Below are 71,684 nucleotides of genomic sequence, written 5' to 3'. Positions count from 1 at the left end.
CTTCAGCAGGCCGAGTAACCCCTTGCTCCAGCCAGCGACTTTGGGTCCAAGCTGGTGAGCTTTTTGCTGAAGCCAGATGAGCCTGCGCTCAAGCTGGTGACCTCGGGGTCTCGAACCTGGGTCCTTCTGCATCCCAGTCCAATGCTCTGTCCACTGTACCACCACCTGATCAGGCCTGACTGATTCTTTTCTTATGGTTTCTGTATTCTTTTTTTATGTTTGTAATCTTTTTGTAGAAGTTTGCACAAGTTCCTTGAGCATTCTTTCAACCATTGTTTTGAATTCTGCATCTGGTAGATTGCCTCCATTTTATTTAGTTCTTTTTCTGGGAATTTCTTCTATTCTTTCATTTGGGGCATGTTTCTTTGTGTCCCCACTTTAGATGCTTCTCTGTATTTGTTTCTCTGTATCTGGTAGATCTGCTATTTCTCCCAGTCTCGGTAGGTTTATGTACCAGGTGTCCTGTGGGACTCCAGTGACGCTGTCTCCCTGATCACCTGAGCCAGTAGCTCCAGCAATGTTTCTTGTGTGGGTTATGTGAGCCCTTCTGCTGGAATTTAGTCTTGATTGTTGTTGGCTCATCTGGGGATGGAGTTGGCCCTCAGGCAGGCTGACTATGAGCATTGATCTGACCATAGTGTATGAGCGGCAGTGCAGGGACTAACCTCCGAAGTGAAATTTACTCCAACAAGGTCTGGTGCCTACTGAAATCTCCTTTTGTGTGTGCTATTTGTAGAGCTAACTGAGTCATGGCCTAGTGTGGTCTGAAGCCAGCTAGTGGGTATGTTCGTTCCAAGCCTCTTGGGAGGGACTCCAGTGCTGGTCAGTGTCAGATGCTTCCTGTGACCAGCCCTAACTGCCTGTTAGAAGCTACAAAGTAGCCTGACCTGTGGTAGTGCAGTGGATATAGCGTCAACCTGGAACACTGAGGTCGCCGGTTTGAAACCCTGGGCTTGCCTGGTCAAGGCACATGTGGGAGTTGATGCTTCCTGCTCCTCCCTCTTCTCTCTCTCTCTCACTCTCTCTTTCTCTTTCCTCCTCTATAAAATAAATGAATAAAATCTATTTTTTTTTTTAAAAAGAAGAAGCTACAAAGTAATGCATGATTGGTGGCTGCCTTTGCTGGGTCTGGGTGCATGTAGCATGGGCCACACTGGCTACTAAAGTGGTTTCTACCGGTACCAACCTGGGGCAGGTCAGAAGAAAGACCCAAGGCACCTCGAGATCCTCCTTCACCTACTGGCTGCCTGTTAAGCTCAACCACAGAAAGAGCCTCTGGGGGTCCGCAAGGTGTATGAGGAAGGTTCTGAGTCACCAGGTAGGGCAAGTGGTGTTCACTAGGTTGATTCAGATTCAAGCTCAGGACCAGTATTGGGTCTAAGGCCACTAAGCTAGGCCAGCAGGCACTCACCTGGGGTCTATGGACCTTTGTGGTGTGGTGGGGTCTCAGTGAATTGTCAAGATAGGGCCAGTAGAATTCATCAGATTAAAACAGATTAAGCCTGACCAAGTGGTGGCGCAGTGGATAAAGTATAAGACTGGGATATGGAGGACCCATGTCCGAAACCCCGAGGTCGCCGGCTTGAGCGCGGGCTCACCAGCTCAAGCACGTGGTCACTGGATTGAGTGTGGGATCATAGACATGACCCCATGGTCTCTAGCTTGAGCCCAAAGGTTGATGGCTTGAATTCAAGGTTGTTGGCTTGAGCCTAAGGTCACTGGCTTAAGCCCAAGGTCTCTGGTTTCAGCAAGGGGTCACTCACTCTGCTGTAGCTCCCCCCATACCCCCCCCCCATCAAGGCACATATGAGAAAGCAATCAATGAACAAGCAATCAACGAACAACTAAGAAGCCACAACAAAGAATTGATGCTTCTCATCTCTCTCCCTTCCTGTCTGTCTGTCCCTATTTGTCCCTCTCTCTGTGTCTGTCACAAAAACACCACCACCCAGATTAAGGTTTGGCTGTGTAAGGGGAGGGCTCTGCACAGAAAGAGTGCCACCAGTCAGGAAGCATAGGGAGAAATGGTTCTTGCCCCAAGGCTACAAACTTGGTCTCTCACTGTGTGTTTCTTACACATCCTGAATCTGTGGAGACCTCCCCTAGAACCTTCCAAGAAAGTCTGCTACGTGGGCCTGGGTTGGCCGCAGCTAGCTGATTACGCCACAGGGTAGGAGCTTGGCAGAGTGGGGCCACAAGGAGTTGGGAGGGTTAGGGCTACTGCACTCCCCCAACCTGAAGCTGTGTGGAGAGGCGCACTGGACCCAGGAAAGCTTGCATCTGTGTGCAGCACTGGAAAGGGAGCAACTTCTGGACTTTTAACAACTCACTTTTTTTTTTAATTTTTTTGATTTATTTATTCATTTTAGAGAGGAGAGGGAGAGACAGAGAGAGAAAGAGAGAGAGAGAGAAGAGACAGAGAGAGAGAAGGGGGGAGGAGCTGGAAGCATCAACTCCCATATGTGCCTTGACCAGGTAAGCCCAGGGTTTCGAACTGGCGACCTCAGCATTTCCAGGTCGATGCTTTATCCATTGTGCCACTACAGGTCAGGCAACAACTCACTTTTTATGTCATTGTTTTCCCTATCTTTTTAAATTTTTTTATTTTATTTATTCATTTTTAGAGAGGAGAGAGAGAGAGAGAGAGAGAGAGAGGAGAGAGAGACAGAGAGAGAGAAGGGAGGAGGAGCTGGAAGCATCAACTCCCATATGTGCCTTGACCAGGCAAGCCCAGGGTTTCGAACCAGCGACCTCAGCATTTCCAGGTTGACACTTTATCCACTGCGCCACCACAGGTCAGGCTCCCTATCTTTTAAAATAGACTTTATATCTTAGAACAGCGTTAGAGTTATAGAAACATTTGGAAGATAGTGCAGAGTTCAAATATATTCCTCGCTTACAGTTTCCCTTATTACTTATTACCTGTTAGTGTTATGTTTCTTCCTCTTGATCATTTTCTCTTTCTTTCTTTCTTTCTTTCTTTCTTTCTTTCTTTCTTTCTTTCTTTCTTTCTTTCTTTCTTTTCTTTCTTTCTTTCTTTCTTTCTTTCTTTCTTTCTTTCTTTCTTTCTTTCTTTCTTTCTTTCTTTCGTGAGAGGAGGGAAGATAATGAGGCAGACTCCTGCATGCACCCAGTCCAGGATCCACCCGGCAACATCTCTCTGAGGTTGATGCTCGAGTACCAAGCTATTTTTAGTGCCTGAGGCTGACATGCTTGGATCAACTGAGCTATCCTCAGTGCCTGGGGCCACACTTGAACCAATCAAGCAACTGGCTGTGGGAGGGGAAGAGGAAGAGAAAGGGGAGAGAGAGGCGAGGAAAAGCAGATGGTCACTTCTGTGTGCCCTAACTGGAACTCAAACCTGGAACGTCCATATGCCAGGCCAATGCTCTATCCACTGAGTCACTGGCCAGGACTCTTGATCATTTTCTATGCATACATACACATCACAGAATTCTGGAAACACGTTTTTGCTTAGTATGGCTCAGCCTCTTTCTCAGAGTTTAGCTGGGTGCTCTGCAGAGAAGCCATCATTTAAGACAGGCTAACACATGTGAAGATGAACCAATGTGAAGTCCTCACTCTTTGTCTAGAAGACAGGATGGGTCAATATTTCCTTTCCTTCCTTGTGGAAACTTGAAACTCTCCAAGAGTGAGCTCTAATTTTTTTTTTTTTTTTAATGGAAATGCTGGAATTTATTAGCTACTGGTCACCAGCAGCACTCAGCTTTGTGATTCTTTCTAACTCAAGGCAGGACAAGTTATCCAGTAAATGAGCTGGTTTCATCTGAGCTCAGGAACAAACTGGTGCCAATGGAGCCCCACCCAATCACACTTATTCAGTACATACTAAGTGGCTATGGGGAGAGTCCCCAAGGTCGTCATGTTGTCATGACTGTCCTCTTAATCTGTAAAGCACAGTGGTTCGGAGCGAGGAAGAAAGAAGGCAGGAGTACTAGCTTTGGGGAAGAGGCTGTTGGGTTCTCTTTGGGACAACTTGAATTTAAATGGGTCATCCAGGTGGAGGCATCCAGCAGGCACCTGAGAATAGATCGGGCAGAGAGAAAGAGAGAGAGAGAGAGGGAGGGAGAGAGAGAGAGGGAGAGAGAGAGAGAGAGAGAAGTGGGGGACACAAATTGGTATTTGTGTAGTGAGCAGGAATTCCATTGTAGAGGTCCAGATGGTTTCAGTCTATGGTGATACCACCCTGAACGCGCCCGATCTCGTCTGGCTTGAGCAAGGGGTTACTCGGTCTGCTGAAGGCCCGCGGTCAAGGCACGTATGAGAAAGCAATCAATGAACAACTAAGGTGCTGCAACGAAAAACTGATGATTGATGCTTCTCATCTCTTTTCGTTCCTGTCTGTCTATCCCTCTCTCTGTCTCTGTAAAAAAAAAAAAGATTCATTTATTCATAGACTCAGTCTTCTTATTCTATGAACATGTGGAAAATCAGAAGTAGCCCTCAGACAGAGAGTAAGGACTTGACAGATGGTCCCAAAGCAGGCTCAGGCTTAGAACCAGGACAAGGTAATGCAGTCTGTCTGGAGCTGAATTCACATAGACAAGCACCAGACAAGTGCTGCCTCCTACTCAGGGAGGGTGCTAGTTTAGGGCCATTCGTGACCCAGCCCAGTGACTGTGTTAAGTGGCCAGAGAGAAATGGGTCAGGGCAAGGGCTGGCCTTTCAGGAGCTAACCACGCAGATATGTAGACAGGCTGGTGGTGTCTGTGGGCTCACTGCGGAGGCACAGCCTCAGAGGAGGAATCAGAGGCTGTGTGGTCAGTGCCATCCTCACCCAAGTCTCCTTCTCTAAGGGAGGGCCAGAGTGGGCCAGGGTGCATAGGGTTAGGACTACCCCGGGCAGAAAAGATAGTCTTGAGAGCCTATTTCCAGGCAAAGGCTGAAAATAACACCTACTTTGTGCCAGCACCAACCCTCTGCAGTTCCTGGTGTGAGTGTCCTTTGCCCGGAACCACCTCTCTTTCCAACCCACAGAGGTAGAGAAGAGGGAGCAGGTCTAAGCTGGTACCTCACTCAAGCTGAACTTTTTTTTTTTACTTTATTTTAAAGAATTTATTTATTGACTTTAGAGAGTGGAGTGAGAGAGAGAGAAAGGCCGAGCAGGGCAGGGGAAAGAAGCAGGGAGCATCAACTCCTAGTTGCTTCTCATATGTGCCTTGATGGGGCAAGTCGGGAGTTTGAACCGGTGGCCTCAGCATTCCAGGTCAGTGCTCTATTCGCTGTGCCACCACAGGTCAGGCAAGCCAACCTTTAATTAGACTCCAAAATTAGGTTCCCCATATGCACACTCTGTCATCTGTTTGTTTCATATCTTATGAGTGTGTGATTGGTTGGGGGGAGGTGTAATACTAATTTAGTAGTTGTTTCCTTTTAGTTTATTAGTAAGAAATCTTTGTTTATGATGGTTGGTGGTGGCGTTTGTTTTTGAAAACTCCTACCCTTGCTCCAGCCCTGGCCCCATCTGCAAGACAGGTTCCAGAGCAGAGAATGCAGGAACTGGCTGTTCAGTTGGTCTTCCCGGTACTTGGTGGGGTTCACAATAGGTCTAGGTTATTCCTCTATTTCAGTTTCAGAAGCTCAGTTTTATCAGTTCACCCGGGGTTATCAGGTAATCTGCTACCCAAAGGCACAGAACACCGATTCATAAGCCCTATTTATTAATTTGAGCGGAGCAGGAGAACTTCAGTCTAGGCCAAGTCGAGTGTCTTCTTAGGAGGCAAAATCTTCTCAAGAATTAGGATGAGTGAGTTTTTTGGCAAAGGAGCTGAATGGCCTTAAGGGCTGTTTCACTTAAGCTGTGATGGCCCCAGGAATTGCCCTGTCCGCTGAAAAACTGTGGAATAACTGGCCATTACAGCCGCATAAAAATCACTGCCAAGCAGAAACCACTTGTGTGCCAGTGAGCCCTCTCTGTGGGGAACGCTGGGAAAACAGCTAGAAAAAACCTCTCATTCCTCTAAACTTGATTCTAGTGTGCTCTGAAGATTAGCAGCCGGGCCTCACCAGGGATCTTTTGCGAAATGCAGTCATGAAACTTCTGAGTCAGGATTTGTATTTTAACAGACCCCCCAGGAGGCTCAGTGCTGTACTTTAAAGTTTAAGAAGCCCCGGGCTAGAGTCCAGACTCCCTGTGGATCTCAGAAACCACTTCAGCTTGATTCATCTCAGCACCTGCAGGGAACCCTGCCTGTTCCTTAATAAGTCAGCACCAGACTTGGGTCTCCTGCCTGAAATGAGTTGGGGGTGGGGGCACATTGCACTCAGCAGGACTGCCTCCTGTCTCCCGGAGTCTCCTTCCCTTTGGGGCTCTCTGCTGCCATTGCCTACACTGGCTTCACTACAGAAGCCAGTGGGTCTCTTCAAATGCTTCCTGTCTTTTTCTTTACCTTTTTTTTCATTAATTTAATTATTTTTTAATTAAAAATTTAAATTTATTATGTTATGGATTCAAGTATCTCACTCAATATAACATCCTCACCCCCCCCCCCAACAACCTGCTCCCATTATACCCCCTTTGCCCCCTCTCCCTGACTCCCCCCCCTTCTTTCTGGGATTTGCTGTCCTGTTATCTGTATCTCTGTGTTATGTATATAATTTCACTAATCCCTTCACCTTCTCTGATCCCATCTCCTTGTTCCCCTTCCCTCTGACAGCTGTCCCTCTGCCCCTGTGCCCCCACCTCTGCCTCTGTTTCTTTCCTCAGTTCACCGTGTTCATTATATTTCACATATAACTGACATCATATGATATTTCTCTTTCTCTGCCTGGCTTATTTCACTTAACATAATAATCTCCAGGTCCAACCATGACATTGCAAAAGGCAAAATTTTGTGTCTTTTTTTTTTTTTAATTTTTATTTATTTATTTATTTATTTACAGAGACAGAGTGAGTCAGAGAGAGGGATAGACAGGGACAGACAGACAGGAACGGAGAGAGATGAGAAGCATCAATCATTAGTCTTTCATTGTGCGTTGCAACACCTTAGTTGTTCATTGATTGCTTTCTCATATGTGCCTTGACCGCGGGCCTTCAGCAGACCAAGTAACCCCTTGTTGGAGCCAGTGACCTTGGGTTCAAGCTGGTGAGCTTTTCCTCAAACCAGATGAGCCCGCACTCAAGCTGGCGACCTCGAGGTCTTGAACCCGGGTCCTTTGCATCCCAGTCCAACACTCTATCCACTGCGCCACCGCCTGGTCAGGCTTGTGTCTTTTTTTCACGGTCGTATAGTATTCCATTTTGTGTATGAACCACAGATTTTATCCACTCGTCCACTCATGGACACTTGAGCAGTTTCCAGATCTTGGCTATTGTAAACAATGCTGCAGTAAACACGGGGATGAATATCTTCTTTTGAATCAGTGATTTGGAATTCTTAGGATATATTCCTAAAAGTGGAGTAGCTGGGTCAAAAGGCAGTTCCATTTTTAATTTTTTGAGGAAACACCATACTGTTTCCCACAGTGGCTGCACCAGTCTGCATTCCCACCAGCAGTGCAGGAGGATTTCTTTTCTCCACACTCTCGCCAGCATTTATTGTGTGTTGATTAATGAGAGCCATTCTGACACGTGTGAGGTGGTATTCATTGCGGTTTTAATTTGCATTTCTCTGATGATTAGTGACATTGAACATTTTTTCATATGCCTATTGGCCATCTGTATGTCCTCTTTGGAAAAGTGTCTATTCAGTTCCTTTGCCCATTTTTAATTGGATTGTTTATCTTCCTGGTGTTGAGTTTTAGAAGTTCTTTATAAATTTGTATTATTAACCCCTTATCACACGTATCAGCAAATATGTTCTCCCATTGTGTGGGTTGTCTTTTTATTTTGTTAATGGTATCTTTTGCTGTGCAAAAGCTTTTTAGTTTGATATAGTCCCATTTGTTTATTTTGTCCTTTATTTCACTTGCCCATGAAATATTGCTATGAGACATATCAGAGAGTTGACTGCCTATATTTTCTTCCAAGATTTTTATGGTTTCATGACTTATATTTGAGTTTGTTATGGTAAATGGTGTGAGTTGGTGGTCTACTTTCATTTTTTTGCATGTACCTGTCCAATTTCCCAACACCATTATTAAAGCGACTGTCTTTACTCCATTGTACACTCTTGCCTTCTTTGTCAAATATCAACTGACCATAAAAGCATGGGTTTATTTCTGGATTCTCTGCTCTGTTCCATTGATCTGTATGCCAGTTCTTATGCCAATACCAAGCTGTTTTTGTTTTGTTTTTTAAAAAATATTTTTTATTTATTCATTTTAGAGAGGAGAGAGAGACAGACAGACAGAAAGGAGGAGCAGGAAGCGTCAACTCCCATATGTGCCTTGACCAGGCAAGACCAGGGTTTTGAACCGGCAACCTCAGTGTTTCCAGGTCAACACTTTATCCACTGCGCCACCACAGGTCAGGCCCAAGCTGTTTTGAGTACAATGGCCTTGTAGTATAACTTGATATCAGGAAGTGTGATAACTCCCACTTTATTCTTCATTTTTAAGATTGCTGAGGCTATTCGTGTTCTTCTTTTGTTCCATATAAATTTTTGGAATATTTGTTCTAGATCTGTGAAGTATGCCATTGGTATTTAAATAGGAATTGCATTGAATCTATATATTGCTTTGGGTAGTATAGAAATTTTAATAATATTTATTCTTCCTATCCATGAACATGGTATATGCTTCCACTTGTTTGTATCTTCCTTGGTTTCTTTTTTTAATGTCTTATAATTTTCCGAGTTCAAGTCTTTTACCTCCCTGGTTAAATTTACTCCTAGGTACTTTATTTTTTTGTTGTTGTTGCAATAGTGAACAGGATTATCCCCTTAATTTCTCTTTCTGACAGCTTATTGTTGATGTGTAAAAATGCAACTGATTTCTGAATATTAATTTTATACCCTGCCACCTTGCCGAGTTCATTTATTGGGTCTAGTAGTTTTTTGACTGAGACTTTAGGGTTTTCTATGTACTGTATCATGTTATCAGCAAATAATGGCAATTTTACTTCTTCTTTTCCAATTTGGATGCCTTTTATTTCTTCTTGTCTGATTGCTGCGGCTAGGACTTTTAGAACTATGTTGAATAAGAGTAGTGAAAGGGGGTGCCCTTGTCTTGTTCCTGATCTTAAAGGGATTACTTTTAACTTTTTCCCATTGAATATGATGTTGGCTGTCAGTTGGTCATACATGGCTTTTAATATGTTTAGGTATGTTCCCTGTATTCCCACTTTGCTCAGAGTTTTGATGATAAATGGGTGCTGGATTTTTTTTATTTTTTTATTTTTATTTTTTTTCTGAAGCTGGAAACAGGGAGACAGTCAGACAGACTCCCGCATGCACCCAACCGGGATCCACCCGGCACACCCACCAGGGGTTGATGCTCTGCCCATCAGGGGCGTCGCTCTGTTGCGACCAGAGCCACTCTAGGACCTGAGGCAGAGGCCATAGAGCCATCCCCAGTGCCTGGGCCATCTTTGCTCCAATGGAGCCTCGGCTGCGGGAGGGGAAGAGAGAGACAGAGAGGAAGGAGAGGGGGAGGGGTGGAGAAGCAGATGGGCGCTTCTCCTGTGTGCCCTGGCCAGGAATCGAACCCGGGACTTCTGCATGCCAGGCCGACGCTCTACCACTGAGCCAACTGGCCAGGGCTAAATTTTTTTATTATTATTTATTTATTTTAGAGAGGAGACAGAGAGAGAGAGAGAGAAAGAAGGGAGGAGCAGGAGGCATCAACTCCCATATGTGCCTTGACCAGACAAGTGCAGGGTTTTCAACCAATGACCTCAGCATTCCAGGTCGATGCTTTATCCACTGCGCCACAGGTCAGGCGGGTGCTGGATTTTATCAAGTGCTTTTTCTGGATCTATTGATATAATCACATAACTTTTATTCTTCCTTTTGTTTATGTGATGAATCACATTTATTTATTTATTTATTTTTTTATGAATCACATTTATTGATTTGCAAATATTGTACCAGCTTTGCCTCTCCAGAATATATCCCACATGATCGTGACGTGTGATCTTTTTAATATATTGCTGGATCCGGTTCGCTAATATTTTGTTAAGAATTTTAGCATCTATGTTCATCAGGGATATCGGCCTATAGTTTTCTTTTTTTGTAGTGTCTTTGCCTGGTTTTGGAATGAGGATAATTCTTGCCTCATAAAATGAGTTTTGAAGACTTCCTTCCTTTTGAATTTTTTGGAATAGCTTGAAAAAGATAGCTGTTATTTATTTATTTTTTGTGACAGAGACAAAGAGAGAGACATAGAGAGAGACAGATAGGGACAGACAGACAGGAAGGGAGAGAGATAAGAAGCATCAATTCTTCCCCAGCGTTATTTTTTTTTTAATTTATTCCTTTATAGAGGGAAGAGAATGAGAGAGAGAGAGAAAGGGGGGAGGAGCAGGAAGCATCAACTCCCATATGTGCCTTGACTAGTCAAGCCCAGGGTTTCGAACCAGCGACCTCAGTATTTCAGGTCGATGCTTTATCCACTGCGCCACCAGGCAGGTCAGGCTGAGAAGCATCAATTTTTCGTTGCGGCACCTTAATTGCTCATTGATTGCTTTCTCATATGTGCCTTGACTTGGGGGCTACAGCAAGTGAGTGACCTGTTGCTCAAGCCAGCGACCTTGGGCTCAAGCCAGCAACCATGGGGTCACGTCTATGATCCCATGCTCAAGCCAGCAACCCCATGCTCAAGCTGGTTAGCCTGCACTCAAACCAGATGAGCTCATGCTCAAGCCAGTGACCTCGGGGTTTCAAACCTGGGTCCTCTGCATCTCAGTCTGACACTCTATCCACTGCGCCACTGCCTGGTCAGGCAGGTGTTAGTTCTTCTTTGAATATTTGGTAAAATTTGCATGAGAAGCCACCTGGTTCAGGACTTTTGTTTGCTGGGAGATTTTTTTTTTTTCCCCTGAAGCTGGAAACCAGGAGGCAGTCAGATTCCCGCATGCGCCCCACTGGGATCCACCTGGCACGCCCACCAGGGGGCGATGCTCTGCCCATCAGGGGCGTCACTCTGTTGCAACCAGAGCCACTCTAACGCCTGAGGCAGAGGCCATGGAGCCATCCCCAGCGCCCGGGCCATCTTTGCTCCAATGGAGCCTTGGCTGCGGGAGGGGAAGAGAGAGACAGAGAGGAAGGAGAGGGGCAGGGGGTGAGAAGCAGATGGGCGCTTCTCCTATGTGCCCTGGCCGGGAATCGAACCCGGGACTTCCGCACACCAGGCCGAAGCTCTACCACTGAGCCAACCGGCCAGGGCCTGCTGGGAGATTTTTGAGAACTGTTTCAATTTCATTTGTTGTAATCAGGTTGTTTAGGTTTTCTGATTCTTCCAAATTGAGTTTTGGAAGATTGTATGTTTCTAGAAATTTATTCATTTTGCCTAAGTTGTCCACTTTTTTGACATATAGATCTTCATAGTATTTTTTTCAATCCTTCGTATTTTTGTGGTGTCAGTTATTACTTCTCCACTTTCATTTCTAATTTTATTTATTTGGGTCCTCTCTCTTTATTTCTTGATGAGTCTGGCTAAAGGTTCATCAGTCTTATTTGTATTTATCTTTTCCAAAACCAGCTCTTGGTTTCATTGATCTTTTGTATTTTTTTAGCCCCTATGTCATTTATTTCTGCTCTGATCTTTATTATTTCCTTCCTTCTCCTTCCTCTGGGTTTTGTTGCTCTTTTTTTAATCCTTTTAGGTGCAGGTTTAGGTTGTTTATTTAAGCTTTTTCTTGCTTCTAAAGGTATGCCTATAATGCTATGAACTTTCCTCTCAGGACTGCTGTTGCTGTGTCCCATAGATTTGGGGTTGTTGTATGTTCATTTGCTTCAAGAAAATTTTTTATTTCTTTCTTGATCTCATTGTTAACCCATTTGTTATTTAGTAACATGCTATTTAGCCTCCAAGTGTTTGAACGTTTTTCATTTTTTCTACTGCAGTTGATTTCTAGTTTCAGTTCCATTGTGATCAGAGAAGATGCTTGATATGATTTCCTTTTTTTTTTAAGATTTTTTATTTATTCATTTTGGAGATGGGGTGCAAGAAGCATCAACTCCCATATGTGCCTTGACCAGGCAACCCTGGGGTTTTGAACCAGCGACCTCAGCGTTCCAGGTCGGCGCTTTATCCACTGTACCATCACAGGTCAAGTCTATATAATTTCAATCTTCTTAAATTTGTTGAGACTTGTTTTGTGTCCTAATAGGTGATCTATTTTAGAAAATGTACCATGAGCACTTGAAAAGAATGTATATTCTGCTGATTTGGGGTAAAAGGTTATAAAGATATCAATTAAATACAGTTGATCTAGTATGTCATTTAAGGCTACTGTTTCTTTGTTAATTTTCTGTCTGGAGGATCTATTCATTGCTGTTAGTAAGGTATTAAAATCCCATACTGTTATAGTATTGCAGTCAATCTTGTCCTTTATGTCCATCAAAATCTGCTTTATATATTTAGGTGTCCTATATTAGGTGCTTAAATATTTACAATGGTTCCCTGGCTGGTTGGCTCAGTGGTAGAGTGTCGGCCTGGCGTGCAGGAGTCCCGGGTTCAATTCCCGGCCAGGGTACACAGGAGAAGCACCCATCTGCTTCTCCACCCCTCCCCCTCTCCTTCTTCTCTGTCTCTCTCTTCCCCTTCTGCAGCCAGGGCTCCATTGGAGCAAAATTGGACCGGGTGCTGAGGATGGCTCTGTGGCCTCTGCCTCAGGTGCTAGAATGGCTCTGGTTGCAACAGAGTGATGCCCCAGATGGGCAGAGCATCACCCCCTGGTGGGCATGCCGGGTGGATCCTGGTCGGGCACATGCAGGAGTCTGTCTGACTGCCTCCCTGTTTTCAACTTCAGAAAAATACAAAAAAAAAAAAAAAGTTTTAGCTGTCATTGTCTCATCTACTTAAAAAAAAAAAGAAAAAAAATATTTACAATGGTTATATCCTCCTGTTGGATTACTCCCTTTATCATTATGTATTGGCCTTCTTTATTCCTTACTATAGACTTTGTTTTAAAGTCTATTCTGTCAGATATATGTATTGTTACTTCAGCTTTTTTTTTTTTTTTTCATTTACATTTGCATGAAATACATTTTGCATCCCTTCACTTTCAGTCTATGGGTATCCTTTGTTCTGAGGTGGATCTCTTGTAGACAGCATATATATGGATCCTGTTTTCTTATCCATGAAGCTACCCTATGTCTTTTGATTGGAGCATTGAATGCATTTACATTTAAGATTATTATTGATACATACTTATTTATTTCCATTTTATTCTTTAAACCTACAATCCTCTTTCCCTTGATTTCTTTTTTCCTTTGCTCTTTTTATAGCAAGGCCCTTAACATTTCTTGCATCACTGGTTTGGTTGTAATGAATTCCTTGAGTCTTTTTTTGTCTGGGAAGCTTTTTATTTCTCCTTCAATTTTAAATGATAGCCTTGCTGGATAAAGTAGTGGTCTTGGTTGTAGGTTTTTGTTTTGCATCACTTTGAATATTTCTTGCCAATCACTTCTGGCCTCACGTGTTTCTGTTGAGAAGTCAGATGTTGTCCTTATGGGGGCTCCTCTGTTGGTAATTAATTGCTTTTCTTTTGAAGCTTTTAGTATTCTTTCTTTGTCTTTTAACTTTAGCATTTTAATTATGATGTCTCTTGGTGTAGGCCTCCTTGGATTCATCTTTAGTGAGATTTTCTGTGCTTCTTGAACTTGTGTGATCTTTTCCTTCATCAATTTAGAGAAATTTTCAGCTATGATTTCTTCAAACAGGTTCTCTAAACCTTGTTTGTTCTTTTCTCCTTCAGGAAACCCTATGATGTGGGTGTTGTTTCTCTTCATGTTGTCACAGAGGTCTCTTAGAGTTTCCTCAGTCTTTTTGAGCCTCTTTTCTTTTTGTTGCTCTGCTTCTGTGCTTACATTTGTCCTCTAAATCGCTGATTCGATCCTCTGCTTCATCCAGCCTGCTGTTGATTCCTTCTTGTACAGTCCTCATTTCTGATATTGTATTTGTCATTTCTGACTGGTTCTTTTTTATTATTTCAATGTCCTTTTTGATGTTTGCTATCTCTGTTTAAGTTCTCATTGTGATGATCCACTGTCGCTCTAAGACAGTGGTTCTCAACCTGTGGGTCGCGACCCCGGCGGGGGTCGAACGACCAAAACACAGGGGTTGCCTAAAGCCATCGGAAAATACATATTTATTATACAATACATTTTTAAATAAAATATGTATTTCCAATTTAAAAATGTATTGTATAATAAATATGTATTTTCCAATGGCTTTAGGCGACCCCTGTGTTTTGGTCGTTCGACCCCCGCCGGGGTCGCGACCCACAGGTTGAGAACCACTGCTCTAAGATCTTTGAGCATCCTAAAAATCATTATTTTAAACTCTATGTCTGGTAGTTTGGTTAGTTTCATTTCATTTAGTTTCTTTTGGGGGGGTTTCTCTTGTTGATTTATTTGTGTCATATTTCTTTGTCTGCCCATTTTGTCTGTGTATTAAGTAGTGCTGTTTGACTTTGAAATTTGTTGTCGTGTCTTAATGAGGAAGATGAGCTCAGTGGTACTGATCTCCAGGCCACCTGTATTCCTTGCTTTAAGAATGCTTCTTGAGGGTAGTATTTACCTTCCTGTTGTATGTGAGTATTGAATACAGTTGGTCCTTTTGTGGCTGTGGTTATCTTTTCAGGCTGGCTGGCTGTAAGGGTCAACCTTGATCATGTGTATTAGACACTGTGTCTGTCCTGTTGGGCATATTTATTCTCTGCAGTATCTAGTGCCTGCTGGACTCCTTCCTTGGGCATGCTGCTTATGTAGCTAGCTCTTGGTCAAATAAGTTTGTAAATATGATATATAAGTTTGCTCGCTTATAGTTTGCATTGGGTGTGAGGGGACAGGCTGTAAGCAGGCAGGGTTGTTATACCCTAAGGCTTAGGTTTTTGGGGGGTTTTTTTTGTATTTTTCTGAAGCTGGATACGGGGAGAGACAGTCAGACAGACTCACGCATGCGCCCGACCGGGATCCACCCGGCACATGGGTGACGCTCTGCACACCAGGGGGTGATGCTCTGCCCCTCCGGGGCGTCGCTCTGCCATGACCAGAACCACTCTAGCGCCTGGGGCAGAGGCCAAGGAGCCATCCCCAGTGCCCGGGCCATCTTTGCTCCAATGGAGCCTTGGCTGCGGGAGGGGAAAAGAGACAGAGAGGAAGGAGGGGGGGTGGAGAAGCAAATGGGCGCCTCTCCTATGTACCCTGGCCGGGAATCGAACCCGGGTCCCCTGCACGCCAGGCCGACGCTCTACCGCTGAGCCAACCGGCCAGGGCTCTAAGGTTTAGTTTTAAGACTAAGCCTTTCCCACCCTAAGTGACTTTGTATCAGAGACTTCCTTGTTTGTATATTGGATTAAAGGTTTTGATTTCTATGCTATAAAATGGGGCAGACCTGGGAGCTTGCTCTCTCTCGGTTCCTGAGATTAGCATTAGAGGAGAGAATAGAGAAAGGAAAGCAGAGAAAGGCCACGTGGAGGAGAGGAGAAACAGCCAAGATGGTGGAGTGCTGAAGGAGAAGCCAGTTTGTGCAGAGTTTGTGCAGGGAGAAGGAGATGGCAAACAGAGGTGAATAAGGCTGGTGAGGTAGAAAACTTTGATTCTAGGAAACTTGGATAAGTCGGTGGCTTTGGGAGCCCTGAATGGAAAGGGAAGTGTTTTCCCACTGTGTGTATTTCTTGCCTGCTGCGTGCAAGCTAGGATAAAGATGATGGCCCACCAGTCTTTGGCTCTGTTGTTTCATTACTGTCTGTCTAAATCAAATGCAAACCTACATGGGCCAGGCGGCTGTGATGGTGGCCGTGGCTACTGGCTTTACATTTGACATAGTTTGTGGCTGGATTCGATACAGGTCAGTGTGGAGTCACCACCACCTTTGAGTGATGGAGTAGTGGACTGGTTGCTGTTACGGTTCCCCATGGCTGTCCTTTTGGGGGCCATAGGCTGGCTGACTTTTACAGCCATGTGTGAGAAAACCGAGAGCTCTGTGGAAGAGGCTGCCTGGGATCTGCAAACCGAGCAGTGGAAGAAGCTGGAGCAAATATGGGAGAAACAGCTGCAGACCCTGGAGCTGGAGGAAGCACTGGAGGAGGAGACCTACCAGATTTGCGAGATTCGCCTGGAAATGGAGCAGCCGCTGGAGAAAGAATCACCAGTTCATGAGTTGCAGCTTGCCCTGGATGTTGTGGGGAGCCAGCAGTGGAAGAAGGCTGGGGCTAGGGCTCGGGCTGGGGCTGCAAAGTCTGTGGAGCAGAAGGTAGCTCGAACCTGGCAGTGGGAGCTGGTGTTTTCAGTTTCTCTTTGGAGGATAAGGAGAATCGGGCTGGAGTTGCAATCTGTAGTCTCCAGAAGATGAGAGCCCAGCAGCAAGAAGTACCTACTACACCCCTGGTAGGTCTGCGATTTTGGCACATAGGAGTGGATGCCATCATGCTCTCTAGAGCAGAGATGGAAATGCTAACTGCCATTGCCATGTAATCCTCCTTCAGACAGTGTAAGACCTGCCAGGACGGCAGGGATGAAGGGGGTGGCTAAGGCCCCATGTACTTGGACTGATTCCTGGACTACGACCGGAGTGGGCACTGGCTCCTTTGTTGGATGGACTTACGGATTTTGGACAATGTGAAATACCCTGATGGGGGTGGGGGCGGCTTTGCTGGAAGCACTCCCCTGCCCTGGGATACTTTTCCCATGGCTAGAAAAAAGGCCGAGGACATTTTGTGCTTTTGGCAAAGTGCTCAGAGACTGGTAAAGTGTATCTTTATAATTGTTGAAATTGTATGATTTGTCATATTGTTGTAATTTGTGTAATGTGCCTAATTTCCTTGTGCAGGTATACCTGTGCTTTAGATTGTGAAGCAAGCAAAAGGGGTGGAATGTTGGTCAAATAAGTTTGTAAATATAATATATAGGTTTGCTCGCTTATAGCTTGCATTGGGTGTGGGGGACAGGCTGTAAGCAGGCAGGGTTGTTATACCCTAAGGCTTAGTTTCAAGAATAAGTCTTTCCCACCCTAAGTGACTTTGTATCAGAGACTTCCTTATTTGTATATTGGATTAAAGGTTTTGATTTTTACACTATAAAATGGGGCAGACCCAGGAGCTTGCTCTCTCTTGGTTCCTGAGATTAGTATTACAGAAATAACAGAGAAAGAAGAGCAGAGAAAGGCCACGTGGAGGAGAGGAGAAGCAGCCAAGATGGCAGAGTGCTGAAGGAGAAGCCAGTTTGTGCAGAGAGAAGGAGATGGCGAACAGAGGTGAATAAGGCTGGTGAGGTAGAAAACTTTGATTCTAGGAAACTCGGATAAGTCGGTGGCTTTGGGAGCCCTGAATGGAAAGGGAAGTGTTTTCTCACTGTGTGTATTTCTTGCCTGCTGCGTGCAAGCTAGGATAAAGATGATGGCTCACCAGTCCTTGGCTTTGTTGTTTTATTACTGTCTGTTCGAATCAAATGCGAACCTGCAGAGGCCAGATGGCTATGATGGTGGCTGTGGCTACTGGCTTTACACTAGCCAAGTCTAGTGTTGATGCTATCTGCCACCCACTACTGGTTGTGTTGGTTCTTGGTCTTCTTGGGTTGGCATTAGCCATTGTTTGCAACCTGCTGTGGGTTACCTGTCTGGAGCTACTTCTCTGTTCACTGTTAGTGTCTCCATTTTCTGTGCCTTGGTAATGTGGGAAGGGCCAACCTGTGTATAAGGACTAGCTTCCTCCTGCTTAGAAGTGACCAGAGCTCCAGAAAAGCCCCAAACTCCATAAGATTTGCTTCACTTTTCAGCTGCTCCACCTCCTCTTGCAGCTGCGTGGTTTTCCTACAGAGTCTTCTGTAGAAAGACTGTGGTGTGGGCTCAGACTGGCCTCACCCACCAATTACTCTACAGGTTGCAAGCTTGATGGGTTACTGCCGCTGTGGTTGGGAATGCAACGTTAGTGGGACCCCCTACTTCTGTGGTCTCTTGGTCAGGAGCTCATCATGGGGAAGTCGCCCCTACTCCAGAGCCTAATCCCTCTGACATTGCTGGATATTCCAATTCTACTTCTCCCCTGTGAGGTGAGCAGCAGGTTCAGACTGGGTGGGGCCAACAGTCTGCTTTGCAGAAGTTCTTCCAGCTGGTAAGCCCTGGGTCTCAGGGTGGAAGACTGAGAGAGTCCTCCCCTGAGGCTGACTGTGCCTCCCCCAAAAGTGGCTAAGCCCCTTGACCAGACTCAACAATCGGCTCATAAGGACCCACACTTTAAATGTCTGTGCTGCAAGCCTCTCTCCCTTCCCCCTGTGGAACCTACGGGGCAGGATATCCAGCAGCCAGGCCAGCTGACTGTGAAGCTCCACCCTGTCCAATGCATGCAAGCTGCTGTGCTGGTGCTGATCACAGAAAGTGGAACTCGCCTCAGCTGGGCCCAGTGTCTGATGAGCCCTCCCTTAGGACACGCCACCATCATGGGTTGTTAGGTCCATAACCAATGCTCTCTGCAGCTGGCCACTGGATGTGCCGACCCTGGGCCTCCCTGGAGGGAACCCAGTGCAGACCAGTGGAGGACACTTCCTGTGGCTGGCCTTTAGTTACCTTCTTGGAGCTAGAAGCAATCAGAGTTTTTGGCTGCCTCTGTGGGGCCTAGGTGCACATGAAAATACCAAGCTGCACACCTAGGCTGGCTTTTACCCACACTGGACCTAGAAGAAGGCCAGCAAAAGGCCAAGGTTCCTTGAGACCCAGCTCCTGTAGCCTCTTTCTGCAACCTACTTGTAGGGCTTGGCCACTGAAATAAAACCTCTGGTAGAGTCTAGAGCCATGATAGTGAACCTTTTTATAAAAACCGCCCACTTTTGCAGTTCTGGTCAACCTGGTCCCTCCGCCCACTAGTGGTGGTCCAGCTTTCATGGTGGGCCAATCGCAGTGCCATTTGGTTGCTCCACTACTGCCCACCATGAAAGCTGGATTGCCCACTAGTGGGCGGGAGGGACCAGATTGACCAGCACTGCAAAAGTGAGCGGTTTTTATAAAAAGATTCACATCGCGGGTCTAGAGCCTGGGGCAATTCAGGGATCAAAAAGGTTGGTGGGTGTGGCTCCACCCCTCAACCTTAGGTGTCAGTCTGTCCAGACTTTTTTTACTGACCTCAGTAGGGTGTGGCCACCAGGAGTCCGGTGGGTGGGGCCTCTGGGACCCAGAGATGTGGGCTGCCTGCAGTCTGGATAGTTTCCACTGAGTCTCCCCGTGAGGTGGAAGCACCAGTCATAGTCTTGGGAGAGTGTGGGAGGTGGGTTGGGGGGGAGCTCTGGCCTCAACTCTAGAAAACTGAGTCACTGACGCACACCCTGCTTCTTGGCTTCTCAGAGTGGCCCAGTCTCCTTAGGGTGGAGCAAGAGGGATTCCTAAGGGTGGGGCAGTAGCTTTCCCCCAGGCTGATGCCTCAAGGAGGGAACTGCTCCACTCAAGAAAAATGGAGACTGCAGTTTTGGAGAACGACTCAGCACAGGGGTTCTGGTGGCCATCCCCATAGTGTCTCTCCCTAGGCCACCAACTTCACACTCTTCTCACGCAACTCTAGTCCTTTCAGCTCTCTCTCCACCAGAGCGCTGGGTAAGTGGCTGTGAACCAAATTTTCTGTGCTAGCCCTTTAAGATGGAGCCTGCATCTCTGAGAGCTCCCGTCTATTTCTCACAGACAGAAACTTTGGCTCTTTTTACCACCAAATGCTGTGTTAATGCCTCTTCTAGGCTCTGGGGCTCTAGGCTAGGGTGCCAGGCGTGGGCCTGAGGACCCTCCCCTCATAGGGTGAACATCTCCACAGTGAGAGTCCCTCTGGACCCTTAGCCACAGCTCGCTTCTGGGAGCAGGGCAGCTCTTTCTGCATCTCTGACCTTCCTACCAGTCTCAGTGTGGCTGCTTCTGCAATCCTTGGTTATAGACTCCTTTGTTTAGTCCAAAGCTGGTTTTTTCAAGATGATTGTTCTTAGATTAAGTTGTAATTCTATTTGGTCCTAGGAGAAGGCAGTTGGAACGTCCACCTACTACTTGGTTGCCATCTTGGAATCCCTAAATGCTTCCTTGTTTAAACCCAGTCTCAGAAGCAATAACCTTATGATGTTTGGAGATGGCTTATCATGATTCCATTTTAGGTTGACTGATTTCCAATAACCTGGTTGGGGGCAGTGGGCTTTCATCTTATCAGTTAAGCAAATTCCAATGTCACTCTAACATAGGTTACCTTCGGTCGTGATCATTTTTGGGAGATAGTTATTCCAGGTGCATTGCACCTAGTACCTTTGTCTTTATATTATGGGATCTTTTATTTTGTGCTTGAAGCATCAGATTTAATTATAAACTAGACTCAAATCTTCCTAAGATATTACTTATGGTTACAACATCCAAGAGGCATCCTGGCAGCAAATCACTCTACTTTGGGCATAGAGCTTCAACCATCTGCCTCCTGGACAGTTTTCAATATTTCAATACCTGGATGTAGTGTAAGGTGGTTTTAAGATAAAAGATCTCATAGATGTGGAGCTAGGCTGTGCCTTTAAAAAGCTATGCCACTTGCCTGACCAGGAGGTGGTGCAGTGGATAGAGCGTCAGACTGGGATGCTGAGGACCCAGGTTCGAGACCCCGAGGTCGCCAGCTTGAGCGCGGGCTCATCTGGTTTGAGCAAAGCTCACCAGCGTGGACCCAAGGTCACTGGCTCAAGCAAGGGTTTACTTGGTCTGCTGAAGGCCCACGGTCAAGGCACATATGAGAAAGCAATCAATGAACAACTAAGGTGTCACAATGCACAACAAAAAAACCCTGATGGTTGATGCTTCTCATCTCTCCATTCCTGTCTGTCTGTCCCTGTCTATCCCTCTCTCTGACTCTCTCTCTGTCTCTGTAAAAAGAAAAAAAATGCTATGCCACTTGAAGCCAATTATTTGGTATTCTTTGCACTTCCACTTATTCATGTATAAAATGGGTATGCTACCTGTTTCACAGAATTGTTGGGAGATGAAAGTAAGATGACACAGTACAAGCACCCAGTACCTGAGAACCTTAGCTCCACGATGTGGCTTCTCTGCTGTTTAGGAGCTATCAGATGAGCCAGAGGGAGCCAGGCCAGCTCTCACAGATGTAACCACCAAACAGTTACCTCTTTGACCACATTTCCATGTATGAGAAATAAAATTTTTGGCAGTATGATTTTCCAAACCAAGAGAAAAGTTGTCTTTGTATATAAAGCTGAAGAAACCAAAAAGTTTCTGATGACACAGTATTTTCCTGACCACTAGATCTGCTTACTTGGGATTTAGATTAATTATCTGTTTACAAGATTTTTCTTTACCCATTTGTTCACTTTCCCTATTTACATCTGCAACCACCCAGCACTTCACAAAATTCTTTCAAAGTCCTCTTTTTTAGTCTTTAAAAAAAGTCTTCAATTTAGGCAGTGTTTGGCCATATGGCACACAGTTCATCAGAAGCTTAAGGTGCCAGCTTTACACCATAGAGGAAGGGAAACTCAAGAGTTACCAGTTACAGATGATGAAAAAAGGAAGATGAAAATTTTAAAAACCAAACTGACTCATTGACATTTTGGAAGCAAAGTTAATATAATTCTTTTAATTCAATAACTTTCCATATCAAAGGTAGATATATACATTCTGAGAATTTAATGACATCAACTATCTTATAGGGAAAATATAAATGCACTGCAATTCTGTCAAACATATACCTAGATTTCTGGAATTGTCGGAGATTTCCCCCCTCGGCATGAATATGAATCCAAATTTTGGAATGAAATTAAATCTGAAATGAAAAATGGATCTCCCACCCCCCAAATAGTGAATCTTCTCAAATCCCGGTTGGATGGTCCCAATAAAATTTCTGCCTTGGGAAGAAGTCTGTAGAGCTGTCTACACAGTCTGTGTCATGGTTAGATATGTAAAGAGGCAGTAGAGTGGCATTGTCTAGGGCCAGTTGCCTAGATTTGAATTGTGGTTGTCATCACTCATTAGCCATGCAAGTGCCTTAACTTCTTATAATGCTAGTTTTCACACTGGGAAAATGGGGATAATATGAATTCTTAGTTTTAAGGATTGTCATGAAGATTACACGAGCCAATATTGTAAAAGGTTAGAATTAAACGTTTCCAGCACACAGTATATGCTCAATAAACTTTTGCTGTTGTCATTTAGTTCTAACGGCAAGGATGTTCCCAGCCAAAGATACTAGGCTCTTTTCCATTATTAGCTGACTAGACTGGTGATAAACTGGGGTAGACAGTCTATATACTGCATATCAGACTACAATAATATGTGGATATCACATTATCCATGAAAAAGAGAGAAATATGGAATACTAGTGCAATTAGCTAGTACATGGACAAACTAGATTTCGAATCCAGGTCTCTCTGCTCCAAAGGCTAATCTGTTCCCATTGAACCCTGCTGAGAGCTCAACAGAGTTGACAGTGTGCAGTGGCTGCTAAGATAGTGAATGTGGTAGCAGACAGATGGGATTCATAAAGGCTGTAGACTTTAAACAGAGGAATGGTAGCCCTGCTCCATCCGTATTGGTCAAACTATGCTTCCAAAAGTGACCAGTGAGTGGAGAGATGTGAAATTGTGCCTTATGGTGGCCTTTAGGAAGGATTAGGATATTTAGCCTGAAGAATAGAAGACAGCTGTGGATATAAAGCAGTCTTCAAGCAATAACCGATTTCTAGAAAGCAAAAGGAGAGAGAATTCAGATTAATAAGAGTAAAAACTTTCTAACAGTCTGAACTACCCAAGGCTCTCTGCCTTGGGAATTGGCAGATTCGCTCTCACTGGAAAGGTTAAGAAGAAACTGGGTAACCACTTGATGGGATACATTAGTGGGATTTTGTTCTTTGAACTCAACATATGTTTATTGCACATTTATTATAGAACAGAGAGGGTACATGAGTTAAAGTTCCTTCAAACTTGAAATTCTATTGAGACACTAGTTTCTATTTTGCCCAGATGGGACTAAATAGAACCTCATATTCTGCTTAAAATTCTAACTAGACCATATACTCACTGGCATAAATATCATCGTGATTAATATAAAAACTAATTATTCTCCTTTCCTTGCCCTGAGTAACCTTCGCCACTTGCTATAAAGTAGGGGCAAACTCCTCCTCTGTATTAATCTGGACATTGCTCCTCTTCCGTGTTCTCCATGTGAGCTTCCTTTTAGCACAGGGGAAACAAAAATTAATTTAGTCAACAGTATTTAGACAGGAAACAGAAGTTTCAAGTACATTTGTAAGGAAGAAAAATAAAGAAATGCAAAATAAAATGGAAAATAGTGCCAACCTCAGATATATGAGCTGACAGTCTGCCTCCACTCTCTGGAGTGCAGAGCCCCACATTTTCATTTTATGATTCTGGTTTTAAAGTGATTGATTGCCATCGGCCTAGATTCCAAGATAAAGAAAATGGATACAGCTTGTTAATAGGAACTGTGGTCAGAGCTGAACGTAGGTTAGAGCAGTTTCTGTAGTGGCTGCTGTGAGGACCTACTGTACAACGGGCGGAGGTCTGCTGTGGTTGTCCGGTGTGTGCCAGCATTGGGAAGCATTTGAAAAGGTTTTATCTATGTTTCCTAACTCTGCCTCCCAACTCGTAAAACCTCAATCAATATTTGCTGAAGTGTAGGTGGCAGAAAGTTGAAATAGTGGACAAAGTAACAGGCAGGAACCTTGGGAGTTGAAATTTAACTTTGAGCAAGTCATTAGTCCTGTTCCCTAAAACAACTTGTGCTCTGAGAAAGGAGATGATTAGGACTCACAACCCACTGAGAAATCAAATTTAATAGATAGAAATCAGCATTTTAAAAATTCAATAGAGAATTCCAGACTGCTTTGCACACAGCAAGGGTATTATTTCAGGAAACTTTTGTTTCAGTTTCATGTGAATACACACACACGCGCGTATACTGAGTTGTGAAATAAAATGGACGTTTTACCATGGAGCAGAGTCAAAAATGTTCGAGAAAGGTTGACCTAAGAGACCCCATTTAACATTTAGGCCACAGAGAGGACCCCAGAAAGAACAAATGGTTTTGGATCCTTTATTACTGAGTTGACAGATTAATGATTTTCTTTTAAATTGTGATGAAATATACATAATATAAACAGACTAATGGTTTAAGTGTAAGGGACAAAGGACTAAATTAAATGCCTTGGTCTAAAAACTGAAAGCCTCCCACCCCCAGTTTGCCTCACTTGCAGGTGTGGTTTTATGATGCCTCTGCCGCCCTCATTCCCCCTTTTCCTCCTTGGCTCCTGATCTGTAGCTAAGGTAAGAGATGTATGTTTTGGCTTTGATCTTATGGGACAAGCAGCAAAAGTTTCCTCTTATACCTGTGATTAAGTTAGAGATAAAAATGTGTTTATACTCACTTGCACTTTAACATTAAAAAGTAGATTATTTTAAAACAGGTAAGCACCAAGATTAGCTAGAATCTAAATGGGCATGTAATTTGGAACAAGATTTAGAGAACTCCAAGCGTGACGTGGTGAGCATACCAAAGCCTTACCTCTCTTTTCAGATCTGGGCATTTGACTCTCACTGACCCTGATTCGCTTTTATTTTTGCTTGTATTGAACATTCACATTCCTGTTATTTATCCTTTAAGCATAAATTCTGTATTCCTAGAGACCATGTTTGTCCTTTCAGGGGTACAGATTTCTTTCCTATCTCTTTGCATGCTTTTGCCCGGTCCAATACTAAATGTTAATAATGATAGCAATTAATTATCTTTTCTTCCCAGCCATTATCAGTCACTGAGCCATTTTTTTTCTGGAATCAGGGCATTCAAAAGCCATTGAAGACAACTGTCCTTCTCTTGAGCAATAACCTTGTTGCTGGCTGCTTAGAACATTTCAGTTTCCAGGCGTTTCCTCCTCAGAGCCACATTTACTCACTTAGCTTGAGCTCTGAACTAGCAGCTTTTTATATTTGTATAACCATGTAGTTTAAGGAGCTTTACCACTATTTAATTCACTGGTGAAGGAAATAAAGGGATGTTTCCTCCAAGTGGCTGGTGGGGAACCTGAAGCACGGAGCCATTGAGTCCATGGTTCTGCAGCACAGTTGGTGACAGCACCCGGACCAGTTGCTGACTGCTCGGCTTCTGTACACCGAAATGCTGTAAAAGAAGATGAATTTATATGGAAAAAACTGGGGGTGCAGTGGATAGAGTGTCGACCTGGGACAAAACCCAGAAGGTTGCTGGCTTGAGCATGGGATCATCAAAATGATCCCATGGTCCTTGTATTGAAGCCCAAGGTTGCTGGCGTGAGCAAGGGGTCAGTGGCTTGGCTGGAGCCCCCAGGTCAAGGCATGTATGAGAAACAATCAATGAACAACTAAAAAGAAAAAGAAAAGTGCCACAACTCTGAGTTGATGCTTCTTATCTCCCATTCTCGTCTCTCTCCCCCCCCCCCCCTCTCTCCCGCTCTCTCTCAAAAATTAAAACTAAAAAAATAAAAAAAATTAGGGGCATTCCAGACCCAAAAAGTAACTTACCAAATACACTAATAATTACTTCCAGATTTATGCTTATGAGCTCTCTTAGGTTTTTCTGATACCTTAGGACACATTTTGCTAACGATGCATAAAATAAACCAAGAGAAAGCACAGATGCTCACAGACACAGTTCAAAGCTACAGCAGCCTGATGTTGAGATGCGGAGTGCTGTTATGGGAAGGAGCTTTCTTGCTGCTGCAGGTGTACCCTGCCTCTATCTCGGCTCATGCAAAACAAACACTGATCTGCTCCCCCCCCACCCCACACACACACATAACCCCTGTTTCACCTTTTTTCCTTGGATTTCTTTTGGTTATCAAAAACAGACACTAATGTAGGTCTTTCATAAAATTGAAGCAGCAAGAAGCAAACTTTCCAAAATCAAGGAAGGCCTGCACTGGCCTATAGATGTCTTCCACGTAGTTAGCTTTCTGCCTGACCGGCACCATCCCAGCCAGACTGACTCAACCAATACTCACCAACATCTACTATGGACCAGTTGACTGTGTATTTTTAGGAGACTGTATCTGCCTTATCTCATTTAAACTCACAAAAATTCTTTCGGGCAAGTATTTTTATTTCCATTTTATAGCTCATACCACAAGCTCAACAAGTTGAGAACTCCATTTCTTTGACTCCAGGCTTTGTGCTCTTTTCCCCAGACCTCACTGTTGTTTTTTCTTTTTTCTTCACATTTTTTTTATTTTATTTATTCATTTTAGAGAGGAGAGAGAAGGGAGAGAGAGAGACAGAGAGAGAAGGTGGGGAGGAGCTGGAAGCATCAACTCCCATATGTGCCTTGACCAGGCAAGCCCAGGGTTTCGAACCGGCGACCTCAGCATTTCCAGGTCGATGCTTTATCCACTGCGCCACCACAGGTCAGGCTTTCTTCACATTTTTTATTCCTCTCCAACCTCCTGTTTCCTTTATGTAAAATTTTAGTGTACATGTCTTTTTGAAATTTTTTATTTCTGTTGTAGATAAAAAAGGGAACACATGCTGAACCTGAGAAGCTCAGGGGATCCCCACATGGTGGCCTTGCAGACTCAGAGACCTAAAGTAACCACACAGTGTGGTCTGAAATGAAAACTTTTTTTTTTTTTTTTGTATTTTTCTGAAGCTGGAAACGGGGAGGCAATCAGACAGACTCCCGCATGCGCCCAACCGGGATCCACCCGGCACATCCACCAGGGGGCGATGCTCTGCCCATCTTGGGGCTTTGCTCTGCCGCAATCAGAGCCATTCTAGCGCCTGAGGCAGAGGCCACAGAGCCATCCTCAGCACCCGGGCCATCTTTGCTCCAGTGGAGCCTTGGCTGCGGGAGGGGAAGAGAGAGACGGAGAGGAAGGAGAGGGGGAGGGGTGGAGAAGCAGATGGGCGCTTCTCCTGTGTGCCCTGGCCGGAAATCGAACCTGGGACTCCTGCACGCCAGGCCGACGCTCTACCACTGAGCCAACCAGCCAGGGCCTGAAATGAAAACTTTTCAAGTAGCCTGACTGGTGGTGGCACAGTGGATACAGCGCTGACCCAGGACTCTGAGGGCCCCAGTTTAAAACCCTGAGGGGCCTGACCAGGCAGTGGAGCAGTGGATAGAGTGTTGGACTGGATGTGGAGGACCCAGGTTCGAGACCTCGAGGTCGCCAGCTTGAGCATGGGCTCATCTGGTTTGAGCAAAAGCTCACCAGCTTGGACCCAAGGTCACTGGCTCAAGCAAGGGGTTACTCAGTCTGCTAAAGGCCCACGGTCAAGGCACATATGAGAAAGCAATCAATGAACAACTAAGGTGTCGCAACGCACAACGAAGAACTAATGATTGATGCTTCTCATCTCTCCGTTTCTGTCTGTCTGTTCCTGTCTATCCCTCTCTCTGACTCTCTCTCTCTCTGTCTCTGTAAAAACAAAAACAAAAACAAAAACAAACAAACAAAAAAAACCCTGAGGTCCTTGGCTTGAGTGTGGGCTTGCCAGCATGAGCACGGGATAACAGGCTTGAGCACAGGACCATCAACATGATCGTCTTGAGCCCAAAGGTCTCTGACTTGAAGCCTAAGATCACTGGCTTGAGCTCAAGGTTGCTGGTTTGAGCAAGGGGTCACAAGTTGATGCTTCTCATCTCTCTCCTTCCCCCCTCTCTTTCCCTTCCTGTCTCTCTCTCTCTCTAAAACAAAACAAAACAACAATAACAACAAAAAACTTTCTAACTCAAAGCTAGTCATGTCCTAGGGCAGTATTTTTCTCTAACAAAGGTCTATGCATGCCTTAATTGAGCCTGTCTGTTGTGTTTTTGAATCTATAATAATATACCTTTTTTTTTTGACAGAGACAGAAAGAGAGTCAGATGGAGGGACAGGTAAGAACAGACAGGAAGGGAGAGAGATGAGAAGCATTATTTCTTTGTTGCAGCTCCTTAGTTGTTTCTTAGTTGTTCATCGATTGCTTTCTCATATGTGCCTTGACTGGGGGGCTATAGCAGGGCAAGTGACCCCTTGCTCAAGCCAGTGACCTTGGGCTCAAGCCAGCGACCTTGGGCTTCAAGCCAGCGACTTTTGGGCTTAAGCCAGCAACCATGGGGTCGTGTCTATGATCCCATGCTTAAGCCAGCAACCCCATGCTCAAGCTGTTGAACCCGTGCTCAAGCCGGCGACCTCAGGGTTTCGAAATGGGTTCTCTGTGTCCCAGTCGATGCTCTATCCACTGCGCCACTGCCTAGTCAGGCCCTAATAACATACCTTTAAAGTACAGTATAAGAGTAATCTTCTTTTCCAGCCCCCTCAGGGTGCAGCCACCCCACCAGAATAGAAACCACAAGTCCTCTTATTGTTATTATTATCATGTTAATGAAAAATTTTTTCTGGACTAACAAGGCAGTGACACAGTGAATAGAGCCTTGGACTGGGACACAGAGGACCCAGGTTCGAAAGCCCAAAGTTGCTGGCTCATCTGACTTGAGAGCAGGCTCACCAGCTTGAGTGTGAGGTTGCTGGCTTGAGCCCAAAGGTTGCTGGCTTGAAGCCCAAGGTTGCTGGTTTGAGCCCAAGTTGCTGGCTTGACCAAGAGGTCACTTGCTCGGCTGTAGCCCCCTCCTCCATCCCCCAACCCCATCAAGGCACATATGAAAAATCAATCAATGAACAACTAAAGAGCTATAACAAAGAATTGATACTTCTCATCTCTTTCTTCCTGTCTGTCTGCCCCTATCTGTCCCTCTCTCTGTCTCTCTCTCTGTCACACACACACACAAAAATTTGTTTATTGATTTGAGAGAGGGAGAGAGATCTATCTGTTCCTGTATGTGCCCTGACCAGGGATCGAACCTACAACCTTTGTTTATTGGGAATGATGCTTTAACTAATCAAGCTATCCGGCCAGGGCCAATTGTATTTTAACTGTTAACTATCTTATTCCTGACTCTGTAAAAAAAAAAGTATTTGTCTATACATTTTGCTTTTTATCCAATCCTAAAGATTTCCCTGCTTTGCTCTCTTCCACCTCCCTAATCTATCACCAATGGATTTCACGTAACCCCCTCATGTCCTCCTCTTTGATTATGATGTATAAAATAAGTGATGAAACTGACAATTTTCTCAATTTGTTGAGATTTTGCTTCTCGGCAATTGTCAAAAATTTGGCTCAAATAAACTAAAAAATTCAACAGGTTTGGACATTTCTTGCGTTGATACTGTGTACCTTTTGGAAGAACTGCAGAAATTTTAGTTCCAACCTGACCAGGCGGTGGCGCAGTGGATAGAGCGTCTGACTGGGATGCCAAGGACCCAGGCTCGAGACCCCGAGGTCACCAGCTTGAGCGCGGGCTTATCAGGTTTGAGCAAAAGCTCACCAGCTTGGACCCAAGGTCTCTGGCTCGATCAAGGGTTTACTCGGTCTGCTGAAGGCCCGTGGTCAAGGCACATATGAGAAATCAATCAATGAACAACTGAGGTGTTGCAATGCGCAATAAGAAACTAATGATTGATGCTTCTCATCTCTCCGTTCCTGTCTGTCTGTCCCTGTCTATCCCTCTCTCTGACTCTCTCTCTGTCTCTGTAAAAACAAACAAACAAAAAAATTTCAGTTCCAGTGTAAGGGAAGTCTTATGTAATAGTCTGTGGAAGGTTGGGAATTGAATAATATCAATTTCAGTTATTGTTTAAATAAAGGTTACCAAAAATATTTCTTTGCAAGTGTGATGGCTTTAGCATTGCGAGTCATCCAGATGCAAGAGCTAAGGCTATGTAATAATGCAGCAATGACAACGAAAATCAAATTAAAAAAAATAAAATCTTTGAACTATTAAAAAAACACAATTCAACCAAGTAAATTTGAAGATCTGATTGGCTTTTTAATGGAGTCATGAATGGAGTAGCAATTAGAAGGGTGCTCTGGGGAGTTGTACAAAATTAAAAGTCTTGATAGGAAGAAGTTGGGCAAAGGAACTATTAAAAAGAAAAGATTATTTTGGGGTGGGACACCTTTTATTAGGGAAGAGAATGGAATAGGTTTTATCAAGCAGATTGCCTCTTCTTTCTATGGGGTTGGGAAGTAATGAAGAGGACCCATATGACAGGCTACCTTACTGGTGGGAAAATTTCAGACTGGTTGATTAAGATTACATTTCTGGGAGAAGCTGAAACTGCAATCAGAACAGGTATTAAATCTAGGTTTGGACCCTGGCCAGTTGACCCAGCGTATACATGGCCCCAGATTTATTTATTTATTTTTTTAATTTTTTATTTTTTATTTTATTTATTCATTTTTAGAGAGGAGAGAGACAGAGGAGAGAGAGACAGAGAGAGAGAAGGGGGGAGGAGCTGGAAGCATCAACTCCCATATGTGCCTTGACCAGGCAAGCCCAGGGTTTTGAACCGGCGACCTCAGCATTTCCAGGTCGACGCTTTATCCACTGCGCCACCACAGGTCAGGCATGGCCCCAGATTTAATTCCTGGTCAAGGCACACAGAAGTGACCATCTGCCTCTTGCTCCCTCCCTCTCCCCTTTTCTCCCTCTTCCCCTCCAAAAGCCAGTGGCTCCAATGGTTGGGTGGCCCCTGGGGCTGAGGATATGAGGATAGCTCCTGCCAGCCTCAGGCACTAAAAATAGCTCTTGATACTGGCCGTGGATGGGGTTGGGGGGGGTGGATTCTGGTTGGTATATGCAGGAGTCTGCCTCACTATCTCCCCTCTTCTTACCTAAAAAAACTCTAGGTTTGATGTCATGGGCTTTTAGCACGAATAATGACACTTGGGGCCTGTGGTTTTCTGTCTAATGGGACAACTGTATGGAAGACTAGACAAAGCAAAATTACCTTGCAGTATGTATAGATGCAGCAACAAATAAAGACAAATTTATTTTCATCCACTTGAGATTGCAGAGGAGGGAGATCCTGGAAAGCTTCTAGGGATAGTAAAGGGAATTTAATTGCTTAGTGTCCATTATTACTAATGAAAGCATGAAAATAGAAATATAATTGACACACTCTTTAAGGTGGTGTCCTTCCTCTTTATTGTTTCATTTTAGTAAATGTAGAATTTTTATTTGGCTTTTCATAGGTTCTATCCTGACCTTCATCTCCTAAGCCCCCTTTTCCCCATGTGGTTGCAAGATTTTCACCAGGATACTAGCATTGTTTGTTTTTAAGATCCCCACTTGTCTAGTAAAGGGAGAGGAGACTCAACTGGCCTATTGTCTGAATTTCAAGGTGGCCCCTCCACAGGTAATCCATATCCATCCTATTCTATTCCACACTCTAACTTTTTCCTGTGTAGATGACTAATGTGCAGAGGTGCTCCTGCTTATAAGCTTTAAAGACAATTTTCCTTTGAGAGAGATTTTAAGGAACCTGGGATAAAGAGAAAAGGGGTGGGTAAACCCCAAGTATTTCCTCTATTTTAGCCCAGCAAATGTTTAGAGGATAGGAAACTGATATGCATTTTAAAGGACTGTTCTATTTCCCTCATGGCTCTAATCTTGAAAAGGCTTTATCTGTATCACTTTTATAGCTTTGTAGCTATTTGTAAATTTGTCTAATCTCCCTCACTGGAGTAGGTTATTGACCAGAGGCAGGGAGAAGGTGTGAATGTTTAAAAAGGGTTTAAAAAGTGACAAGAACCCTGACCTGCGGATCAGTGGATAGAGCATTGGCCTGACCTATGAATGTTGTATGGATGTCCTGGGTTCGATTCCCCATCAGGACACACAGCAGAAGCGATCATCTGCTCCCTCCACTCCCTTCTATCCCTCTTATCCTCCTGCAGCCAGTGGCTCAACTGGTTCAAGTGTGGCTCCAAGAGCTGATGTTGGAGTGCATTAGCCCCCAGCGCTATAAATAGCTTGGAACTGGAGGATTGGCCCCTGATGGGGTTGGTGGGTGGCTCCCAGTCGGGTGCATTTGGGAGTCTATCTCCCCTCATCTCACCTAAAATAAAATAATAGTAAATGAATAAAAAAAACTGACAAGAATTCAATTTTATTTATTATGTATTGCACAATCCTATAATAATAATGGCAATGAGCATGAAAGTTCATCTACAATTCTATCATTCTAATCACTTCTTATTTATTTATTTATTTATTTATTTGGGGGGGGAGGGAGAGAAAGGGGAGGGGCAGGAAGCATCAATTCCCATATGTGCCTTGACCAGGCAAGCCCAAGGTTTCAAACCGGCAACCTCAGTGTTCCAGGTCGACGCTTTATCCCACTGCACCACCACAGGTCAGGCTCTAATTACTTTTTCTATTTTCCCTTCCATTCCCTCCTGTATTCAACATTAGGGGAAGCGCTCGCTGCTTTGGTTCATGTGCAACTTTTCCACATCCTAAGCACAAATTTGTTTTAGCTTTTAACTATTTCTCCTCTTTGCTTATGCTAAGTATTTCTGAGACTGCAAAATACATATGCACCATATAGGTTTACTGGATACGTAATATCCCATTAAGGACATACTCTTTAAAGGTGTTAATTTCAGTGCAAGAACCCAACATTTCGTAGTAAATGCTAACACCTTTGACTTCGCACTGCGAAGTCTGGTGATCCGTCAAGGTTAGACTGTGAGGCTCGGGGCTGCAGAGCGTGGGCCACACCCCAGCGGAGAGCGGCCAAGCGACTGCTGTGCCAATCACGCTCTCCCCCGCCGCCCGGCACCTGAAGTCTTGGCGCCTTTTCCCTCACCCGGCCGGTCGGCCCCCCGTCCCGGAGGCGGGCCCTTGCCCTGGTGCATGCGCACCCTGCGCCCGGGGCTATCCATTTCCAGAGCTCCTCCTTAGGTGTACGTGAGGCAGGAAGTGACGCAAAGCCAGCGGGGGGTCGGCGAAGGAGGGGCCGGACTATAAACAGCTGGCTGGGGCGGTTATCCTCTCAAAGAGCGTCAGCTTCGGCAGACGGAGGTTCGGGGAACAGCGGACTGTGGGGTCTTCCGAGTGAGTGACGCGCTGCTGCTGGTACTCCGCGGACCGCGGTTCCTGCGGGGCTGGTCCGGACGGTCTGCGGAGCCGCCCCGCTCGGTGCTGTCCAGCACCCTCGGGGATTCGCAGGGGACGCGGGGAGGCTGCCGCGCCTCCAGGTGGAGGGCGCGGGCGGGATGGAGCGGGGCCCGCGTGCGGATGGGGAAGAGGCCGCGGCGGCGTGAAGAGCGGGCTGCAGGTGCAGCGGGGTGGGCCGATGGTGCAGAGAGGGACTGCCCTTCGCTTCTCTTCTTTTATGCTCCCTGCTCGCCTCAGTCGCCGAGCGGCGAGTAGTTTCCCTGTTGGGCTCTGAGGGCGAGATAAGGGACTCCCAACTGTCACTTTGCTCCCCGCCATTCTGGATCCGGCTCCCCGGGTCTCTACGATCTCAAGTCCTCACCAGCTGGCCCTTAAAAGATGCAGGTCCTCGTGGGACAGCCCTGTGCCGCAGACTCATAAGCGAGAGTCCGCCCCGCGCGGATCAAGCCATTCTGCCGCAGGGTTGGCCCGCTCCGCTGCGAGCACGTGGCTGCTCTAGAAGTGTCCCCAGGGAATGGCTGTCGGGGTGCGTGGGTGACCTTGAATACATAGCCCTTTGCTTTCTCGGCGGTCGCCCCTGGACCTGGTCTCACTGCTGAGAGGGACAAAGCTCCCTTGGATTCGGTTACGAGTGTATCCTGGGCATTTATAGATAGAGGTTTCTGTAAGCTGTACATTTGAACTCTCTGGTATAACCTGATCTTTCTTGCCTCGCGCTGCCCATTGACCTGTGTGTGGCTTCTCAGTTTTCCCGAGACACAAGCCTACTGAGCACCGCAGGTTCAGTGAACGCATTGAGAATATTCGGATTGCTTGACTCTTCAGTTTGAGATGGAAGACCATAGGAATAAAACTTAGACTTTGCGAATGCTGTGGCTTAGTAAAAGCTGGGATTGGAATCGGCTTGCACCTTCAGGATATTAGCGATATGGTCAAAGGGCTGTGCTGTATTGACAAACGCATTAGAGGCCCATTGTGTCACTGTTTCTGGTGGACAGCTATCTAAGGTGGTCGCGGGGAGAGTGGGTAAGGAATAATATTTTGTGACTTCACTCTTTTCTGTTAACATTTTCCCTCTGCACACTGTAGTGACCTTGGGTGTATCAGAGAACTCGATTGCTAGTTTTTCCTGTTTGGAAGTGGGGGAGTATTAACAGGATTGCAGTAGGAAATAGTTGTCCTGTTACAGAAGTATTTAGATACCGACATTTTTTTTTTTTTTTTTGATACCGACATCTTTATTCTATGCTTAAATATGAATTTGGAATACTAGATGCTGATTCAGTTGTTTTTCTAAGCTGGGGAGTTTGACCTTATTGACAAAAACATTTTAGGTGATTTACAGAAGTTGCTCTTTGCTGTGAAAATGTAGGCATTCTAAAGTATTTGTGGTCTTGCTTTCCTCCCCAGTTTTGGATTATAGTAAACTCAATATGCTTCACAAGAAAAATCCAGAATTAAAAGATTTTTTGTCATTGATATAAAATGTTTTCTAAAAATCTATATATAGCTTAGCACTCTTTAACTCGTCTTTGATGGAATGTTCTTATCAAGCAATAGTGTGCTTCTAGCCTGTGCTGAAGCACACTATTGTTGGACAGGAAGAACACTTTGGATAACTGCCCTCAGGCAGGTCAGTTATTTGCCTCTGATAATGTACCTATCTATACTGGAGCCAGGCTCACAATTAAATTTGAATCAGACAACAATGAATTTCAAGTGGTTGACCCTCCAGCTGGGCAATCTTTTTTCAGAAAGCTGAATGGGAATAAAGATGCTGCTTGCTCTCCTTGATTTCCTCCATTGCCTTTTCAATTTTGACTCATAAAGCTAGGAAAGACCTTGACTTTCTCTTTACAGACCATTTTGTATATATACAAGTATGAGTTCTGAGGGACCTGTAGAAGTTTTATAAGATGTATACTCTTTCATTTTCACCTGCAGATGCATAGTTATCTAGGGAAATAGTTTGCAAAATGGGTATCTATATAACCAATTGCTTGAGGTCTTGGAGCCCTACTATGTAAACTTTAAAGTTTTTCTACTTTTAAAAAATCTCCCTACTACCCAAGCTTTGCCCAGAGATTTTAGGATTAAACAGAATAGTGGCAGGAATAGGAAGAGATTCCAAGTATAAGGTTTTCATTATATTCTTCTTATTATTTCCAAATGATATGAAAAATGAACCTCATGTACATTAAGCATGCCCCTATATTGTTAAGAAATAAAATCCTTTTACTTTGTTAATTGCCATGTAATTCCATGTCAAGTAATATATAGGTTAGGGAAATAAATCAGAAGAGGATTCATAGAGATGGCCTGTGAGCTGAGCCTGGAAAAAATGACTTCAAGAACAGAAGAAGACTGTCGGTGGGTCAAGGCAGGGGCTGGATTCTGTCTCATTTTGGAAAAAGTAGAGGGCAGTGAAGTACTCGGTAGTGAAGGTCTCTAGAATAGAGCCTCAAGTAGACAGAGGAACCTAACGACATGAGCTCCAGGGACTTGAAACTGTGGCCTCTTTTCTCAATCAAAGTGAGCTTTTCAGTAATAACAAACAAGTGTCTTATTTTTATTTCAGGTGTGTTATACATAGATGAAAGTGAATTTTGGTTCCTGATCTCCCCCCCCCCCCAGCTATACATATTGTATACAGACCCCTGCTTTTAAGACACCCCAAAAAGCTTAAGACAAGATAATTACTGAATTTTAAAAATTAAATAGAAATTCATGCCACATTTAAGATATTAGTTATAAGATTATATGACTTTTAAAGAAATTTGAGACTGTAGTCTAGCAAGTGCCTTTGCCAGCCTCCTATATTCCATGACTCAATTGAAGACATTTCAGATCCTCTTCCCTTTCATGTTAAAAACACATGGTTCTCTGTTTAGCTTACCTTAATTTTCATTATTAATATGAGAAACTGAATAGTTTTTCCAGTTTCTGTTAAGAACACCAAAGATATACGAAGTGCTAATATGAATAAAAATCAAGGTGATGTTTGGTTTGTTTTTTGTAGTAGATTGGTGTAGCATTGGTGGTGACATCTTGAATTAAGCCAAATAAGCGTTATTTGGCTTTTAGATGTGGCCCTTTAACAGAACTACTTGTTTATAGACAGGGCAGTGTTGTTGCAACTAATATGGGAAGTTTCTCTCTCGTGCTTTTAAATTCAGGTGGAAGAAAATTTTTTAAGGGGTTCTTTTAAATAGAAAGCTTTACTATGTGAGGTAATTTAGGAAGAATGACTCAAATTTGCTGTATATAAAACTTAAGGAATAACTTTTGTGGATATCATAGAATTATTGTATTTTTCACAAATGTGAGGTTAAATGATAAGGTTAAAACTGCAATTGCCTAAGTCACAATTATTTTCCTTTGACTTGATTTTTAAAACTATAGAAACCTTGAGGAATGGCTGATACACTAAAGGATTACACTAAATTCAGATGAGAATTAAACTTGCAAGCTACTTTTTCCTTGAAAAGGGTGATTAAAATTGGCTCAGGGTGGGGCCTTCTAGTTCTGGCTCTAGTGATTGGGTTTGTACAGTCCTGGTGCAGTGCAAGTGATAAGCATTTTGTACCAGATGGGGTTAAGAGATTGTGCTTCTAAGAATATCCTCTATTTATTGGTTATTGGCTCTGTCTTTAAAGCTACAGAATTTTAAAAAATGGTTTTGTTAATAGGTTTTGATAGGAGACTTTTCTAATTCCAGTTTATATAATGTTTTGTTTACAGTCTGCATATAATCTTACAACTTGCTTTTGCCATGTGGGTGTTAAATGTGCTGTAAGTGCCCTTGTACTATCAGCAAAGCTGTAAAATGGATAGCATGACATAAATGTTCATTGTATACATCTCAACATAATATCAATTTATAATTTCAAGTGTTTAGATTCACTTAAACCAAATTAATTTTTAAAATCTTGACTTCACGGTACCTGCGGAAATGGAGAGAAAAAATAATCTAGATTTTGGTTATATTTATGCTTTAACATAACACAGAACTCTGTTGGCTACAGTTGTATATTTTGCTTAGAAAAAAGTTATGATTAAGTTTTTAATATTTCTGGAGATGAAGATTTTTTTTTTTTTGGAGGGGGCACCCGGATATGAACCAGGAGATGAAGATTTTTATAACTCAATAACACATTGAACTTTATTTTTATTTACTTAAGTTTTTTTTTTAAGATTTTATTTATTGATTTTTAGAGAGAGGAGAGAGGAGGTGATGGGGGAGGAGCAGGAAGGATTAGCTCATAGTAGTTACTTCTCATATGTGCCTAGACTGGGCAAACTCGGGGTTTTGAACTGGTGACCTCAGCATTCCAGGTTGAATGCTTTACCCACTGCGCCACCACAGGTCAGGCTGAACTTCATTTTTACAGTATCAGTTTTCAGCCTTGAACAAGTTACTTAACCTCTCAGATAATTGGCCTCTTCATGTAGAAAATAGCATGCTCTGAGATTTTTCTTTTGTGTATTCTTTTTTGCATCAAAGATCTATCAGATCATTTATAGGAACTGTTCATTTAATCAGAAGGATCAGGTTTTCTCTTTCTGTTGGAGATCCTTTACTGGTCTGTGTAGTTTGATGCGTCTTGACTTAATTTTACTTTGGCTTGTTTGTTTTCTTTTTTTCCAGGTGTCAGTCTATTGTCTTTTGTATTTGTCCCTTTGACTAAATGTAGTTACTTAAATTTACTTACATGGATGACAATCTAACTAGTTTTCCTCCCTTTTTTTTTTTTTTTTGTATTTTTCTGAAGCTGGAAACGGGGAGAGACAGTCAGACAGACTCCCGCATGCGCCTGACCCCACCCGGCACGCCCTCCAGGGGCAATGCTTTGCCCCTCCAGGGGCGTCGCTCTGCCGCGACCAGAGCCACCCTAGCACCTGAGGCAGAGGCCACAGAGCCATCCCCAGTGCCTGGGCTAACTTTGTTCCAATGGAGCCTTGGCTGCGGGAGGGGAAGAGAGAGACAGAGAGGAAGGAGGGGCGGGGGGCGCTTCTCCTGTGTGCCCTGGCCGGGAATCGAACCCGGGTCCCCCGCACGCCAGGCCGACGCTCTACCAGTTCCGGCCAGGGCCCCATTTTTAATTTTGAAAACTTTCAAGCTTACAGGGAAATTTGAAATAATAGTAAATGCCTATCCATGTACCCTTTACTTAGGTTCATCAGTTGTAAACAGTTTGCGACATTTGCTTTATTTCTTACATGTTTTTTAAAAACTGAACTATTTTAAAGTAAGTTACAGACATTACAAGACTTTATCCTTAAATTTTTAACCATTAATCTCCTACAAAGTATTCTCAAAAATATAATACCATTATCACACTCCTCAAATCTAACATTGACACAATACTGTTTTCCAGTATAAAATTTATATTCAAACTTCTTATTTCTCCCAATAATGCCATTGAAGCTGTCCCCACAGCTACCCCATCTCAATTCAAGGTCTGATCAAAGATTACACTAAATTTAGTTGTCATATAATCTAAATATCTTTGTTAGAGACCCTTTCTAAAAAGGAGATGATATATTTAGAAGTAAATTGATACATCATCATCTAGGGTGGTAATGAAAACCCTTCATTAATCTGATACAATAGCATATCATTGTCATAATTCTCTCTTTTATTACTAGGCTCTTCTGTGTGGCAGCTCAGAATGATGGATCAAGCCAGATCAGCATTCTCTAACTTGGTAAGCTATTTTAAGTTTATATTTCTTTGCCACCAGTTTGTAAGAATAGGAGGTACACAATAATGACTTTTACCCAAAGATATTATCACACTCATTTACATTTGAAATGGTGATCTTGAGGCATAATTCACCCCACAAAAGAATATTTAGTCTTGAGTAGAATTAATTATGGAAAATCTTGTCAGAAGTTTCAAGGTATTTTTGGAGCTTGGTAGAGGGGACCACCAAGTAGATCAGATGAACTGAAGAAAGCACAGATCAAAATGTATATGAGTAGATATACATAACAGAAATCCTGAATGAAAAGGCTGAATGGAATGGAGAAGGCCAGGGAACGATATAGCCCTCACCTGCCATTGACAGAACTGGGTACATGGAAGAATATTGGTTTGAAAGGGGAACTTCTTTTTCCCTAAGAGTGAATAGCAAGTCATAGTAATGGCCCAATAACAAGTATAGTGCCTGACCAGTCTTTCTGTGAGTGTTCGTACTCCCTTTCTTCCTTTTCATGATGCTTTCTTTCTCTCTTTTAAAAAAAAATCTCAGTTTGGTGGAGAACCATTGTCATACACCCGGTTCAGTCTCGCACGGCAATTAGATGGTGATAACAGCCATGTGGAGATGAAACTAGCTGCAGATGAAGAAGAAAATGATGACAATAACATGAAGAGTAGCCGTGCCCGTGTTGCAAAACCGAAAAGGTTTAGTGGATATATCTGCTATGGAACTATTGCTGTAATCATGTTTTTCTTGATTGGTAAGAATGGCCATTCAAAACTTAATGTTCCTTATCATCAACTCTGGGAAGTTTCTTAATTCAGGTCAGCAAACATTTATATTGTACCTTTTTATGTGCTACTGTGCTAGGTACTAGCAAAACAATCATTATTCTGTACCTGTCTTTGAGTTTAGCCTGGTGGGAAAAAGAGACACATGAATCATTTCAGTGTAATGTGTCAATGTCACACTAGAAATAGCACAGGATATTTATAGCATAGAAGCTTGGCCAAAGGATTCAAGGATGGCTTCTGGGAAGAAAAGGTATCTATGCTTTGAAAAGGTAACTTTAAAATAAAAGATATTATATAATTTATTAGCTTAAATGGTTTAAAATGTATAAAACAGGTACATTATTTACTTTCAAACTGCTTTAAGTTTGATTAAAACCAGTATTTAAGACTTAGCTGACATTTTTGGTGGCTGGGAAGATGAGATCATGGCTGGGTCGAGGAGGGCAGATCTCACTGTCTTCCCAACCCTTCCACCCTCCCCTGAAGGCCCCAATAAAGTGGTTTGACCCCCCCAAAAAAAAGACTTAGCTGAAAATATTAACAGTTCCTATAGGAATAGATTATAAATGGAATTTTGTGGATTCAGCTCTGAAACATTTTATCCTTAGGATTTATGATTGGCTACTGGAGCTATTGTAAACGTTTAGAACCAAAAGCTGAATGTGAGAAAACAGAGCCTCCTGAGGAAGAGGAAACAGAAGAGTACTTCCCCGAAACACCTTCCCGCTTATTGTGGACAGACCTCAAAGCAATGTTGTCAGAGAAACTGAATGCTGCAGAGTTTAACACAATCAGGTAATGTGGAGCTGCTGCACATGCTCAACTCAATACCTAAACAAAGACAATAGTCTGAAGGACAGGCTTTTTAGAGTATTGGGGAGACTTCCCATATTTAGTTAGAGTGTAAGGAGTCAGTAAAGAATTTAAACTATGTTGATGGGGAAATAAGTTAAAATTTTTGTGAGGAGTCTTTTTCTTCTTTTTTTTTTTTAAGTGAGCAGAGGGGAGATAGTGAGACACTTGCATGTACCCTGAACAGGATCCACCTAGCAACCCCTGTCTGGGACCAATGCTCAAATCAACTGAGCTATTTTTAGTGCTTGAGGCTGATGCCAGAACCAGTCAAGCCACTGGCTGTGTGAGGATATGAGGGAAAGTAAGGGGAGAGTGAGGAGAGAAGCAGATGGTCGCTTCTCTTGTGTGTCCTGACTGGGAATCGAACCCAGGGCATCTATATGCTGGACCAAAGTCCTAGCCATTGATCCAACCGGCCAGGGCTTCCTTTTTCTTTTTTTTTTTTTTCTTCTTTTTTTAAAATTTTCTAAATAAGTGAGAAGCAGGGAGGCAGAAAGACATAACTCCGCATGCACCCGAACGGGATTGCCCGGGGCAATGCTCTGCCCATCTGGAGTGGCGTTGCTCCATTGCAACTGGAGCCATTTTAGCGCTCGAGGCAGAGGCCATAGAGCCAACCTCAGCACCTGGACCAACTTTGCTCCAATGGAGCCTTGGCTGCAGGAGGGGAAGAGAGAGAAAGTAAAGGGGGAAGAATGGAGAAGCAAATGGGCGCTTCTCCTGTGTGCCCTGGCCAGAAATTGAACCCAGGACTTCCACACGCCAGGCCAATGCTCTACTGCTGAGCTAGCTGGCCAGGGCTCCTTTTTCTTTAAAAAAAAAAAAAAATCACATCTTTAATCTTTCTGTCATCTGGATCTTTGTAGCTTGTTGCTTGCTGTTTGGTTTCTTTTGCTCTGATTTTCCATCTGATCCCTTTTATGTTCTGCTACTCTCAAGGACATCAGTAGTCTTTTTTCTTTATCTTCTAGATTGAGACTAACTTGACTGCCCAACTTGATGTCTCTAGTACTGTATTGTATTCCTTGATTTCTTCTGATTCTCACTTAAAAAAATCTAATAACTAATATGCTATGTATATTTACAAGTAGCCAGGGCAGATCAGAACAAGCAGTTTTACATCCAGAGGATTGACAGTACATCAAAGTAGGTGAAAACTGAAGCTGTAATCTTGAGTTCACCAACAGTAATACTGTCTTCTTATCTTTTCTCATGAAAGATCTTCTGGAAACTGCTCGTTTTCCTAAAACTATCCTAAGTAGATATAATGTATTGGGATGGGGCTCTTGAAGGAATGCTTTACAGTTGATAAGATGGTTTTAACAAATTTGAAGTCATAAATAAATTTCTTCAAGTATTGGGCGCAAGTTTTTATTTATTTATCTGGACAGTCTGAAAGTTTTGGGTCACCACTAATTTATCTTAACTCTAATGGATAATATTGAGTTATGCATTTAAAACAATTGTTGCAAACTAGACATTTGGTTATGAATATGCTGTAGTGCATATAGATATCAAATCATAATGGTGTATACCTGTCTGTAATGTTGTTAACCAGTATTATCTTAATTTAAAAAATATTTGCTTGATATTTGAGTTTAATATTTTTGTTAAATTAAACTTTAATTTGTTTAACCGTGATATTTTTTCTTCTAGGCAGCTGAATGATATATCTTATGTCCCTCGTGAGGCTGGATCTTATAAAGATGAAAGCCTTGCTTTTTATCTTGAAGATCAATTTCGTAAACTTAAACTCAGCAAATTCTGGCACGATGAACATTTTGTTAAGATTCAGGTTGAAGGCAGGTATGTTGAAAGATGGTAAACTTATTTTATATAAGTAGCTACTTTTAGTTATGATAAATATAGCAAAGACAATATATTAAAGCCATTAAATTTTTTCCCCAGTGGTGGTCTTAGCTTAATTTTAACTTAATCTTTTTAACAGTGCTCCAAACGCCGTGATTGTGGTGGATACAAACAATAACTCAGTGAACACAGAGTACCCTAAGGGTTACGTGGCGTACAGTAAAGCTACGACAGTTACTGTAAGTAAGGCAGAACAGTGCATGACTTTTTTTCTCTCTATTGTACAGCTCAAAAACTCATTGTCTTTACTGTTCTTAAAAGTTAGAGTAGCCTGACCTGTGGTGGCGCAGTGGATAAAGCGTCGACCTGGAAATGCTGAGGTCGCTGGTTCGAAACCCTGGGCTTGCCTGGTCAAGGCACATATGGGAGTTGATGCTTCCAGCTCCTCCCCCCTGTCTCTCTCTCCTCTCTGTCTCTCTCTGTCTCGCTGTCTCTCCTCTCTAAAATGAATAAATAAAAATTAAAAAAAAAAAAAAAGGCCCTGGCCAGTTGGCTCAGCGGTAGAATGTCGGCCTGGCGTGCGGGGGACCTGGGTTCGATTCCCGGCCAGGGCACATAGGAGAAGCGCCCATTTGCTTCTCCACCCCCCCCCCTTCCTCTCTGTCTCTGTCTTCCCCTCCCGCAGCCAAGGCTCCATTGGAGCAAAGATGGCCCGGGCTCTGGGGATGGCTCCTTGGCCTCTGCCCCAGGCGCTAGAGATGGCTCCTTGGCCTCTGCCCCAGGCTCTAGAGTGGCTCTGGTCGCGGCAGAGCGACGCCTCGGAGGGGCAAAGCATCGCCCCCTGGTGGGCAGAGCTTCGCCCCTGGTGGGCGTGCTGGGTGGATCCTGGTCAGGCGCATGCGGGAGTCTGTCTGACTGTCTCTCCCCGTTTCCAGCTTCAGAAAAATACAAAAAAAAAAAAAAAAAAAAAAAAATAGAAAAAGTTAGAGTACACATTTACTTGTAAAACATAACCGGTTATGAGATATTCTTGTTCTTAACCTTCCTATGTCATGGTGAAAATAAAATCCCAAGTCTTCCCTAAATATCAGCATGGCTGTTTCCTCACTTTGTGTAAGTCTTTTCTCTAACATTACCTCTCTAGGGAAGTCATTCTTGATTATCTCATCAAAAAATATCCTCCCGCCTGACCAGGCGGTAGAGCATTGGATTGGAACAGGGAAGACCCAGGTTTGAAACACCAAAGGTTGCCAGCTTGAGTGTAGGCTCATCTGGTTTGAGCAAGGGCTCACTTGGTCTACTGTATCCCCGTGGTCAAGGCACATATGAGAAAGCGATCAATGAACAGCTAAGGTGCTGCAATGAAGAATTGATGCTTCTTTAGCCTGACCAGGCAGTGGCACAGTGGATAGAGCATCGGACTAGGATGCGGAGGACCCAGGTTTGAGACCCCGAGGTCGCCAGCTTAAGCGCAGGCTCATCTGGTTTGAGCAAAAAGCTCACCAGATTGGACCCAAGGTCGCTGGCTTGAGCAAGGGGTTGCTCGGTCTGCTGAAGGCTCGCGGTCAAGGCACATATGAGAAAGCAATCAGTGAACAACTAAGGTGTTGCAATGCGCAATGAAAAACTAATGATTGATGCTTCTCATCTCTCCGTCCTTGTCTATCCTTCTCTCTGACTCTCTCTCTCTCTGTCTCTGTAAAAAAAAAAAGAATCGATGCTTCTCATCTCTGTCCCTTCCTGACTATCTGTCTGTCTCTGTCTCTGTCACAAAACAAAACAAAACAAAAAAAAGTCCTCCTCTAATCACTTCCCCTTACCTTGTTTTATTTTTCTTCATAGTACTTATGGCACCTGACATTCATTTGATTCCACACTGGAATGTAAGCTACATAAAGAGCTAGGGGTTGGTTTCATTTATTGCTATGTCCTGGAGCCTTGGACAGTGCCTGACGCATGGTAGTCATGCTGAACGAATGCACATATCAGATTCCCCTTTATATGGGGACAGATATCAATACCGTCTTGGCTGTAGTCTAGTCCTAACTTTAATTCTTTAATGCTTGATCTTATAAAATTTGGGCAAATGTGGGCAGACTACTATTGACATAAAACAGCTAGATTGAATAGCTCTATCTAGGTTTTTCAGGTTAAAAACCACATCTATGTACGTTAAAGGTATATGTAGTGGATGCCTTCCAAGCCAGATGAAGTTTCTGCTTGTTCAGTCTGCCTGCTTTCCTGTGCTATTTCACTTTCCCCAGTTACCTACAAGCTTGCGGTTTGGAAGTGCATGGATTGTTCTGTTAAAAAACATTGAAAGTTTTAGTTCTCCTTGCAAGTTTTGTATATTTAGATAGTTGGTTATTATTATTTTTTTTTGTATTTTTCTGAAGTTGGAAACGGGGAGGCAGTCAGACAGACTCCCGCATGCGCCGGAACGGGATCCACCCGGCATGCCCACCAGGGGGCGATGTGCTGCCCATCTGGGGCCCTGCTCTGTTGCAACCAGAGCCATTCTAGCGCATGAGGCAGAGGCCATGGAGCCATCCTTAGTGCCCAGGCCAACTTTGCTCCAATGGAGCCTTGGCTGCGGGAGGGGAAGAGAGAGACAGAGAGGAAGGGGAGAGGGGGAGGGGTGGAGAAGCAGATGGGCGCTTCTCCTGTGTGCCCTGGCCGGGAATCGAACCCGGGACTCCTGCACACCAGGCTAACACTCTACCACTGAGCCAACTGGCCAGGGCCTAGATAGTTGGTTATTAATGTCAATTGATAGCTGTACATCTCAGCTTTATCTAATATTAGAGTTTAGGAACATTATAATGATAGCTTATAAACATCTAAAAGTTGATCTCTGCAAGTCAGTTCATTATAATAGTCTGTTTTTGGACAAATCTGTTATCAGAACTTCCGGTTAAGACCTGTTTCTATGTATGTCCTCAATTGTCTGGGGTTCAAGTGTGAAATATTATGTAATTGGTGCTGCCATAGCTAGCCTACAATATTTATATTGGTGTAGTGTATGTCTTTTACATATCCTGTTGTCCTTTTTTCCCCCCTGAGATGTCTGAATCAATGTAAAATAGATTAAATGTAAATTAATTAATGTGAATAGATGTAGATTAAAGCCAGCATGGAAGACGTGAATATATGAGACCAGAAATCTTAACTTTATTCCTGATAACTGACTACTTTTGACTTTAGAACTCCCATACAACCTTTCTAGGCGTTGGCCCTTGTTTTTCCTTTCTTGGGTTTGATCTGTAAAACCATTCTGTCTTAGACTCTATGGCTGTTCCAATACCATGGTGCTCATTAAATCTATGTCTTTATTTTAGGGTAAACTGGTCCATGCTAATTTTGGAACTAAACAAGACTTTGAGAGTTTAAACACTCCTGTGAATGGATCTTTAGTGATTGTTAGAGCAGGGAAAATCACTTTTGCTGAAAAGGTGAGTATGCATTATTAAATACATTGGAGTCATACCATTCTTGAGTTAAATGGTATTGTTAGTTTCATTACATTCTGAAAACCAGTAGTCTTAAACTCTCACCACCTGATAATATAATTTAATTTTTTAAAATACTCAACAAGCCCCAATTATCTAAAGTTACAGAATACTTCAACACTAGAGCATATCCACTTGGATTATTTTGTAGCCATTGTATTTCAGTGAAAATGAACTCATCAGAAATGCTTAAGTGAAAGCAGTTTAAATTGTGTCTATATATATATAAAACTCAGTTATAACTAGATTTTATAAAAAGGAAAATTAAAAAGCCACACCTACAGAAGGGATTAGAGTGGAATATATCAAAAGACAGTGGTTTTCTTGGACGAGTTTTTATTATTTCTTTTTAGAGTTCTTAGTGAGTTTTAAGGCATATATTTTTTCTAACCAGAAAGCTATTTGAAACATTTGTGAATAAAGGTGTAATCCTCTATAACCCTTTGTTTTAACATAAAGTCCAGTATATATTCTTCTAATTTTATATAATTAGGTCTTCATATTCTGGGCCTTATCTGTTTTTCTTTAGGTTGCAAATGCTGAAAGTTTAAATGCAATTGGTGTTTTGATCTACATGGACAGAACAAAGTTTCCCATTGTTAAAGCAGACGTTCCATTCTTTGGTCATGTGAGTTCTCATTTCTTGAGTAAATGAGTTTTTGCATTCTAAAATTACTGCTAGATCTCACTTGCATTCGTAGAAATAGAATTGTTCCATCCTTAAATACGTGTTTTACTTCTGGGAGAGTTTTAGCAGTGAGCGAGGTGGATTATGTGACTTTCAGACCTACTTATTACTAAAAATACTTGAGTAGTATGGTGGGAATTTATCCACAGTTTTGCTTTCAGTTATCCACTGTCAGTTGTGGTCTGAAAATACTAAATGAAAAATTCCTGAAATCATAAGTTTTAAGTTGTATGCTTTTCTGAGTAGTGTGATGAAATTTTGAGTCATTCCACTTCGTCCAGCCTGGGACGAGTGGATCAGTGCTGTATACACTACCCACTCATTAGTCACTAAGTAGCTGTCTCAGTTATCAGATTGCAGTGCTCAGTGTATTGCAGTACTTGTGTTCAAGAAAGCCTCATTTTACTTAATAAAGGCCTTAAAGTACAAGAGTAATGATGATGCTAGCGGTTCAGATATACCAAACAGGAAGCTGTACAGTGTGGGTATGTACAGGAAAAAATGTAGTATATATAAGACATCCTGGGGGGGTGTTGGAACATACTCCCCATGGATATGGGGGACTATAGTGTCTTGAATTGAGACTTTGGCATATGCCATATAAAAACGAGTCACGTAGCATAGAGCTACTCACTTTTCAGACTTGAAGTACGGGAAGTAGCCTCATACTGAATCTGAATCTTAGAGGGAAACTTCTTGAGTAAGTTCCTGATAAAGCTGATTACTCTTCTGTTTACTAGGCTCATCTGGGGACAGGTGACCCTTACACACCGGGATTTCCTTCCTTCAATCATACTCAGTTTCCACCATCTCGGTCATCAGGATTGCCTAATATACCTGTCCAGACAATTTCCAGAGCCAGTGCAGAGAAACTGTTTGAGTAAGTTCTGATTTGAAAACTGTCTTGCAGGGTGAGAGTTTATGATTAAAGAGAGATAATTTGTTTAAGTTGATTTGATTTAAATCTTAAAACTATTGGCTACAGTTTTCCACATTTGGAACATTTTGGGGATGGATAGCTATTAACTTGATATAGAAAAAAAGGAAATTTTCCCTCCATAAAGTAATATTAATAATAGACACCGGATTTACAAACTCAAGGAACCCTTGTTCAGTTCATGCAGTGAATTCCTTGTGCAGTAATCCTGGCCTAGCTTCTGCTTGAATACTTCTTGTGATAAAGCACTTTGTTGTCTGTGGCAACCCATTCAGTTATTGGGCATCTGTTAGAATTCATGTTGAGCTGAAATGTTGTTCCCTATGACACCCATTAGTTCTGGATTTTCTTTTTAGCAATAGAACAGTTTAACTTTTCTTGTCTATAGATTTAATATCCTCAGTCCTCGTTACAGTTTCTAGATGTTTTGCAGCCATGATTAGTCCTGGAAATCCCTGGTGTAGTAGTATTTCTCTTTAAAAACAGGACCCAGTCTGATTCCAGTACATGTCATTGATTTTTATCTTGATATGGATATATTGTATACCTCATTGGCATAGGATGTCAATCTAGTTTCAGATATTCATGGGAACATTTATTTGCCGAGTGACATAGAACAAGTTACTCCATTGATCATGTTTCTTTTCTTTCTTTCTTTTTTTTTCTTTACTTAACTGGATAGCTAAAATATTTTGTACCTAACAGGGTGATTGGTCTCAAATGAAGAGCATCTACATGTAAGGACTTTGTAAAATACTGTGACTATTAATAATGCTGTCTAAGTCTAAGAGGCATTTATTATAATAGGTTCATATTATTATTTTTATGATTTATTGATTTTACAGGGGTGGGGGTGGCATAGCGCGAGAAGTATCAACTCATAGTTGCTTCACTTTGGTTGTTAATTGATTGCTTGTTGTATGTGCCTTGACCAGGCAAGCCCAGGGTTTCGAACTGGCAATCTCAGCATGGTAGGGCAACACTTTATCTGCTGCGTCACCACAGGCCAGGCTGTAATAGGTGATTCTTATTGACTCATACCAAACTTAGAATCAGGTCTTCATTCTCACCACATAACCTGTGAAGCCAGCCCCTTATCCTTGTGTAGTGAAGGATAATAATGATTTGACATATAGTGTGATCCTAGAACAATGCAGAGATTGGGGCACTGACCACTCCCACAATTGAAAATTTGTGTATAACTTTTGACTCCTCAAAAACTTAACTACTAATGGCCTACTGTTGATCAGAAGCCTTACCAATAACATAAATAGCCAATTAACACATATTTTGTTACATGTATATGTATTATACAGTGTGTCCGTAAAGTCATGGTGCACTTTTGACTGGTCACAGGAAAGCAACAAAAGATGATAGAAATGTGAACTCTGCACCAATAAAAGGAAAACTCTCCCAGTTTCACACCTATTCAGTGCAGTTCGATGTGGGCTCATGCACAGAATTTTTAGGGCTCCTTAGGTAGCTATCCCGTATAGCCTCTACAGACTCATCACTGACTGATAGCCTACCAGAATGGGGTTTCTCCACCAAACTGCCAGTTTCCTTCAACTGCTTATCCCACCGAGTAATGTTATTCCTATGTGGTGGCGCTTCGTTATAAACACGCCGATATTCACGTTGCACTTTGGTCATGGATTTGAATTTAGTGAGCCACAGAACACACTGAACTTTCCTCTGTACCGTCCACATCTCAACTGGCATGGCCGTGGGCTGCTCTGCTGTATACACGATGTTACGTCATCATCTGCACATGCGCACATGCTGCCACATCATCCTACAGAAACTGGGAGGGTTTTCCTTTTATTTGGTGCAGATTTCATATTTCTATCGTCTTTTGTTGCTTTCCTGTGACTGGTCAAAAGTGCACCAGGACTTTACAGACACACTGTATATATTATATACTATATTCTTACAGTAAAACTAGAAAAAAGTGTTACTAAGACAATCATAAGGCCTGACCTGTGGTGGCGGCAGTGGATAGAGCAGTCCTGGATCGCTGAGGTTGCTGGTTCAGGGTCCCAGGCTTATCCAGTAAAAGTATATACGAGAAGCAGCTATGAGTTGATGCTTCCCTCTTCTCCTCCCACCCCCCTTTTCTCTTTCTCTCACCTCTCTCAAAAATCAATAAATAAAATCTATGAGAAATAAAGAAAAAGAAAGACAATCATAAGGCAGATGGTATAGTTGGTTAGAACAGTCCTGAAACAAAGGTTGTGGGTCTGATCCCTGTTCAGGGCACATGCAGGAACAGATCAATCTCTCTCTCTCTCTCTCTCTCTCTCTCTCCCTCCCTCTCTCCCTCCCTCTCTCCCTCCCTCCCCCCTTCCTCTCTCTCTAATGTCAATAAATAAAATTTTAAAAATAAAAACGAAATAATAAGGAAGAGAACACATTTACAGTAATATACATAATAAAAAAGTTCATGTGTAAGCGGACCTGTGCAGTTAAACCCTGTGTTGTGCAAGGTTTTACACAACTTATTTATGTAAGTAAGCCCCTTTGAGCAGTCATTGTTTGAATAGCATTTGAGGAATTAGGTAGGGGTAAATATTTAACTACCAGAAGCATGAGAATATTCTTTTATAACTGAGATAAGCCTGTATACATACTAGTAGAGATAGTAGAGAGTTAGTAAACATAGGAATATATTGATGGACTTTTACATAAAAACTCCATTCTGAGTCATCTTGGTATTTATTTTAAATGTAAACTATATGTCTCTGGCAGGTACACATCAGAAGAGGAAGGTAAGGAATTTATTTTAAAAACACTGGTTGTCTGACCAGGCGGTGGTGCATTGGATAGGGTGTTGGACTGGGACGTGGAGGACCCAGGTTCAAAACTCTGATGTCCACCAACTTGAGCGCGAGCTCATCTGGTTTGAGCAGGGGGTTACACGGTCTGGAGTAGACCCCCCCCCCCGCTCTCGCTCCACAAGGAACGAATGAGAAAGTAATCAATGAACAACTAAGGTGCCACAACAAGGAATTGATGCTTCTCATCTCTCCCTTACTGCCTGTCTGTCCCTATCTGTCCCTCTCTCTGTCTCTGTCACAAAACAACCCCCCCCCCCAAAAAAAAACATTGATTAAACAAGGAAGAAATTCCTGGTTTTCAAATGACTGCCTACAGATCAGAATAAGGTACAGTAGCCACTAGGGAGTAAATTTTATGTCTCTTACGTGTCCTCTTAACCTAGAACTCTACCGGATGGTAAGGAGGGCTGATTTTGTAAATCTGGGAAAAGTAACAATAACTCAGACACTGATTTCTGTTTTTTCCTTGTAGATATATGGAAGAAGAGTGTCCTCCTGCTTGGAGACTAGATGCTTTCTGTAAGCTGGTAACCAAACCAAATAGGCATGTGAAACTCACTGTGAACAATGTACTGAAAGAGATAAGAATTTTAAATGTCTTTGGTGTTATTAAAGGCTTTGAAGAACCAGGTATAAACCCTTGTTTTTTTGTTTTTAAATCTCTCTCTATCTCTAATCTGTTGCTCTATTTATGTATTTCTGTTTTCCTCCCACTTAAGCATGTGGCCAGAAGAGAGAGTGTAGGAAGGCTGACTTGGCTTTGTGAAACACTTAAGTCTTATTTATGTTAGAATGAATCATTCAGGTGTCAGTTTCATCAGGAGCTAATAAGGCCCTAGTAGAGTAACTTGTCAAAAACTGATCAGGACTAGCCCTGGCCGGTTGGCTCAGCGGTAGAGCGTCGGCCTAGCGTGCGGAGGACCCGGGTTCAATTCCCGGCCAGGGCACACAGGAGAAGCGCCCATTTGCTTCTCCACCCCTCCGCCGCGCTTTCCTCTCTGTCTCTCTCTTCCCCTCCCGCAGCCAAGGCTCCATTGGAGCAAAGATGGCCCGGGCGCTGGGGATGGCTCTGTGGCCTCTGCCTCAGGCGCTAGAGTGGCTCTGGTCGCAACATGGCGACACCCAGGATGGGCAGAGCATCGCCCCCTGGTGGGCAGAGCGTCGCCCCATAGTGGGCGTGCCAGGTGGATCCCGGTCGGGCGCATGCGGGAGTCTGTCTCACTGTCTCTCCCTGTTTCCAGCTTCAGAAAAATGAAAAAAAAAAAACAAACCAAAAACAAACAAACAAACAAACAAACAAAAAAACTGATCAGGACTAGAAATCACTTTTAATTATTGAGTAGACCAGCGGTAAGCAAATTTGTAATTGAAGGGCAGATAATAAATATTTTACAGGCCATACAGTCTCTACTGCAGCTATTTAATACTGGCGTTGTAACATGAAAACCGTCACAGACAATACACAACGAATGATCATGCAGCCTGTAGTTTGCTGCTGATCCGGGAATAGGTCGTCTGTCTCTTTAAATGCAACCAAATAGTCATACCATTTAATATGGGAAGCCCTTGCACTTCAGTTGCTTATTAAACAGCAAGTGAGCACAAATACATAGTTGATAAATGAACTTAATTGGTAATGTAGAAAAAGAGCAGCAGTACCAAGGAAAAGGATTAGTATGTCACTTGAATTTTTTATCCCCGAAGTCCTAAGGCTTGCTTATTCTTAATACGTATACTACTTCATTTTTACCCTTCTATGAATGTGCTTATTCTAGACTTAGAAAACAGTTTAAAAGCTCATCGTATCTTATGTTTTTTTCTTTTCTTTTTCATTTTTTTCAGATCGCTATGTTGTAGTCGGGGCCCAGAGGGATGCCTGGGGCCCTGGAGCTGTGAAATCTAGTGTGGGTACAGCTCTCCTTTTGGAACTTGCCCAGATATTTTCTGACATGGTCTTAAAAGGTAGAGTGCCAATTTTTAGAACTTGAATATTTATGTGCTACATATATTTTTAAATATTACAGTATGCTTTGCTCACTTTTGCCTTTGTCATCACTCCTTCTACATCCTGAGTTCTTAAGTACAGCAGATTGTCTTTTGTTGTATCTGCCTGTGACTTTTTAAAAATGTAATTGACATACAATATTATATTAGTTTCAAATGTACAACATAGTGATTTGACATTTTATATACCTTATGAAGTGATTACCATAAGCTTAGTAACCATGTTACCATATTAAGTTATTATGATATTATTGACTATATTTTCTATGCTTATAAATTATATCCCTGCCTTTGACTTTGAAACAGCTTTCTGGCCCTGGCCGGTTGGCTCAGTGGTGGAGCATCGGCCTGGCGTGTGGAAGTCCCGGGTTCGATTCCTGGCCAGGGCACACAGGAGAGGCGCCCATCTGCTTCTCCACCCCTCCCCCTCTCCTTCCTCTCTGTCTCTCTCTTCCCCTCCCGCAGCCAAAGCTCCATTGGAGCAAAGTTGGCCCAGGCGCTGGGGATGGCTCCTTGGCCTCAGCCTCAGGCGCTAGCGTGTCTCTGGTCACGACAGAGTGATGCCCCAGATGGGCAGAGCATCGCCCCCTGGTGTGCGTGCCGGGTGGATCCTGTTCGGGCGCATGCGGGAGTCTGTCTGACTGCCTCCCTGTTTCCAGCTTCAGAAAAGTACAAAAAAAAAGAAAAGAAACAGTTTTCCATGTAGTTTCTTTATTATCCTGGGAATCATATAACAGGGGTTCCCAACTTTTTACACAGGGGGCCAGTTCACTGTCCCTCAGACCATTGGAGGGCCGGACTATAAAAAAAAACTACGAACAAATCCCTATGCACACTGCACATATCTTATTTTAAAGTAAAAAAAAAAAACAGGAACAAATACAATATTTAAAATAAAGAACAAGTAAATTTAAATCAACAAACTGACCAGTATTTCAATGGGAACTATGCTCCTCTCACTGACCACCAATGAAAGAGGTGCCCCTTCCGGAAGTGCGGCGGGGGCCGGATAAATGGCCTCAGGGGGCCGCATGCGGCCCGCAGGCTGTAGTTTGGGGACCCCTGATATATGTTTCTTTTGAGACCCTGGAAAGTGTTATATCTGGCCCTAATTCTTAGGGCCAGAATGATATGATATGGTAAATCTAACATGGCCCTTCAGGAATCTATTTGAAAGCTCTATAGTTTTATTATAAAACCAGAGTGTATAATCTGATGCAATATAGAATATATATTATAAACCATATGTAAAGGCTTACTTTCAAGCCTTTCGCCCATGATATTCGCCATTCCTCTGTACCTGCCCCCACACACATGCAAACCCTCATCACATTTTTTTATCTTTGGGTCTTAGGATAAGTTGCAGTGCTTACCTTTTATTCAAAAGTACATTCATGTAGAAAGACATAATACCTCGGGAAAGGGGAGAAATGGAGGGCAGTGACACGTACAGCCCCCAAAGGAACTGTTGCTAATGTAATTTCTCTGAAAACTCTTCCCTATAACTTAATGAGTTTTTATTCTTTTTATAATAGCTGTTTTAAAGTAATCCATTGTTTTAACTCACATTTAAGCAAATTGTTCTCAAAAAAGATACATGGTGATTTCAAATATGCCTTGGTCCAGAAGTTAAGGGACCAAGTTTTATCTTAAGTCAGTTGTCTGCCTATAATTATTCCCAAAATAAAACTAACTTTATGTTGTTTTTTAGGTGGGTTTAAACCCAGTAGAAGCATTGTCTTTGCCAGCTGGAGTGCTGGAGACTTTGGAGCCATTGGTGCCACTGAATGGCTAGAGGTATTTTTTGTTTGTTTGTTTGTTTACAGAGACAGAGAGAGTCAGAGAGAGGGATAGACAGGGACAGGAACGGAGAGATGAGAAGCATCAAACATTAGTTTCTCATTGCGCATTGCGACACCTTAGTTGTTCATTGATTGTTTTCTCATATGTGCCTTGACCACGGGCCTTCAGCAGACCGAGTGACCCCTTGCTTAAGCCAGCGACCTTGGGTCCAAGCTGGTGAGCTTTGCTCAAACCAAATGAGCCCGTGCTCAAGCTGGCGACCTCGGGGTCTCGAACCTGGGTCCTTGGCATCCCAGTCCAACGCTCTATCCTCTGCGCCACCGCCTGGTCAGGCTGGCTAAAGGTATTAACTACACCCAGAATGGTACCAGAAACCGTGCTCCTAAAGATTCGATTATATATCACTTTTGCCTCTGTATATTTAGTCTCAACAGAACCCAAATTTAACAAGAAACCCCTAATAATAGTTATTCTATGTGATAATTAGATTAATACATGTTAGTACATTAGTATTTTTCCCTCTCTTCTAGGGATACCTTTCCTCTTTGCACTTAAAGGCTTTCACTTACATTAATCTGGATAAAGCTGTACTCAGTAAGTATCCTTTTCAGTAGCTGTCGATGAATTTAGATAAATCAGTTATAAAACAGCAGATGAAAGCTTTCTAAAACAGTACTTGTTACTTTTTACAATTTACATGGGCCATATCCAGATCAAAGGTTGACTTAGCTTTCTCTTAATTGTCCCTTAAGTTATAAGAGGGGGCAGATTGCCTTGTCTAGGGCAATGGCTTTCAGTGTGCTCCCAGAGCAGCAGCAGCAGGATCACCGGGAGACCATTAGAAATGAAAACTATTTAGGCCCAGCTCTGAATGCTATTAAAAGTGCAGATATAGCTAATGGATGAACTGAGAATAGTGAAATGTCTCCACTTTGAAGAAGAAGGAGAGAATTACTGTTAAATGAAATCTTACTAGATTTGTCATTATTGCCATTTTAGCTTTGCAGCAGAATGTATTGAATATAGCAAGCTTATTATAGTTAGCAGATGACTGCCTTAACATGGATGAACCAAAAAGGTATTACAAAAACCAAATCATTAACCATAAACTATGCAAACTGAAGATGTGAGTGCTTTAGTTGAGTCAAATTTAGGTTAGCAAGCTTTAAAGAACTTTGACTCCTAAATCACGTTTTTATTTAGTTCATTAAGAGGATATAGTTGTTGTATATGCCACTGATCTATGTTATTGTCTTTCTGTTTACTTTGAGTTGTAGAAGTAACTGAAAATTGCTTGAGTAGAGAGAAGAGACAATGTTAAAATCTCTTTGCAGGTAACGGCAACTTCAAGGTTTCTGCCAGCCCGTTGTTGTATTCACTGATTGAGAAGACAATGCAAGATGTAAGTATATACCTAATTACAAAAATGTATAACTTAATTTTTTGCCTAATGCACATAAGGCAAAAAACATTGATATTTAAACTATTATAAGTGACTAATAGGAATTTGGAATAGATTTGCAACAGCATTATTTCAGTTGTGCTCTTGGCTCATTTGTGAGGAGAGGCGGGTAGTATATGAAGGGCTCTGATCTCAAACAATACATACATAGTCTGTTTAGGAAGATAGAACTCCATGAGACCTACACTATATGGTAGGGGCCCACAGGGGATTGTCTGTAGAATCAGGGTGTTAAAGAGGATTTTAAATGCACTTAAACTATTCCTAAGAATTAAATAAGAAGGCCAAATGAAATGTTTATTGACTAAAGACCGACATGTTAATGACCTTAGTTTTAAATGAATGAGGAACCAGATTTGCCTAATTAGATACAAAAGCTATATATCAGAGTGATTATAGGAACAAGGGTCAGGGAACTTGACCTCAGTTCCATGGGAAACTAGGGATTACTGTAGGGTCTCCAATAAGGCAGTAATGTGTTTGCAGAGTAGGCTGGCAGTAGTATAAAATGTTCTTGAAAGAAGAAATCAGCAATGAGATGGCATATCATGAAGGCTAGGGCTTTTTTGAGTGTGAGAGAAACAGAGAGAGATGAGAAGTATCAACTCATAGTTGAATCACTTTAGTTGTTTATTGATTGCTTTTCATACGTGGCTTTAGTGGGAGGTGAGGTGGGGTTCAAGTTGAGCCAGTGACCCCTTTCTCAAGCCAGCGATCTTAGGATGATGTCAATGATCCCACACTCAAGCTGGAGGAGTCCATGGTGAAGCCAGCAACCTTGGGGTTTTGAACTGGGACCTCAGCTCTAGCCACTGTGCCACCACTGGTCGGGCTAGGAAAGGTTTTTAAAATTGTACTTAAATGACCTTTAAACATTTAACAAAAGGAACTAACATCATTAGCTTAGTAGGAATAACTTTGGAAACTTGATCATTTTTTCATAATTTTTTTCAAGGAAATATAATAAGAATTAAATATTTAAAAATATTTGCGAAGAGAAACATGTTTCAGAAAGGTTTGTTTTAATGACAAATTGATTTCTTATTTTACAGGTGAAACATCCCATCACTGGGCTATCTCTATATCAGGATAGCAACTGGATCAACAAAGTGTAAGTTGAGATAAGTGAATGAATAGCTAATAGAAAAAGAGACTCACACAGTAGCACCTACTGTGTTAGGTAGAGATCTAAATGTTACTTGCAGTGAGCTTACCTATACCTAGAGAAGTTCATTTTAAGGCTTTGGGACTAAGGGTAAGGTTGCATGGTTGCACAGTCTGTTCTTTAGAAAACTTTCTTATAAAACACATTCTTGCTTTCCCTGCAGCGAGAAACTTTCATTTGATAATGCTGCTTTCCCTTTCCTTGCGTACTCTGGAATCCCCGCAGTTTCTTTCTGTTTTTGTGAGGTAAGTCTGAAGAACTCTAAGCATTATCTTGGATCTTTCTATTTTGAGACAAGTTTCTAGAGTGCTTAAAATGTCTTAAGAAGTTATATACATGCAGTTATTACTTACTACCTTATGATTAGTCTTAATATAGAATTGTTATCTCAATTAGCTAAATTAGCATTTGCTTTTATTTGCTAAAACTTCATTACGTAAAATCAGTCAGTAGCAGGGGTATGTATTGGGCAGTGGAAGTATAGAATACTATTTTTCTGTCAAACCAAGTTCTATGCTGTTCTTGATACCTCTTGAAATATGGTTCTGGATATTTGTTCTTACACAGAGATCATTGATAAAAGAACAAAAATCAAACAGATACAAGATTGTTATGAGGCAGAGCCTTGAACTGACCTAGTTGTAGGAAAACAAGGTTGGCTTGGTACAAGAGCCAATTGGAAGGGACTGAAAAATAGGCAGAGTAAACAACATGATGAAGACGTGTACGCTAAAGCGCTAGCTAGAGTTGGAAAACCAGCTGTGTAGCAAGCTCTTCTGAGGGTGAAGAGATCCTAGAGGCAGCACAGGGGTCAGGGTGGAAGCTCTTGACTTTGGCATCAAATTGTCGATCCAGCCAGGTCCTTACTAGACTTATCACTGGGTGGTTTAGCCTGGGACTAGAAGGGGAAAGGTCTGAAGTGGGGGACTGATGAAATATCTGGATTTGGAGATTAACACAGGTAGAATTCCCTTGACCAGAGCAGTAGTAATGAATTGTATAGAAATAGCTGGTTGTGAGCTATGAGTCATTACCTATGATTGAGGAAATTTATGGGTATAAGATTCCTGTTGATCTTTAGAAGTTGTCTTTTTTTTTTTTTTATAAACTTCTTAATGACTTCTTAAATGTCAAAACCTAGGAGTCCTGGTTTAGAGGTACAGATAATACAGAAATGTACAGTCTGAATGTAAAGAATTGAGGTCAGACCAAAGAATTGTCGATGAGATTGTCACCGTGGACAATAGTCAGGAATAGAGCTGAAGAAATTGTTACTAGAGTTGTGTAATGAGAAGTTCTTGTGAACACCAAACATTCTTTTTTTTTTTTTTAAAGATTTATTTATTCATTATAGCGAGGGGGGAGAGAGAGAGAGAAAGGGGGGAGGAGCAGGAAGCATCAACTCCCATATGTGCCTTGACCAGGCAAGCCCAGGGTTTTGAACCGGCAACCTCAGCGTTTCCAGGTTGACGCTTTATCCACTGCGCCACCACAGATCAGGCCAAACATTCTTGTTATAAAGGTAAAATTATAAGCCTGGCCTTTGGTGGCACAGTAGATAGAGTGTTGACCTGGAACACTGAGGTCGCCAGCTCAAAACCCTGGGCTTGCTCAGTCAAGGCTCATACGACAAGTAAGCAATGAACAACTGTAGTAAAGCAACTAGGAGTCGATACTCCTTGCTCCCCTTCCCCTCCATCTTCTCTGTAAAATCAGTACATAAAGTTTAAAAAAAAATAAAGGTAAAATTGTATGAATGGATCAAATGCTGCATGATTAAGAAGGCATTTTAGTCTAAGAAGTAGTAACACTTTATATTGAAAGTACATGTCACCTGACCAGGTGGTGGCACAATGGATAGAGCATCGACCTGGGATGCTGAGGACCCAGGTTCAAAACCCCAAGATTGCCAGCCTGAGTGTTGGCTCATCCGGCTTGATTGTGGGGTTGCCAGCTTGTGTGTGGGATAACAGATATGACCCACAGTCACTGGCTGAGCTGGAGCCCCCTGGTCAAGGCATGTATAAGAAAGCAATCAGCCTGACCTGCAGTGGCGCAGTGGATAAAGCATGGACCTGGAACACAAAGGTCGCCAGTTCAAATCCCTGAGTTTGCTCTGTTAAGGCACATACAGGAAGCAGCTACTACCAGTAGATGCTTCCTGCTTCTCCCTACTTTTTCTCACTCACCCTCTCCTTCTCTCCCTTCCCTCCAAAATAAAATCTAAAAATAAATGTTAAAAAAAAAAAAAAAAAGAAAGCAATCAATGAACAACTAAAGTGCCCAACTATGAGTTGATGCTTCTCATCTCTCTCCTTTCCTGTCTCTTTGTCTCGATAAAAAAAATACATTTCATGCATCTTCTTTCCTCATTAAAATGGGCCACTTGCCTGACCTGTGGTGGTGCACTGGATAAAGCATCAGCCTCTAATGTTGAGGTTGCCAGTTCAAAATCCCAGGCTTGCCTGACCAGGCGGTGGGGCAGTGGATAGAGTGTTGGACTGGGATGTGGAATGACCCAGGTTCGAGACTCCGAGGTCGCCAGCTTGAGTGCGGGCTCATCTGGCTCGAGCAAAAAGCTCACCAGCTTGGACCCAGGGTCGCTGGCTCCAGCAAGGGGTTACTCAGTCTGCTGAAGGCCCGCGGTCAAGGCACATATGAGAAAGCAATCAATGAACAACTAAGAAGTCACAACGTGCAACGAAAAACTAATAATTGATGCTTCTCATCTCTGTCCGTTCCTGTCTGTCCCTGCCTATCCCTCTGACTCTCTCTCTCTGTCTCTGTAAAAAAAATAAAAAAATAAAAAATAAAAATAAAATAAAAAAAAACAAAATCCCAGGCTTGCCCAGTCAGGGCACATGTGAGAAGCAACTATAAATTGATGCTTCAGCCCCTTCGCCCCCCCCCCCATTTCTCTCTCTCTAAAAGTCAATAAATAAGATCTTTTTTAAAAATTAAAAACATAGGCCCTGGCCGGTTTGCTCAGTGGTAGAGCTTGGCCCGGTGTGTGGAAGTCCTGGGTTCGGTTCCCAGCCAGGGCACACAGGAGAAGCACCCATCTGCTTCTCCACCCTACCCCCTCCTTTCTCTCTATCTCTCTTCCCCTCCCTCAGCCAAGGCTCCATTGGAGCAAAGTTGGCCCGGGCACTGAGGATGGCTCCATGGCCTTTGCCTCAGGCACCAGAATGGCTCAGGTTGTAATGGAGCAGTGCCCCAGATGGGCAGAGCATTGCCCTGGGTTGATCCAGGTTGGGTGCATGCAGGAGTCTGTCTCTCTGCCTCCCTGCTTTTCACTTCAGGAAAAAAATAAAATAAAAAAAGTAAATAACTAAAATAAAATGGGCCAAACTTCCTGGAGAAGGTAACAAGGATATATAACCCAAAGGAATTTGGATAGAAATCTGTTCTGGCTATCTGATGTAATAGAACAGGGATTTTTTTTTTTAATAACTTTATTTATTTTAATGGGGTGACATTAATAAATCAGGGTACATATGTTCAAAGAAAACATCTCTAGGTTATCTTGTCAATCAATTATGTTGCATACCCATTACCCAAAGTCAAATTGTCCTCCGTCACCTTCTATCTGGCTTTCTTTGTGCCCCTCCCTGCCCCCCTCTCCCTCCCTCTCCTCCCTCCCCCCCTAGAACAGGGATTTTATAGAACCTAGAAGAAAGTAGTCAATTTTGGAATATGTGAGGTTCAAAGAAAGTAGCAAAAGTAGTGTCTCCTTAAAATAGTGAATAAAGCCCTGGCCAGTTGGCTCAGCGGTAGAGCGTCGGCCAGGCGTGCGGGGGACCCGGGTTCGATTCCAGGCCAGGACACATGGAAGAAGCGCCCATTTGCTTCTCCACCCCCACCCCCTCCTTCCTCTCTGTCTCTCTCTTCCCCTCCCGCAGCCAAGGCTCCATTGGAGCAAAGATGGCCCAGGTGCTGGGGATGGCTCCTTGGCCTCTGCCCCAGGCGCTAGAGTGGCTCTGGTCGTGGCAGAGCAACGCCCCCTGGTGGGCAGAGCGTCGCCCCTGGTGGGCGTGCTGGGTGGATCCCAGTCGGGCGCATGCGGGAGTCTGACTGACTGTCTCTCCCCGTTTCCAGCTTCAAAAAAGAAAAAAAAAAAAAATAGTGAATAAGAGGCCTGACCTGTGGTGGCGCAGTGGATAAAGCGTCGACCTGGAAATGCTGAGGTCGCCGATTCAAAACCCTGGGCTTGCCTGGTCAAGGCACATATGGGAGTTGATGCTTCCAGCTCCTCCCCCCTTCTCTCTCTCTGTCTCTCCTCTCTCTCTCTCTGTCTCTCCCTCTCCTCTCTAAAATGAATAAATAAATAATTTTAAAAAACTATAAAAAAATTAAAAAAATAGTGAATAAGAGATAAATTTGGGGTTAGAAATATATTAGAAGCAAGGGAAGAATTGCAGTTACTATTATCTTGATTTTGTAACGACGTAAGGCACCTACTCTTCTAATCCACCGAGTACATTAACTTCACTTTGTTTTCCAGGACTTAGATTATCCTTATTTAGGTACTACTCTGGATACATTTGAGGTTCTCTCTCGGGAAGTCCGTGAGTTGAACAAAATGATGCGTGGAGCAGCAGAAGTGGCTGGTCAGCTCATCATTAAACTTACCCATGATGTTGAATTGAACCTGAACTATGAGATGTATAATGAGAAAATACTTGCATTTGTGAGGGATATGAACCAATTCAGAACAGACATAAAGGTGAGCGCTAATTAAAATCAGGTTCTTATTGCTGCAGTATTAATCAATTTGAAGAATGATGTTTAGCTGGGGAGAGACATAACTCATAACCAAAATTTGCTTCAAAGTGAACTGAGGTATAATTTTGCTTAGAATCCATAACTCATTTAAAAGGGAAGTTGGGAGGCTGTGGATCTAGGATAGACCACAGCCAGTATTTCAGAATCTAGAACTGTTTTCTATTGTTCATGTATTCCAAGCAGCCCACAAAGAGCTAGGACCCAGAAACTATCAAGATTCCAACCATGACTTTGAACCTATGAATTTGGACATACATGCCTTTTGGAGATGACATGGAGAGAACATAGCCAGTAGTTAGTTATAGTTTTACTTAGTGTTTATCCTGTGTAACATTCAGATGTTTGATAAAATCAAGAGCGGTTTCCAACTGATAACCAAATCTTAATTATTATGGCTTTCTTGATGCAAATTGTAACTGATCAGAAAATGGGACTTAACGGAAATAACTAGATTCTGAAGTTTGTTGAACTAAAATGCGTTAAGTGTTCTCATATATAGGGAAGTTTAACTGGAAACAGTACTACACAGAAATATGTACTAAATAGAGTATATTAAATTTTTTGACAAGGATGGTTTTCTTATGAGATTAAGAGTGTAGTTAGTCTCGCAAGTACTTATTTTATATGCTGGGCCTAAGTACGAGTGTATTTTAGTTGACAGAGCTTGAAGCTCCTGTGCAGGGTGCTTTAGTGTTCTCTGGGTCTTGCACTTGTCTGTGTCATCGCCTTGTATCAGAATCTTGGTGCTACACTAAATTAGAAAGGAATATAGAATAACATCTAATGGGAATGGAATGTCCTTTGCTTCAGGAGATGGGTCTGAATCTGCAGTGGCTGTATTCTGCTCGTGGGGACTTCTTCCGGGCGACCTCCAGACTAACCACAGACTATAAGAACGCAGAGAGAACAAACAGATTTGTTATGAGGGGAATCAATGACCGTATCATGAAAGTAAGTAAACTTTTAGAACATGAGGAACTGAAATATGTTAATTTTTAGTCGGTAAATCTTGCATTTCTAAAAAGTATAGTAATAACTCCAGGAGCTCTAGAATCCTTTGCTGCTTTAGAAATCAAAGATTTTAATTCTTACAAGATCTAAAACGACATCAAGATTGGAAATACAAGAGACATTTGACCTAGCATTAGTTATTTTAGGCTTTAAAAATATTTTAAAGAAGAGATCATTGGTGATTTTTAGCTGTCATTTTCTATATTTCTGTTTAATCCAGCCCTGAACTGCTTTTCAGCCTAGTCTGCTTGGGAGAAATAGAAGATTCTATTACAACAAACTTGTAAACCTTCCATATGTGTGCTCCAGCCCCCTAAATAGAGTTAGAGATCACTTTTACAAAGGATTTGACATTGGCTGTTACATAATACCATTTTAATGTTAAAAGATTAGTAGCCTGGTTTGCAACAGTCTTAAATTCAGGGAAATTTTTAACATTCGAAGTAGGAGAATTGCAGTGGTTTTACTGTATCAGGTCCTTTCCTCACAACAGAAGTCATAACGCTGTGTAAGCTCTCTTGTATGTTTTGTTTTTAGGTGGAATATCACTTCCTGTCACCCTACGTGTCTCCAAGAGAGTCTCCTTTCCGACATATCTTCTGGGGCTCTGGCCCTCACACTCTGTCAGCTTTACTAGAGCACTTAGAGCTGCGTCGAAAAAACAGCAGTGCTTTCAGTGAAACACTGTTGAGAAACCAGTTGGCTTTAGCAACTTGGACTATTCAGGGAGCTGCAAATGCCCTCTCTGGTGACATTTGGGACATTGACAATGAGTTTTAAATGTGATACCCATAACTTAGGGTAGTTGTGACTTGTGCTGGCTGTGCTAAATTTTCAGTAGGGCTACAAAACCTAATATTGTTTAAATTCTACCCAATTATATTGGTACTACTAGATGTCTTTAGGGCAGCAGCTTTTAATACACGGTAGGTACCTGCACTTCAAGTTAAAGTGAGTAACCACTTAAAAATGTTCATGACAGAACATTTTCTCTAGTATTTTAAGTGCTTTGTAATGGTAACTGCCTCTTTCCTATTACAGTTATAAAAAGTCAGAACCAGTTACATGAACTATTGGTCTAAATCCTAAGGACATGAACTGGTAGCTTTTGAGTGGGAGGTATCTGCTGAATGTTAAAAGTGGTAGCTTAGCGTGATCCTCTGTCCTTATTTAATGCTAGATACCAGGTAGCAAGATATCTGCTTTCTTTAAGGGTTTAGCTGGTTTCCACATACCTGAATGAAACAGTTAACTTTCAAGAGATGGGACTTGTTTTCTTGCCAGTGAGGTCTGAAATAGAGGTCCTTTAGCTGGATATAATAAAGTTCAACTGTTTATCACAGGGGGAAGGCCTTAATGTGTTAACCTTAAGATCGTTTATGAAAAGAGGAGACCAGAGCCAAAGACCTAGTGTATTTCTTTTCCTCTGTCCCCTCCCCCACAAGCCTTCGTTTAGTTAGTTGTTGTTTTAAGATATTTTGAAAGAGAACCAGTTTTAGGTGTTTAATTTCAAACTCAGTTTGTCAGACTTGAAAGAACATACTGCCAAATTTTGGTCAAAGTGTTAATTTTTTGGAAAAGCTTTCTGTCATTTTGGCTTCTGAGGTATTTATTATTTTATTTATCAGTGACAGAGATCACTATAAATGGTGTTTTTTTATAGAAGATAATTATCGGAAGCAGTGCCTTCCATAATTATGACAGTTATACTGTCGTTTTTTTTAAAAAATAAAAGCAGCATCTGCTAATAAAACCCAACAGATACTGGAAGTTTTGCTTTTATAATGGTCAATATTTGAGGGTTTTAGCAAACAGCCTCAAATAAAATTTTAAAGCTAAATATTAGAGAAGAATTAAAATTAATTAGGGGTTGCTAATCAAGTTAGACTTCTATTTAGCCAAGCAGATAAAAATGGTAGTTTTCCTAAATGCAATGAATTGTGACCAAGTTATAAATTAATGTCACTTAAAGGCTCTAATAGTACTCATGTAAAATTTTACAGCTCAATTTATCCAAAGTGTAACTTTTAATTCAAATTTTGCAAAATTTCCAGTACCTTTGTCACAAACCTAACTCACATTATCGGGAGCAGTGTCTTCCATAATGAATAAAGAACAAGGTAGTTTTTGCCTACCACAGTGTCTATATCGGAGGCAGTGATCTCCATATGTTACACTAAGGGTGTACGTAATTATCGGGAACAGTGTTTCCCATAATTTTCTTCATGCAATGACATCTTCAAAGCTTGAAGATCGTTAGTATCTAACATGTATTTTTAGCTCCCTATAATTCTGTCTTTTAGTTTTAGTTGCAAAAACATTTTGTGGTCATTAAACATTTGGTGAGTAAATTCAACCATGATAAAATACAATTATTCATTTAAGATTCCTTTTGTTGATTCAAAGGTTTTTATAAACCTAATGATTTAAATGTAAAGATTCAAGGTTGTTTTGAAACTTTATGTGATGTTTTGTCATATTTGTGGTTTCTCTGGGTCTTCTGTGGGATAGCAGCACACATTTATAATGTTTGCTATTGACAACTAAATTTAATTTTATCCCCTATATGCATGTTATCTCCTGTAACCTTAGTTCATACAAGTTTGAATCCAGAATTGACCTTTTAGCTTAAAGCAGGGGGAACTGTATAGGAGGTCGGGGGGGAGGGAGTGAAGGGTGTGGGGAGCTGAAGCTTGCAAAGAATTTTTGATCATGTCTACCTACCTGCGCATTAGTATATGTGGTCATAAGTTAACTGTAGATGTGAGCAAGTAAGTTTGAGGCTACATGAGTAAAGACTTTGTTTTCTACTACTCAACCTGATAATCAGCTGTTTGTTAGAGGGTAGTTCAATACTGTCACCTAAGAAAAAGTCCATAGTCTCTTAAAGTTCTTTAAACTTAGTGTCATTTTACCTAAGTTAAAATAAGATCTTGATTATTACAGCCTCATTGAATTGTCTCACTACCCAGTCCGAGTAGTCTTCACAGTGTTTTATCCTGAATGGCATTTAGTGTGGCTAAGTAAAAAGGTCATAGCTGGGATTCATGGTTTGTGTATCATACTAAAATAAAAGCTCAGTGACTTCAAGGTGTAATATGAATAATGGGCATACATTTTACAGCAGTCTCTTCAAAAAAACTTCTGAGGTGAAGGTTGAGCTATTTCCAGTAAAACAAGACAGTAAATAGTGAGAGGCTTAATATTCCTGAATGAAATGTATATATGACTAGTGACAGCTGCTGATGTTCACATTTCTTTCCTGGTTATAGATACCATGTGCATTTTGAAGGTAAAGAGAAAAATGAGTGAGCTCTGTCATAATTCACTGTTCTGGAACTTGCATGATCTTTACTGTGTTTCCTCTTAAAATATTTGAATATGTTACTTAGCTAAAAGATGGATTATTAATTAAATTTCTCAACCAACTGCTCAGCTAGATCTTTGTAAACAAGTGATATGCCCTATAATTGTATACAAGCTAGTATGTGCAACAATTCCTTATCTGAATTAATAAAATGCTTGAACACTGAGTTGTCATGTTTTAAAAGTAAATTTTATTTTTTAGAGCGTTTTAGGTTTACAGTACAATGGAGCCGAAAGTAGAGTTCCCATATACTCCCTGCCTGTGCACCCCACCCCCCAGCTTCCTCCATTTGCAACTTTTCCCACCAGAGTAGGACATTTGCATTTGCTACAACTGAACCTACAATGACATAACTTTGTCACTCAGAGACCATGGTTTACATTAAGATTCAACTCTTGGTGTTGTACATTCTGTGGATTTGGACAAATGTATAATGACATGTGTCCACCATTACAGTATATTACAGAATACTGTCTGCAAATCCTTAGTGCTTTGCTGCTTCATCTCCCTTTTAACCCCTGTTAGACACTGATTTTTTTTTTCTTTTTTTCTTTTTGTATTTTTCTGAAGTGAGAAGCTGGGAGGCATAGAGACAGACTCCTATATGTGCCCAACTAGGATTGACTCGGAACGATGCTCTGCCCATCTGGAGTGGCGTTGCTTCTTTGCAACCGGAGCCATTCTAGCACCTGAGGTAGAGGCTATTGAGCCATCCTCAGCAGCTGGGCCGACTTTGCTCCAATGGAGCCTTGGCTGCGGGAGGGGAAGAGAGAGAGAGAGAGAAAAGAGAAGGGGGGAGGGGGGAGAAGCAGCTGGGTGCTTCTCCTGTGTGCCCTGGCCAAAATTGAACCTGGGACTTATACATGCTAGGCTGACACTCTACCACTGAGCCAAACGGCCAGGACCTAGACACTGATCTTTTCAATGTTGCCATAGTTTTGCCTTTTCCAAAATGTCACGTAGTTGGTATCCTACAGTATGCAGCCTTTTCAGGTGAGTGTCTTTCACAGTAATATGTTTTTAACGTCCCTCCATGTCTTTTCATGTCAATGGCTATCATTTTAGTGCTGCATAATACTCCATTGTATGGATGTAACAGTTTATTTATCCATTCAACTATTGAAGGACATCTTTGCTTCTAAATTTTGGCAAATATGAATAAAGTTGCTACAAACATAGGTACAGTTTTTTATGTAGGCATAAATTTTCAGTTCATGTGGCTAAAGACGAATGCAGTTGCTGGACCATATTCTTAAGAGTATGTTTCTTTTTGTAAGAAACTGCCAAAATCTTCCAAAGTGGCTGTGTTGTTTTGCATTCCCACAAGCAATTAGTGGGAATTCCTTTTGCTCCATGTCCTTGGCAGCATTTGGTGGTGTCCGTGTTGTGGATTTTGGCCATTCTAATAGTTTTGTAGTAGTAGCTGGCCTTAATTTACATATCTTGATATGTTGAGCATCTTTTCATATGCTTATTTACTAACTATATTGGTGAGGTGTCCTGATCTTTTGCCCTTCTTTTAACTGGGTTGTTTGTTTTCTTATGAGGTTTAAGAGTTCCTTGTAGATTTTTTTGTGTGTGTGTGTGATAGATAGGAAGGGAGAGAGATGAAGTATCAATTCTTTGTTGCAGCACCTAGTTGTTCATTGACTGCTTTCTCATATGTACCTTGACCAGGGGGCTACTGCAGACCACGTGACCCCTTGCTCAAGCCAGCGACCTTGGGCGCAAGCTGGTGAGCCTTGCTCAAACCATATGAGCTCACGCTCAAGCTGGCGACCTTGGGGTTTCAAACCTGGATCCTCTGTGACCCATTCCGACGCTCTATCCACTGCACCACCGCCTGGTCAGGCTCTTTGTAGATTTTGGATAACAGACTTTTGCCAGATAATGCATCTTACAATTTAATATCAGTACAAGTGCCGCCAGTATTCTTTATGATTGCAGGAATTGCAGCCATGAGAATTGGGAAGCCTTTTAATTGCCTCATCTATGTCTAAGCTTTACCCTGTCAGAATTAGTAGCCACAAACACCCTTGAGGAGAAGCAGGACAATAATTAAACTTGCTGTATTCTATAGGAGAAAGTGCCTCTGTGAAAGGCAATGAATGAGCCAAGAAACAGCCCTAAACAAACATTTAAGGACATCTGGTTATCTGCAAAATATACCATCTTTTAGAATTTTAACACCTCAGGTACTATCAGTTGTGGCTATCAATGGGTTTATTTTCTTTGGCATTTGAGTTAAAAGACTTTGCAGTTTGGCCTGACCAATGCAGTGGATAGAGCACTGACCTGGAATGAGTTGATGCTTCTTGTTTCTCCCCCCACTTCTCTCTATCCTTTCTCTAAAATCAATAAATAAAATCTAAAATAAAAAAAAAGCAAAGCCCTGGCCGGTTGGCTCAGTGGATACAGTGTCCAGTATATGGATGTCCCAGGTTTGATTCCTGTTCAGGGCACAGGAGAAGCAAACATCTGCTTCTCCCCTCTCCCCCTTCTCTATCTTTTCACCTCCCACAGCCAGTGGCTTAATTGGTTCAGCATTGGCATGGGTGATGAGGATAGCTCATTGGCCTAAACATCAGCCTCAGATGCTAAAAATAGCTCAATTGATTCGAGCATTGGTCCCAGATGGGGGTTGCTGGGTGGATGCTGGTTAGGGTGTATGTGGAAGAGGAGATCTATCTCCCTCACAAAAAAAAAAAAGGAATGATCTCAAGTTAATAACCAAACTACACTTCAAGGAACCAGGAGAAGTACAAACTAAATTCAAAGCTAAGAGAAGGAAATGATTAAAGCAAGTTAGAGAACAAAAAACAATAAATAAAATCAAAGAAATCAGCCTGACCTGTTGTGGTGCAGTGGATAAAGCATCAACTCAGAACGCTGAGGTCGCCAATTTGAAACTCCAGGTTTGGTCAATGTACATACAACAAGAAGCAACTACTATGAGTTGATGCTTCCTGCTCCTCCCCCCATACTTTCTCCTCTTTCTAGTCAAATAATTTTTTTTATCTTTTTAAAGTGAAAGAAATCAAAAGTTCTTTGAAAAGCTCAACAAAATTGACAAGCCTTTTGCTAGAATGACTAAGGAAAAGGCTCAAAGTACTAAAATCAGAAATAAAGGGCAGCATTACTATCAATTGAACAGAGATTAAAAAGCTTATAACAACATTATGAACAATTATACACTAACAAATCAGATAACCTAGATTAAAATGGACAAATCTCTAGAGATACACAATCTACCAAAACTGACTCATGAAGAAAGAAAATCTGAAGAGACCTAGAACTATCAAGGATATTGAATTAATAATCAAAAACTTCTCAAGAAGGAAAATCCTTGGACCAGATAGCTTAATTTGTAAATTCTACCAAATACTTAAAGAATTAACCCCAATTCTCAAACTCTTCCAAAAAATTGAGGAGGAGAGAATACTTTGTAACTCATTCTATGATGTCAGCATTATCCTGGTACCAAAGCCAGACAAAGATACAAGAAAACTGCAGACCAATATACTTTATGAATTTGATGCAGAATCCTTAAGAAAATACTAGCAAACTGAATTCAGTAGCATATTAAAAGAATTATACAATATGACCAAGTGGGACTTTTTCCTGAAATGCAAGGATAGTTAAGTATTTGAAAATCAGTCAATATAATTACCATATTATTAGAAAAAACCCATATGATCACCTCAATTGATGCAGAAAATGTATTTGAAAGAAACCAATACCCATTTGTGATTAAAAAATAAGAACTCAATAGACTAAGGATAGAAGAAGGGAAGTTCCCCAATATACTAAAGGCCATACATGAAAAACCAACCCATAGCTAATACATGCAATGATGGAAGAGGAAAAAATTTTGCTCTACGGTCAGGAACAAGAAAATGGCCTCATTTTGCCACTTCTACTGATTCAACATTGTAATACAAGTTCTAGCTAGATGAATTGGGCAAGAAAAAAGAAACAAAAGGCACCCAAGTTGAAAAAGAAGTAAAAGTATCTGGTCGTAGATGACATCATCTTACATGCAGGAAACAAAAGAACCCACACAAAAACAAAAATTAACCAAAGTTACAAGATACAAAATCAAAAATCAGTTACGCTGCTATATATGAGAGAAGATCAATCTGACAGGAAATTAAAAATTTCATTTAAAATAGCCTCACCTGCCTGACCAAGCAGTGGTGCAGTGGATAGAACGTCAGACTGGGACACAGACAACCCAGGTTCAAAACCCCAAGGTCGCAGGCTTGAGCACGGGGTCACCAGCTTGAGCGTGGGGTCACTGGCTTGAGCGTGGGATCATGGACATGACCCCATGGTTACTGGATTGAGCCCAAAGATCACTGGCTTGAGTCCAAGGTCTCTGGCTTGAGCAAGGGGTCACTCACTCTGCTGTAGCTCCCTGGTCAAGGCACATATGAGAAAGCAATCAATGAACAACTAAAGAGCTGCAATGAAGAATTGATGCTTCTCATCTCTCTCCCTTCCTGTCTGTTCCTCTCTCTGACTCTCTCTTTGTCTCTGTCACAAATATTAATAATAAAATAAAATAGCCTCACTTGATCTGTGGTGGTGCAGTGGATAAAGAGTCAGATCAACCTGGAACGCTGAAATGCTGGTTCAAATTCTTGGACTTGCCTGGTCAAGGCACATATGGGAGTTGATGCTTCCTGCTCCTCCCCACCTTCCCTCTCTCTCCTCATTCTAAAAATAATTTTTTTTTTTCTTTTCATTTTTCTGAAGCTGGAAACAGGGAGAGACAGTCAGACAGACTCCCGCATGCGCCCGACCAGGATCCACCCGGCACGCCCACCAGGGGCGACGCTCTGCCCACCAGGGGGCGATGCTCTGCCCATCCTGGGTGTCGCCATGTTGCGACCAGAGCCACTCTAGCGCCTGAGGCAGAGGCCACAGAGCCATCCCCAGCGCCCGGGCCATCTTTGCTCCAATGGAACCTTGGCTGCGGGAGGGGAAGAGAGAGACAGAGAGGAAAGCGCGGCGGAGGGGTGGAGAAGCAAATGGGCGCTTCTCCTGTGTGCCCTGGCCGGGAATCGAACCCGGGTCCTCCGCACGCTAGGCCGACGCTCTACCGCTGAGCCAACCGGCCAGGGCTTTCTAAAAATAAATTTTAAAAGTTTAAAAAAAAACTAAAATAGCCTCAAAAATTAAAAAATACTCAGGAATAAATTTAATCACAGATACTAAATACTTGTGCCCTGAAAACTACAAAATACTGCTGAAATAAAATTTAAAAAGATAAATAGATGGAAAGGCATCCTGTGTTTATGAATTGGAAAATTTAATTGTTAAGATGACAATACTATCAAAAGCTATCTACAGATTCCAAGTATTACCATCAAAATTCCAAAAGTGATTATTGCAGAAATAGGGAAACCTAATTTAAAGTTCACATGGAATCTCAAGGGAAATTATGAGTAACAAAACATTTAAAAAGAACAAAGTTAAAGAACTCACACTTCTTTTTATTTTTTTGGATTTTTCTGAGGTTGGAAACGGGGAGGCAGTCAGACAGACTCCCACATGTGCCCAACCGGGATCCACCCAGCATGCCCACCAGGGGGCGATGCTCTGCCCATCTGGGGCGTCGCTCCGCCGCAATCAGAGCCATTCCAGCGCCTGAGGCAGAGGCCACAGAGCCATCCTCAGCGCCCAGGCAAACTTTGCTCCAATGGAGCCTTGGCTACAGGAGGGGAAGAGAGAGAGAGGAAGGAGAGGGGGAGCAGTGGAGAAGCAGATGGGCGCCTCTCCTATGTGCCCTGGCCGGGAATTGAACCCGGGACTCCCCCACACCAGGCCGACGCTCTACCACTAAGCCAACCAGCCAGGGCCAAGAACTCACACTTCTTGA

The 71,684-nt window shown here is 42.4% G+C and overlaps 1 protein-coding gene and 1 non-coding gene across 2 annotated transcripts; one reads left to right on the top strand and one right to left on the bottom strand.

Annotated features, from left to right (window-relative positions):
- Window positions 1-11,210: 11,210 nt before the first annotated feature.
- On the bottom strand, window positions 11,211-11,286 carry TRNAT-GGU (transfer RNA threonine (anticodon GGU)). The gene has a single exon. It is a non-coding gene; the product is annotated as a tRNA-Thr (tRNA).
- Window positions 11,287-32,892: 21,606 nt separating this feature from the next.
- Window positions 32,893-65,966, top strand: TFRC (transferrin receptor). The gene is made up of 19 exons (XM_066346887.1): window positions 32,893-33,006; window positions 38,719-38,777; window positions 39,324-39,534; window positions 40,177-40,363; window positions 42,080-42,229; window positions 42,372-42,471; window positions 45,571-45,684; window positions 46,271-46,369; window positions 47,170-47,309; window positions 50,676-50,833; window positions 52,046-52,165; window positions 53,919-54,004; window positions 54,541-54,604; window positions 55,345-55,412; window positions 56,525-56,583; window positions 56,801-56,882; window positions 61,142-61,363; window positions 62,233-62,373; window positions 62,971-65,966. Exons 2-19 carry the CDS (start codon window positions 38,742-38,744, stop codon window positions 63,211-63,213), a joined length of 2,280 nt encoding a protein of 759 aa, XP_066202984.1. The 5' UTR covers window positions 32,893-33,006; window positions 38,719-38,741; the 3' UTR covers window positions 63,214-65,966.
- Window positions 65,967-71,684: the final 5,718 nt, after the last annotated feature.

The sequence above is a fragment of the Saccopteryx leptura genome, chromosome 8, assembly GCF_036850995.1.
Source record: "Saccopteryx leptura isolate mSacLep1 chromosome 8, mSacLep1_pri_phased_curated, whole genome shotgun sequence".
Taxonomy (NCBI): Eukaryota; Metazoa; Chordata; class Mammalia; order Chiroptera; family Emballonuridae; genus Saccopteryx; species Saccopteryx leptura.
The sequence above is the reverse complement of the archived record's forward strand: the minus strand, read 5'-3'. Positions and strand labels throughout refer to the sequence as shown.

Excerpts from the sequence above, each read along its gene's own strand:
- TFRC (XM_066346887.1), top strand. The coding sequence starts at position 38,742 with ATGATGGATCAAGCCAGATCAGCATTCTCTAACTTG. Across the intron at positions 50,834-52,045 it reads TAAAGGCTTTGAAGAACCAG|ATCGCTATGTTGTAGTCGGG; the intron begins GTATAAACCCTT and ends CATTTTTTTCAG. Across the intron at positions 55,413-56,524 it reads TTGAGAAGACAATGCAAGAT|GTGAAACATCCCATCACTGG; the intron begins GTAAGTATATAC and ends CTTATTTTACAG.